The sequence below is a fragment of the Girardinichthys multiradiatus genome, chromosome 3 (assembly GCF_021462225.1).
Source record: "Girardinichthys multiradiatus isolate DD_20200921_A chromosome 3, DD_fGirMul_XY1, whole genome shotgun sequence".
Lineage (NCBI taxonomy): Eukaryota > Metazoa > Chordata > Actinopteri > Cyprinodontiformes > Goodeidae > Girardinichthys > Girardinichthys multiradiatus.
The window spans coordinates 10,249,312-10,321,400 of record NC_061796.1 but is presented as its reverse complement, the minus strand read 5'-3'; the positions used below and the strand labels follow the sequence as shown (position 1 = coordinate 10,321,400).

Here is a 72,089-nt window from a genome sequence, read left to right as displayed (position 1 = left end):
ATTAATTTTGATTGGTGCCTGCTCTACTTAGAAAATACTGTTGTGACCTTATGAGTAATTCATTTCCAATGCAAACTCTCCTCCTCACTTACACAGAAAATAATGTCACTTCCATGTTATTTGAATTCTAAAAGACTTCTAACTTATGTTCCACCGTGTTGTAATTACAATAAGCACTTGAGCACCTCTGCATGACTTTGAAATTTTATTTGCCTTTATTGCCAGTCATTTTATATGCATTTAACCAGAGGTTAAGCAAGATTTCCATTTGTAGCTATTAATTCTTACCTTTTTTTTCCTTGGCACAGCTCACTGTGAACAACTTTTGTTTTGTCTTGTTGTCTACCACATGACATATTGCTACCAGCACCACACGCCTCAGATTTAACTGTCATTTAGCCTAATGCGGCATCCAGTTCTACTTGTTTACATGATGTTAGCCTGAGTACTACCACTGTGGTTATGTTAGTTTGCCTGTTTTCTAAAGTGAGTCAACAAATAAGTCTAATGTTACATGAATACATACAGGACCAGAGTGATTCAGACTCAGCATATGTACTAGAATAACAAAGTCTCTTATAGCTTTTTGGCTTTGTTATTAAAATATGCTCATTATATTGATTTTTAGACCAATGTTTAATGGCATACTTTGGCCACACTTAGTGCTCTTTGCACTACATTTCACAGATCTCTTTTATGTTTAACAGGTTTATGATATTACACATGCATTCCTTAACATACAGACCCACAAAGAAATGATTGCACGCACCTTTCAGAAAATTACACTAAAAAAATCTCACTAAAAAATTGTTTTTATTTCTTTATTAGAAATAAAACAGTGCGACTCATATATTTCATAGTTTTATTACACATACAATTATTTATTTCCATTGTATTTAATATAAAATGATATTATATATTATTAATAATATTGTAATATATAAATGTCGGCCATTCGAAAAGGATGCCCACCTAATGTGCATTATATGCAACCAGTACTTGGTTGTGGTTCCTTTTGCATGAATTACTGTGTCTATGTGGCGTGGAATGGAAGCAATTAGCCTGTGGCACTGCTGAGGTGTTGAAGAAGCCCTGGTTTTTTAAAATGGTGACAAAGACTGAGTGTGCTGATGCACACATAACAGCATATTGGTTCCTCAAAGTTGTATGAAAAGCCAGTGCTGGCTGAAAACACAGCAGGATCAGTAACTTTAAGCACAATTACTCTCTGTAGAGTGGATCTCAGCTGAGCCAGAGGTACTGAGTCCAACCATTATAGCACAAGATGCAAAAAAGTAGGTTGGGCCTGACCTGCTCTACTACTTTTGCAGTTCTTACAAGCACATGATAAGGCTCTGAAAATATTTGAAATTCATAACTCTCCAATGAATCTATAAAATATGAGTTTCATATTTTGCATCGATTTCATGAGATAAATTAACTCGATATTCTAATTTATTGATATTACTTAAATCTGGAGGGGCTGAAGGGTTTATTTGTTGAGGGTTTTCCTGAGTACATTCTAAAAGCATGCATGTTAGGTCCATTGTGGATTGTAAATTAATAATTTCAAAAGATATTAGATATCAGTTTTTTTTTTCTATGTGTTTGTCTTTTTATTGGCTGGTGTTTTACATGGTAAGATAAAACCACAAGTAAAGTTTCATACATAAAAAAAGTCAGTACTCTCATTTGGGTACCTCCTCCCCCTCCACACAAAGACAGAGGTTACTCTCAGCCCCTTATGATCCTCTTGTTATTCCCGTACGGCATCTTGCTGAATGAATGAATCCATCCTGACAACAAATGGGGTATAAGACACAGAATATGTTTCCCTTCACTTCTCTGTATTACTAATAGATAGACCGCTGGGTTGCAAAGCATAAATACTTTAACTACGTCGCCTCCATTTGTAGCTGCGCAGTCCAAACAGATTTAAACAGGAACGTATGAAATATAAATTGCCATTTTATAAGGGCTTATTGTGTGTGAGTAAGTGTGTTCCTGAGTGTGCTGTGCATTATCTTCATGTTCTTTGGGGACTGTCCAGCTTTTGTAAACAAAATAAATTGAGGAGGATGAGAACCTATGCTTTTCAGGGTTTGCAATGGTGGGCAACAGTGTTGGAACAGTATTCAGTTAAGGTAAATATCTCCTAAATCCTACGATGTCTTAATAATATAGATGCCCTGAAGCAACATTTTCTGTTGAGATTGTGAGAGAGTAATTGAGAAATGTTGGTAATTTTTGAGACCACAGAACTGAGACGCAGTTTATTGAGATTGGTTTTTGGTACATATCGAACCGCATGTAGTATAATAGAATTCTATCTATCTATCTATCTATCTATCTATCTATCTATCTATCTATCTATCTATCTATCTATCTATCTATCTATCTATCTATCTATCTATCTATCTATCTATCTATCTATCTATCTATCTATCTATCTATCTATCTATCTATCTATCTATCTATCTATCTATCTATCTATCTATCTATCTATCTATCTATCTATCTATCTATCTATCTATCTATCTATCTATCTATCTATCTATCTATCTATCTATCTATCTATCTATCTATCTATCTATCTATCTATCTATCTATCTATCTATCTATCTATCTATCTATCTATCTATCTATCTATCTATCTATCTATCTATCTATCTATCTATCTATCTATCTATCTATCTATATATCTATCTATCTATCTACCTATCTATCTATCTATGTATAGAGAGAGAGAGAGATAGTTGCAAAGAGAGGTGGGGCAGACACCAAGTCAGGGAGCAGCCCCCCAAATACTGGTGAAAAACAACAGATTGGGGTGGATGCGGGCCTGAGATTTGGCAGCTCAAGGTTGTCATGTTCAGGACAAGGACTAAAAAATGCTGTGGTTTCACTTGATTCTTTTCTTTTATATGCATATCAAATACACACAAAATCCAAAAAAATTGTTCTTGTTGATTTTTTTTTTTAAAGATCTTTTAAAATGTGTGTAACTTTTAGTGGACAATCTGAGCAGAGTATCAAGCACTTAGGCCAACAGAAATCAGATTCTTCTAGCTGGCTGCAGGACTGTTATGATAATAGCAAAGTCCCACTAACACAAGAGCAAAGAAGTAATGCATTGATTCTTTACAGAAAATATGCATCAAAAACTACTTCAAAAGGTAAAATTTTGCCATTGACTGGTTTATGGAAACCTTCATGTCAGTGTGGTAGCTGCAATATGGGAGACAAAAAGACCCCACAGAGGAGCGAATTGTAGTATCCTTATCCTCTGTCCAGACTCTGCCCCAGAGCAACTACAGAAACATGACTATACATTATCAGACACTCCTCAAACTCTCTCCATGAACTTTGTGAATTGCTGCCATCATGCAAACAGTACCACAACATCAAACGTTGAACCACCAGACTGCTACACAGCTTTCTGCCACAAGCTGATAAAATGCTGAACTTTACATAAAATTATGTACTTTATAATATTAAATCTGTTTCTTGTTCATATCTGTTTGTGTTTTCTGTCATCTAACAATTTAATAGTTTTTCACAATGTTATACTGAATAATCCTTGTTTGCCTTGCTGCATGCTATTTAATATAGAATGATATTGCAATAATGTATTGTAATAATTCAATTTATTGAAATTATTTTATTCTATATACTGATGAAGACAGATGCAGTAATGTGAATATGCTTTAGAAAATTAAATTCTATTAGAATAAGAAATGAATGCAACAGTATGCTTTGTTTTCTTAGTGGCATTCTCTCTTTTAGTCAAGTCAAGTCAAGTTTATTTATATAGCGCTTTTCAGCAACAAGGCTCTCAAAGTAGGTATAAAGATAGGTATAACGCACCGAATGCTTACCACAAGCGAAAACATAGTTAAGAGAGCAAATGGGCAGAGCATGTAGACAAGATACATGGTTTCTTTGAGGTTGTACAAAACTGCTGTTGGACATTATGTCAACCTAGGGCTGATCCATCAGACTCAGAAACACAAATGCACTCCAGTTGTGAAGCTCCGACCGCAGATCTGTCATTGTAAGGGCTGTAGAACATCTTGTCTGTCTTCAGCTCACACTACAGCTAAACTGTTGTACTACATATAAAATCAGAGGTCCCTCATTTAACAGGGCAAGGAACATAAAGTCTGTCTAGTTAGAAGCCCAAGACTGCAAATAGAATCAATTATGACTTCAAAGATTTTGCGCTTTAAGGACATAGAGCAGATGTATGTGAACAAAATTAATTTCCCTTAAATTACCACAATACTGTATTTTTAATGCACAATGGTCATGACTTACAAAAAAAAAAAAAAAACATGGTCTTTAAATTGTTTGTAACCTCTTTAGAAACACAAAACTAACTGTTAATATTTCAAAATGCATTTTTCTTGCAGGAGTGCAGGGAATTTCCTCAAAGAACCCTAACACTCCTGAACTGATTGGTTACATTTAAAAAACCGACTGATTTTCTTTTGTATAATGAGAAAAGAACAACTTTTCTTCTAAAGTGAATATAAACAGCATTTTAAATATTAGGTTCCTAAAAATAATAATAAAAGAAAATCTTCAAATTATTATATTACTACTTAGCACAGTTTCCCCCTGGTACACTTATAACTGCAACAATAAGCTGACTAAAACAAAAAGAAAAAGAACATACATTTGGTGAATGAACAACAGCTTAGGGCCAATCAGTAACAGATCTGTGGTTTGTGACATAGACAAGAAGAGCTTACTTTTTTGTTAAATTATGACACCATCCAACTGCCTGTTGGTCAAAAAAACACATTTCAAATCATTCTGTAAAATGTTTTAAAAGAAATTAGGACACTCACATTTATTCCCTGTCAAAATAGCTACACATGGGCATTTCAAGCCACGTGTGCCCGACCAGAACATTATTAATTAGCATCTTAAAGCATATTTGACCTGTGTGAACCTCACATATTTACTCTGGTGTGATTCTGACTGTTGAAGTCAGGGTGATCACCATGCTGAGATTGAAAGAGCTGTCTGAGGCGTTTGGAAAAACGGTTCCTAATGCCTAGAAATACAACTTTTGACAGGTTTAATGTTTAAAATTGTCTTTATAGACGGAGAAAGTAAAGAAAGGGGCGATATTGGGAAAAAAAGAGGATAGCAGAAAAAAAAAAGTATAACGTCCGAATTCTACGGAGATCAGTTATGTTCCACTGTAGTATGAGTACTTAATGCTCAAAGATGTAGAGATTCAGAGGTTGACAGTTCAGGTACTGGTAAGCTTTCATCTTAAGACACTATTTTAATCATCTGTGATAGGAGGACATTGGATGTAATTGAAGCAGCTTTCTGTTTGCCTGTGCTGATTTCCTTGTCTGAGACACACACATCCAAGCATTTGAAAAGTTTGATCAAACAGCACATATTTAGAAAACAATTTGACATCCTAGGTTTTGCTTGTAGATGAACAAAATCACCATTGTTGCCTTATTTTAGAAGATGAGTAGTATCACATTAAAAGATCTAAACACCAGACCCACTGATTGTCTTTGTGTATTCATGACTCTTCTCTATTTGTTTTTGGGAAAGAAAAAAGATTATGCAGTCACCTCTGCTAATAAATCAAAAGACAAATGGGCCTTAAACAATGGAAAGCTGCTTCACAGGAGTGTGTCCTCAGGAGATAATTTTATGACAAATTATTTGTCTGTTGATTTTATCATACGTATGTCATTTTATGAACTTGGCTGAAAGAAACATATTCAGCAACTGGTAGTGCAATGTATCACACTACCTGCCACATTTTGATCACACACAGCAAAGATGGCACATTCCAAGTTTTTTTTTAACCGTCTCAAAAACCTAAGCCAAATTCTAAAGGCAGTGTTTGAAACATTGTCTCTGACTAAGCTGATGGTAAATAAGAAGCAAGTAACAGCGAAGGGATTAGTAAAGATCATAGAGAAGAAATTTCTGCTGCCACAAAATTTGTGAATGCTTAAAATGCTCAAAAGGCTATTCAGTCCATTACTTCAAATGGAAATGATCATATTTAATTATGAAGTTTTATTAAGGGTTTATCTTTTGTGCCTCACAGTAGATTGAATGTGCTTGGTCTTAAAGATGACTAGACAAATTGTTTCAGATACAGTGTTTAAGACAAAGTATTTCAGACAAATTTTGTTTGTCTGTCCAAGCTCCATCTCCTGTTCACCTCATGCCTGGTTGGAAGTTTTCTTTTGCTATGATTAAAACATTTGCTGCTCCAAGGTTGCTGTCTGCACCTTAGTCCTAGTCCTAAAACAACCCACTAAACTAGACACAAAAGATAATTGATTTACAGAAACAAATTACAAAAAGCTAAAAAAAAAAAAGCTTCTAGTTACATGTATTACTCAGATCATTCTGCAACTTTAAAGCCAATTTTTTAGAAAGCACTGGCATATTTTCAAATCTGATTGTAAACTATTTTGGATTTTTATCGATCCTCCTTCATTTAAAAATAAAAAAGGACATCTTGTTAAATCAAATGTGCTATGTAAAAATAAACCCTGTAAAAAAAACACTTGCTCCCCCTTTCTAATAATGTAATTATGCACAATGCAACAATACCATAAAAACTAAATATTTTTGCAAACTCAATAAGGCAAATTAATGCTGCTGTGCAAACACACGTTAAATATGTGATTTGTTGTCCTTGGGAGGATATGTTGGTAAAACTACAAGAACATTTATAGAAACAATGAACATAAAAGCACAATACACAGAAAAAATGAGATTGTCCTGTTGCACTTTATCAATTCTCATCATGATATTCCTGCATGGCAATTTTGTGGTTTTGAAAAAGCCACTGATCCTCTTATAGAAGGTGACCTCAGGAAGTTCCCTCAAACAATGCAAAGCTGTTTGGATTTTTATCCTTTAAACTTTGGCTCCATGATAACTAACTGGTGAATTGCTTTTCAATATGTTTTCCTTAATGTTCAATTACTTTTTTTTTTAAAGATTATCATTGAACTCTATACTCTATATTGGGTTTATTTCAATATATCTTATTGATTTCTGTACTGGAAATCAGCCAGAAAAAGCCTGACAGGTGCATCTTTATTGAACTATGACACTGTACACATACCTTTAAAGTTATGGCAGATGTCCCAAGTGTAAATTCAAGTGCCCTTAGATCTGCCAGACCAAGAGGTGGTCCAAAGCAGTTGAAAAGTTTGCTCATACCTCGGGCCATCTCTATACATCAGTGTCAGTATAAATTATGTTACCTAAAGTTCAGCCAAACAACCTCAACTAAGTGAAATTCTGTTGTGGTTTAGAGGGACAATACAGCATAACAAAGGCACAATACCTCAGTGAATCAAAACAATCAAAATCCAGTTGCGGAGAACCAAGAAAACTGCTTTTGTTTCTTACTTATGGTCTGTCTACATATTAGCATGGTTTTAAGTAAAGACTTTTTATGTTATAGAGTATTGTATGAATAGTGTTCAACCATTACCAGCACTTTCGAGAATTGCAACCAACGACTTATTTAAAAAAGTTTAAATTTAAAGACATTTGACTAAAGGGACTACAAAAACTGTAACCCTTCTATGTTTTTGTTACATATTTTTGTATGTACTGTTGTGATTATGAACATGAATATATTATTTAATATTTAACATTAATACTTTAATATCTTACTAAATAATATTTTGGTCTGTTAAGAGTTATCCTGTGAATACCTGCCCAATAAGGCGGTGGTCGTCGTCGTCGTCGTCGTCTTCCGATTTATCCGGGACCGGGTGGCGGGGGCAGCAGACTCAACAGAGACGCCCAGAAGCTCATTTCAGCCGCTTGTATCCGGGATCTCGTTCTTTCGGTCATGACCCAAAGTTCATGGCCATAAGTGAGGGTAGGAACGTACCAACCAGTAAATTGAGAGCTTTGCTTTTCAGCTCAGCTCTCTCTTCACCACAACGGACCGGCACAGCGCCCCCATTACTGTGGCAGCCGCACCGATCTGTCTGTCGATCTCCCGCTCCATTCTTCCCTCACTCGTGAACAAGACCCCGAGATACTTAAACTCCTCCACTTGAGGCAGAAACTCCCCTCCAACCTGAAGAGGACAAGCCACCCTTTTCCGGTCGAGTACCATGGCCTCGGACTTGGAGGAGCTGATCCTCATCCCAGCCGCTTCACACTCGGCTGCGAACCGCCACAGCGCATGCTGTAGGTCTTGGCTAGAGGGGGCCAGCAGGACCACGTCATCTGCAAGAAGAAGAGACGAAATCCACTGGTCCCCAAACCCGACCCCCTCCGGCCCTTGGCTGCGTCTAGAAATCCTGTCCATAAAAGTTATGAACAGGACCGGTGACAAAGGGCAGCCCTGCCGGAGTCCAACATGCACCGGGAACAGGTCCGACTTAGTGCGGACCAAATGCGGACCAAACTCCTGCTCCGCTCGTACAGGGACCGGATGGCCCCTAGTAAAGGGCCCCCGATTCCATACTCCTGGAGCACCCCCCACAGGGCATCACGAGGGACACAGTCAAATGCCTTCTCCAGGTCCACAAAACACATGTGAACCGGTTGGGCAAACTCCCATGAACCCTCGAGCACCCTGTAGAGGGTATAGAGCTGGTCCAGTGTTTCACGGCCGGGACGAAAATCACACTGCTCCTCCTGAAGCCGAGGTTTGACTATCGGTCGGACTCTCCTCTCCAATACCCTGGCGTAGGCCTTACCAGGGGGGCTGAGGAGTGTGATCCCCCTGTAGTTGGAACACACCCTCCGGTCCCCCTTCTTATGAAGGGGGACCACCACCCCAGTCTGCCAGTCCAGAGGCACTGTCCCCGACCGCCACGCAATGTTGAAGAGACGTGTCAACCATGACAGCCCAACAACATCCAGAGACTTGAGGTACTCAGGGCGGATCTCATCCACCCCCGAAGCCTTGCCACCGCGGAGCTTTTTAACCACCTCGGTGACTTCAGCCTGGGTGATGAAAGAGTTCAACCCCGAGTCCCCAGCCTCTGTTTCCACCACGGAATGCGTGATGGCAGGATTGAGGAGATCCTCGAAGTACTCCTTCCACCGCACGATAATGTCCTCAGTCGAGGTCAGCAGTCTCCCGCCCCCACTATAAACAGTGTTGGCGAAGCACTGCTTTCCCCTCCTGAGGCGACGGACGGTTTGCCAGAATCGCTTCGAGGCCAACCGGTAGTCCTTCTCCATGGCCTCACCGAACTCCTCCCAGGCCCGTGTTTTTGCCTCTGCCACAGCCCGGGCCGCAGCACGCTTGGCCTCACGGTACCCGTCAGACGCCTCAGGAGTCCCACAAGCCAACCACAGCCGATAGGACTCCTTCTTCAGCTTAACAGCATCCCTTACTGCCGGTGTCCACCACCGGGTTCTGGGATTGCCGCCGCGACAGGCACCGCAGACCTTACGGCCACAGCTACGGGCAGCAGCATCGACAATAGATGCGGAGAACATGGTCCACTCGGACTCTATGTCTCCAACATCCCCCGGGATCTGGTCGAAGCTCTCCCGGAGGTGGGAGTTGAATACATCCCTGGCCGAGGGCTCCGCCAGGCGTTCCCAGCAGATCCTCACTATGCGCTTGGGCCTGCCAAGTCTGACTGGCTTTCTCCTCCTCCAGCGGATCCAACTCACCACCAGGTGATGATCAGTGGACAGCTCAGCCCCTCTCTTCACCCGAGTGTCCAAAACATGCGGCCGAAGATCTGATGATACGACAACAAAGTCGATCATCGACCTCCTGCCTAGGGTGTCCTGGTAAGGCGGTGGTATTAAGACAAAATTGAAAGGGATGAGCCAAGCTCTGACATTATTGAACAGCAAAACTCTGCACACACGAAATGAATTCACACTATTTCTTAAAATACAAGAATTTATTAACAAAAATAAGTCAACTCAAGTCAAACATATTTCAATCAACAAACTCTTTACTATGCTAAAACAATCCAACTAAACTACCAAGTAGAATTAAAGAATAAGGAAGACTAATGGACTATGTACAATATAAACAAGTTGATTAAAAAGATGATGAAAACCATGACCAAAAGAGTGATGCAGTATAAACATTACCATGTTATTTATGTTTGAGAACCAAGGATTATCTTGAAGAATATGGAATTGAAGTTAAGGTAGTTTTGGAACTAACTTAGGCAATAATTGGCATACCTTTAGACAACCATTCACAATGCAAGATAAAAAATTATTTTAATAAAATAATATTTTAAAGAATGATTTTCTGAATAAAACCAACCTTCTGGATGACCAATTCTCAACAGTGTTTAATTAGCTGCCTTTATTTATTAAAATGATATTTAAAGAAATATTATTAAGGAAATAGTCAAATAATATTTAAGAAAATATTATTTTAAATAAGAACCAAATCTTTGGCAAATTGGCTTAATGGTGTTTAATTAGCTATCAGGTTTAGAAAAATAATCTTTAGGGAAATATTATTTCCTAGATTTAAACCTAACAATCTTTTTGGGTAAATTATCTTTAGTAGGCCAGCATGTGTTCTTAGCTGTTAGCGGTTGGGCCTAACAAAAGAAACTTGTAGCTCATCATCAGAATCAAACATATCTTTAAAATACCAATTATAAAACGGTTAAAATGCATAAGTGTGGACGGCGCATTATGGCTGATCTTCTGTGTTTAAAATCACCCTTTAAATAAACGTTGTCTTAACTTTAAAAACAAACACAGAACACATAAACTGAGCACATGTGCTAAGTTTTCAACAAAAACAAAACCAAACGTCATAAAATGAATAATGTTTAGACTATTTCATTCTAAACTACTTCTCTCTGCTCAAAACACAACCTCTTATGTGAACCGTGCTGAGGAAAAGTTGTCCAGGGCGACGAAGTTGAGGAAAGCATCAACAGTGAACAAACGGTTATCTTGCAGCTAACCTCCGTAGCTGTGGGGTGGGGCAGCTCATTCTGTCGGCCGGCCAAACTGCACGTTACTGCTGTAGCCACGGTGATGCGATCTCGTTGTCCTTCCTTTAGACCGGGAAAAATTGCTCCACTCGGCGTTGTAGAGACAGGGTCTCTGCTGGGAATTCTCTGGAGCACAGTTTGCTTCTGTAGACCTCAGAGAGAAAGTCAAGTGATGCTTGTACCTTAATTACCCCCGTTCATGAATGAATACTGGATACACAAACAGAAATTCATTCCTACTTAATTTAGTGCATATGATCGCGTGATTGTATGACACTCTTGGATCCAGTTTGAAGAGTTATGTCTGTTTGACAGCAAAGAGACATTAGCGCGCTGTGTCCCCAGTTACGCTGGGGACCTGCATGAAAGAGGTCAGTTTGTTGCAAAAGCGGGGTTTTTATTCAAACAGTGAAATCACAGGAAGTCCCTGTTTCTGGCTATGCTGGAAGTAGGTTAATGCGATTTATTTTGAAAGTTCCAGAAAAGTTCTTACTGGCCTTTCATGTTGTAACCCATGGCTGGGGTCCTAACAGTACCAGTTTCTAAAACATTTTGCCTTTCTTCAATTAAAGGAGGTCAAAGTTCAATGAAAGATTAAGACATTAACAATAAATAAAAGCAATGGCAGAATTTTACTTTTAGGACTAGGGAACAGGGAAGAGAAGCAAGTAAAGCATTAGTCAAATATTATTAATGACCAGTCCATATGCATGTTCTGGACAATTACCCATTCACAGGTGAATGTAACCGATAGACGCCTTGCTCTCTCAACAACAAATTAAATCAACCTTGATAATATCAATTTCATCCCTCTCTTTACTGCATCCATTCACTCCAGTCATCCATTCTAGTGTGTGTGTGTGTGTGTGTGTGTGTGTGTGTGTGTGTGTGTGTGTGTGTGTGTGTGTGTGTGTGTGTGTTTGTGTGTTTGTGTAACCCAAGCTGATGATAGTGTGCCTTTGATTATCAAACTATCACCAAAATTTGCTTGCCATTCTACTGAGGGGACCAACATGGAGACAGAAAAAAAGGCAGGGAAGGGCTTAATTACTTTGATCTGTTCCATTGTCAGGTCATTAATAAAACCGAGTTATCTTCCACTGATGCCCAGCCTGGAGCTTCCCTCAGCCATATCTGCTGCTTATCTACAGTAAAATATTTGGAACATTTTTTTCACTAGGAAAATAATTCAAGATTTTTGTCTTTTTTGGGTATGCAGCAAAAAAAATAAAATAAAGCATGGACTACACAAGAGATATTAATGGCACGATGCAAAAAAGTCAACTAAGTGCATGTGCTCCTGTTTTTATGATTCGTTGTGCATGTCTACATGCATGTGTGTGTTCTAGGTGGATAAATGTAGCGGACCGGTGTTGGCTGTGGATTCATAAACATTGATGGATCTGGGCAACCTGCAAATGCAGATAAGGAAGGTAGAAAAATCACCAGGGCAGTTTTCTTACTTCTTGGCCAATGTATATTTAAAAAGGAGTGTATTTGTTGTAGGCTACATATGCATTACTTACCGCTTTCCTCACATACATCAATGACAAGCAAGGAAAAATGAATAGTCAATAATAGCATGGCTGGGTTGTCCCACCAAGTCTAGTTTGTGCATATTTTACACTCACCTCTATCAAAAAGAAAGTAATGTGATATGGAGTTCATTTCCTGTAGAGTGACCTTTGGCCTGTTTGCCTGGAAAGATAAAACAGTACATAATTTGTAATTTAGGCATGCTACAGCCTGCTATGATTTGTCTAGCTACAAGCCAGCAAATATAGATTTTTTTTTTCAACCAGTGTCCAGCTACATTAAATCTTGCAAACCGCTGACAGTATACACAATCACGAGGAAGGAAGAAGCCTATTTAAAGATATTGCACGCTGTTAAAGGTTTCTCTTTCTTTTATGTAGCAAATGCAGTGCGAATGAGTTACACTAAACTGTTAGAGTACCTTAATGGACTGTTTATTTTCTTGGAACCAACTTATGTTTCTCCTCTGGGGTTCTGTCACTTCTGTCTCTCTTCACTGAAGGGATAGTTGGCTTTGGTGTGACAACACCCTAGCTCTAACATCCAAAATCAGAACTATCACTGCCGTAGTTTGCAGTTAGGCCAGAGGAAAGAACTTTCTTTGTAAGGAGCTAGGGGCAAGCACATGGGGAATAGCAGCCAATCAAAATGGTGTCAGTGCCAAATCCAGTTCTGAAGTTTAGTTTCATTATTGATCGAACAAATATTAAACATAAAAACAGTAAAATCACCATGCTTCAATAAGAACTAAATTTAGGATTGGCATTAGAATAACAAAGGCTGTCTCTTATCATTCTTCAGTTTGTTTTGAAATCACCTGTCATGGAGTTTAAGTGGATAAATCAGCAGCTTACAGCTGAGCTCATGGTTGATTATTTTTTACTGAATCAATTAATGTTTTATTTGACTCAGTTCAAACAATACACGAATGAGGCATTTAAAATGACGTAATGACTTGGCTCTGACTCGGGTTGTGAAAAAGCTAGCCAGTTTAGTTTTTTTACAAAACCAGTTAAGAACCGGCTCCAGCAGCCATGGTTAAGAGCTGCAAACATACTGGTGAAAAAGCCCTGTCTGAAAAAGGCAGGCGATCTGAGCAGATCTATTATGGTTCTAGGTTTTAGATTTCTGGAGGTCCCTCCTCCTGCAGCTTTGCAACTGCTTTGTTTTTCTACAATGATGCTTTTTTTCTTGAAGGAAGTTAACTAAGTGACTTGGATGCCTGATTTGAAGTGTGGAGGAAAGTAATCAAGTTTTTCTTTAACCTGGTTGTGTAATGCTTCTTGCTGGGTTCTGATGTTCTGGCTTACTCTGAAGGTCCCTGTATTCAGATCTCCTCTCTGCAACATGGTTTCAGGAGAAATTGGGATGATTTAATAGTGTTGTCCAGGTATACAGCCAATAAAAAAAACTTATTATGTTTTGTAAACCACATCCTTTAGACAAAAGAAAATGTCAAAAAACACAAAATACTCTCCTAAGGCTGCTATTTTCTCATTCAAGGTATAAAACATGTGATCATTCTACTAAACAAAAATCATTTAAAGTTTAACACATTCCTCAATATTCAAAGTTATGAATAATTCCGAATTACTTTGAAGCTTTCTGAATTCCTTAATTTGTAAATAAGAGTATGCATTCAAAAGAAACTTTTGTATATACTGATATTGATTCAGACAAACCAATCATTTACAATTTGGAAATTCAGACATACCGTTGTTTAGAATGAGAGGTTGTTGTGGCTAGCTTAAAAATATCTGGCAAGGACATTTCAAAGGGACTTGGAGGATGGCAGCTGTTGTAGGTATAAGGTCAAATCTTGAGTGTTTTTGTACATTACATAAATAAAGAATTTGTGTTTCTAAATTGAGTTTGTCAGATTTGATGTACATTATTCTTCAACACATGTTTTCAAAATTATAAATACATAAGTTGATTGTAAATGATGTGCTCATGTGTTATACAAGTTATAATACCCTATTATTATTCTCATCCTGCTCCTGCGTTGACAGCTCTGTTACAACAGCATTGAAACAGTAGCAGCCAGGCCTGTGCAGGTCTCCAATCACACAAAAGCTGTTATCAGTGCAAGACTATAAAAGATATCGGGCACTACAATGAGAGGTTTAGGGAAGAGATCAATGCATCAGTAGAAAAGATGAACAGGTATTTTCTTGGATTCACTAGGCAAGCAGAGTGTGAACTTAGGTTTTAGTAGAGGCATAAATTGGACACACTGATTTCATTAGATGAAATAAAGATGTGTTGTTTTTTTTTGTTGAATTTGTTAGCTTTAATTTTTAAATCTAAAATATCTCATGAAGCCTTTTAACTTAGTCCCTCGTATTTATTAACTACAGATTTTGTTCATTTTCCACATTTTGCTGCGTTACAACCACAAACATCTGTATTTTTTTGTATTCTGTACTTATTTTCTTTTGCACAAATGTGTTAAACACTCTGAGTTAATACTTTGTAAAACAACATTTTGCTGGAGTTACAGCTGCAAATGAGGATATGTGTACCAGCTTTGCATAATTCCTGACTGAGACTAAGTTATTTTGCTAGGTCAAAATTTCAATCAGTTTGGATATTGAACGTGTACAAAGAGCAATTTTCAACTCTTGCCAAAAATTCTCAATTGTATTTAGGTTTGGACTTGGTTTGGAACACTTTAACACATGAATTATAGCATTCTATTGTAGCTCCGGGTGCTTGTTTGAGCCCGTTGCCCTGTTGGAAGAACCTTGGACAAGGTATTGATTCTATCACAGTCTCTTCCATCATGGCCATGTATTTAGCTCCATCCATGTTCCCTTCAACTCTGACCAGCTTTCCTTTCCATGCTGAGCAAAAACATATCCACAGCATAATGCTGTTAGGTAGCTGGGGGAAGCCAGGATAAAAATCTTAAAGTAGTGAATCATGACAGTAACTTTGCAAAATACTATAAAGTCCAGACTTCACATTTATCAGCCAGTGGTCATCAGTAGTTGGTATAATATTTAATTATTTAATGTTGGATATTTGAACATTAATTTTAATCTAATGGGGACTAGAGGGGCTACATAGTGGTCATATTGTCAAAATGACAACATAAACCAGAAATTTATTATTATGCTTACTATTGCGGTTGTTGAGTTCTTTCCCCGATTTTTTTAAACAGTAATAGCACATTTCAAGAGGTTTTTCTCAATAAATCTTAAGACCCCACTTGAAAATCCTTATTTTCACCTTTATACTTCGTATGAACCTTTGAGTTTATAGAAATGACAAAGCAACATATTTTGTAAGTAAAATTTGCATTTGCGCTTATTAATCTCAGATATTGTTGTCGATGCAGTTTGAACCTCAGTTGGTAATGTTGGTTGGTGATTCAATCACTACCCAGTGTTTTACCCAGCGCACGCTTACACACGCACACATGAATGTAACCTATCCCCCTTCGATATTCAGGGTCAGCCATGCCCATCTCCTCTGCTCTACATTTAGGATTCATGAATAAGTAATGGCGTCTCTCATCACCTCAGAGCACTGACAGTCAAGCCAAGAGCTTTCATCTGCTCCACCCCATGTTCAATGTTAATGTTTTCTTTCCCTCCTGATCATATGACAGACAAGCAGCTGACCCGAAACCACCATAAACAGTGGCACTCTGTAAGCGCACCACTGTTAGGAAATGGAAATCTGGCGAAATTATTTCATTTATTTTGATATAAGGTTGTTACTATGGCACAGCCATGCTTATGTTTGTAAACGTTTTCAATTTCTAGCAATAAAATTTGGAATTACTGAAATAAATTGATAAAACAAAAAAAAAGCACATTTAGAATTAAATTTAAGTGTTTATACCCTTGGACCTTTAGAAGTGCACAAAATTTGTTATATTGCCATCCAAATCATCTTTCTTAGAATAACATATATTAAATAAAAAATAAGTTAAATGCTATGAAAATATAGCACAGCCCATATTGTTATCCACTTGAAAAACTCAGCAGCTTGCCCTTCACCAATGCTGATACAATGTAATGTTAGTATTTTTAAACAAAAACCTTTTAAAACAAAGAGTGAATGTTGGGAATATGTTATATAAATTATACATTTTTATATCAAGTGGAATTCTATAAATTATATTTCAGTGAAATAATGCTGGTCATGGCTGCCAGTGCTGCCATGCATTTAGAGTAAGACTCGTGGGAGATTCTTGTTACAAAAACATTCCCTTGCAGTTTGTTTCCAGTGGCTGGGATTTTGGAATTTATATGCTCTCTCCAGGTTTAAAGGCCCTCTACAAAGCTCTTGTGGAAGAGGTTTTTTGTGTTTTGTTTTTTTCTTTAGAAAATATGTATTGTAACTTCTTGTCATGGTGTTTTAAAGAACTCTTAAGAAGGTTAAGGACTCTTTTAATAAATAAAATGAAATGAAATTATAATTAAAACAGTAAAAGTGAGTGCAATTCAGTTTAGTTCATTTATTCAGCATCGGTTTAAAACACATATGCCCTCAAATCACTTTACAAGAAAACAGGTCCACAGCAATTACACCAAATATACAGAAATATTGAATTTAACCAATTCATTTTGTACAACCTAATAATATAGACAGATTCTGATTCAGATACAGTCATATTCCACAAATTAAAAAATGTGTTCTGATGAGGCTTGTTCGTCAGATTAAAATTACCTTTTTTAAATAGTCATAAAGCCCACATTTCTGTATTATGCTTTTTATTGGTCTGATGTAATATGCTAATCATTAATGTCATGTTTTTATTAGCTAACTGACTTTATTATCATAACTAACAGAAATAAAGGCTTAAAAACATTAGTCTGTGTGTAATTAATCTAAATAATGGGTTTCACTTACTGAATTTAGTCACTGAAATAAATTGACTTTTCATTAATGTTGTAATTTACAGAGTATGACTGTTAATATAGTCTAATTTGATTGTAATTTTTAAAATAAAGTAAAATTTAGTTGATCTAATGCCAATTGGTGAAAGGTTTTCTAAGGAAGCCCCGCTGGTTGGATTGGAGCGTTTAATTTGCATCAATCCCTCCTCTTTAGTGTACGAGTAATTACAGTGGTAAAGATTGCCTCCTTTTTAAAAAGAAAAATACTTCCACTAGAAACGGGCTCAGTTCTTTGTACATTTTAGCCCAAAATTATTCACACTTTGAAGGATTTAGATATAGAGTCACCTAACTGAAATATTAACGTTTTGGATTGCCCCTGCCAGAGTCTTAACAAAAATCTGAGACAGAATCTGTGGAGGTTACGGCAAAAAGGACTTCCAACCTCCAGCCTTCGAAATCATGGATTTTATCTCTTTTATTCTCCTCAACCTGAGGAGTTACCAGTCATTTTTTGCTGACCTAGACGTCCTGTTCCACAGTGGAAATGCCCGCAAAGGGTAAATGAAATTTCTGGGGAAAAAACGTTTTGGTTCTGATTATTGAAATGCACCTTTATATATAACTTTTTAATGACCTGACAGTGGTTTAAATGTTTATGACAAACAAGTTACATGTAACAAGATAAAAGACCTAAATTGGTTTACAGTTCACTGTTGCACTGAATAGCAGTAACCTCTCTTTCATCAGATTAAACTCACCAGTAGCTTAGTTATTTGCTACAGATAACATAAACTGTTGATCACTTTAAAAAGAGTGGCTGTTTCAAATAAATTGAACTATCCCTTTAAGATACAATGATTTTTTTTGTGTTAAACCTGCTTTTTTACAGTTGTCCTTTATAAATAAAAATAATAATGTAATGTAATAGTAATAGTAATAGTAATAGTAATATTGTGGAATTCATGCTACTAGTTTTTGCTCTTTTAGAGGTATATTGTGTTGTTGTATGCTTATTAAATTTTAACTTTGTTTCCATTGATAATCTTTGTTTAAAGATGAGAATTTGTGTTTGAACATCAGTTCATTTCTGTCCACTATCAATTTTCTTGCTCTTACTTTTCTTTTGTCTTTGAGACTGCCCTCCCTTTTGAAACACTTACTTTTGAATATTCAGTCCATGCTAAATTGATGGATTAAGTTATCCCTGGCTCCAAATCAATCGCAGTGTTTTTTTTTTCCTTGTTCTTTTACACTGAGCTGGGATGCTAGAGAAAGGGAGAGAGAATACACGGAGCCACTGATAAGGCTCTCACCCATTACGTGTCATTTTAAACAAAGAAGCAAGGCAGCCTGTGGAGACTCCCTATCAGCTATTAAACAGAGACATTGCATGCAGCCTGAGATTAATGATTAGCATTTTCTCCTGGTAGAATAAAGATGCTGGCTTGGACTGGCGATAACAAGCTGGAGTATAAAAAAGGCTTCCTATTCCCCACTCTTTTCTCTCATTTCGTTTAATATTCTCTTCTCTCTAGATGTTCATGACCTCATAAATATCTATATCCAGACATGATAATTTCTTATACATTTTTCTTCTTTTTTTACCCTCTTTCATTTTTCTTCTGTCAACTCTTTTCATTCTCTCTTCCTTCACACAGGAAAATAAATGCATTGGCTGCGTTGCTGTCCTTTTGTCTTGCATCCTCGTGTAATCTGTTAGTAGTGGACAACTTGGAATCCCTTATGTCACAATCGGAGACTTGTAAGTCCCGGCCAGATACAAGGCAGAACGACACACAATGAAAGGGGGGGAGTTAAGTAAGGGTTTGATAGGAGCATGTAGGGCCATTGTTTTCTTTGCTGCCAGACCAATGTCAACCATTGTGCTGAGACAGTTTCAACTACACGTAAAGTGTTGGAAGACGGCTGGATTTTAAATGTGCCAAAAGGATGTATACTGTGTTTTCTGCTGTTCAGTGGTACTGCTTGGAACATTAGGCGTAAAAAAATTATGTAATGCTTAATTATCCTGCTACAAAATTCATATTTTAATAAGAACCTTGCATTATTATAAGTAAGGGAACATTCCTGTTCTTTTTATTTTACAGCAGTCTTTTCGTTATTATTATGTACCATTTCAGTTTGAGCTTTAAATCATGATGAAGATGCACAGGAGAAATGAATGATGCTTTAAAATAAATTAAAAAACTGTTCTCTCAGATTCTGGTTCAAGAGTTTGTTACAAAGAGAAAAGGGAAGTAATTTTTCTTGGCTATTGATTCACTGAAGTTATAATGACTTTGGCCAGCTCGTAAGATTATACCATTCATTTACCATACTTATTGGGGGGGTAACGTTACACAAAAATCACTTTTCCGTGCGTTTTCTGTATGCTATAATTAAGAAAAATAAATGAAAACATTGTTATTTTTACACCATACCACAGTGGATGAGAGGGTCGCATCCCTCCGCCTTCGGGTCGGGGACAGGTCTTTGACTGTCGTTTAGTCCGGAGTACCCGACCTTCTTGGCATCCCTGTCGGCGGTGCTGCATAATGCCCCTCCCGAGGACTCCGTTGTTCTTCTGGGGAACTTCAGCGCCCATGTGGGAAATGACATTGACACCTGGAGAGGCGTGATTGGAAGGAATGTCTTCCCCGGTCTGAGTCCCATTGGTGTTTCATTATTCATAATTTCTAAAATGTATTTGATTTTATTATGTTCCAAAACTTAAAAAAGTGGAAAGTTTAGAACTGATTGGATATTTGGTTGTATTTTTTTCAATAAATAAAGTAGTTTAGGCAGGCATAGTCAGTGCCTGGAAAGACAGACAACACAAATTTACCACTTGAATGTTTTCAGAATGCTTAATTAAGACTATGCCCATTTTTAAGAATAAAATATGTTTAAATCACGTTGGAGTCGTTTAATATTTTGACAATCTAGTGTACTAGCTGTACCTGAATGCATGAATGCACAGCTGTTGGGGAAAATCATCTCTCATCAACAAAGATTTCTACAACTTGCATTTTATACATATACAGAGTTTGGGCTGATTGAATGCCACAGGTAGCCATTTGGACATCAGTTGATTTTTCTCTACTATCTGTGAGGCTCACATTCTGCTTGACATTGTTTTAGGTGAGTAATTCAGTTAAGTTCAAAGCAAGCTATGTATCTTATTGCTGTTGAAAAATGCAACCCACCTTTCTATCTCAACGGTAGCTGCATGGAAAACTTAATATTCCTAAATGGCAGAGTTTAGTGATAATTTGGAGTTGTCTCTGTTTTGTTTTGGTGCCCGTTGCACGTTGCATTGCACACTTGGTTTGGCGCATGAATAATCTGCATCTGTTCAGGTGCAGGACATTGCTGTATTTGTTAAGTACATGTGCTTATGGAACCCAATGCACTGTACCCGATATTTTTGGTAGAAATATATATACGGTTACACCTCTTTTTACATTGTACATACATAGTAAAGATATCAAAGCTTTATAGTTTCATTTGATTTGGACCTCTGATTGTCCTTACAGGATCGCAGTGGGAGGAGCTAGTGCCTATCTCGAGTAGTCATTGGACTAGAGGCAGGGTACACCCTGGACAGGTCACCACTCCATCACAGGGCATATAGGACATACCTAAGGGCTATATAGATGGACCAGGTAACATAACAGTCATGTTATGGACTATGGGAGAGAGCCGGAGTTGTTTTGGAATCATTACAGAAAATATAATAAAATATATAGTTTTAAAAAATGCTTTTAATAGTTAAGACAGCAAATAGTAACCTAGATCATAAATGTTTTATATAAAACTCTGGTGAATATATGATTTCTTGATTTTTTCTTGATTGCACCTTAAATACCAAACCTCGACATATTTAGACATTTATTTAGACTTAAATATACAAAAAGAAACATATTTTAATTAGAATCTCCCATTTACCATCAAATACATATATACTGAATTGGCAAAATAATATTTATGAATGAAAAACTGTCACAGTATCAAAAGTAACATAGGTATTTTGTTTTTAAAGTATAGAACTGTTTGAATATTGTTTCTTGTATTAGGCTTCAACAGGCTGAAACAACTAAACTGTCTACAGTGTACAGTATTTACTTGTCTTTTTTGTTGTTTTTGTTTTTGCCTTATTCAAAGATGAAGAGTCATGCTCTTAAAAACTCGTAAAACCATAAATTCACTAAAATTGATTAGGTGCTAAAAGTTAAAGAAAAATCTGAGAACAAATATGATTTCTAATGTTTTTACCATCTTGTCAATCAAAACAAAGAAAGTCCAATAGAGACACAAACACTATAACTTTGACCAAACCACTAGCCTTACAAATATGCTGATCCTATGTTTCTCCACAAGAACAGCTAGAAAAGAGTGCAACAAAAACCACCAAAATGTATCATCCACAAAGGCATGTGCTTTATTTTCAAGGATCCATATAAGGATATGCTGTACATGTGGCACCATCCCAACAAAAAGAAATGTTCACAGCATGTACACACTTGCTAATGTGAATGGTTACTGATGAAGACATGGTCCCTACAACCACTTTTCAAGTGGTCAATGGAATATCACAAGAGCTCCACCATTTGCTCACAGCGAGTACTGCAACAAGGAAAAACATTTTCACTGCAAGTCCAGTGCTTCTACATGAATCACACAGGCACCTATTTATCTGTCTGTTTAGATGTGTAAAATTAATAGTATATTTTTTTACACTGTGGTTTGATCAGTATTGGCATTCAGATTTTCGAGTGGTAAGCAAGTCCACAGAAACAGTCATAATTCCTGAGTCAGAAATTGATTAAACAAGCTAACATGCAAGCTCGTTGTCAGACCTTTTGGTTGTCATCACCATCACACAGAACACCAGGAAATGATGGGGAAAAACCCAACAGTAAAAAAGTGTGAGATCAAAATCCTTTTGCTTTTTGCTCAAATATTTTGCTTTGATACAGTTGTCATCACCAGAGGTGCTCAATTAGACTAAACACAGTCCCCTTCAGAGAATCAAGGGACAAGCAAGACAGCCAAAGGAAGAGAGGAAATAAGGTTGCATTTGTTGCAGTGTTGGCAGATGTGAAGACATGGAAGGACATTTATTCAAGAAAAGAATATAACGTATAACATCAAGAAGTGTGAAATGTGCCATCGCCCCTTTTCCACTTTTAATATCTTGACCAAATGCACCCATTAAAGTAAAGAATTTCTGCTTTTGTTTATTTTTTCTACCCAGATTGACAAAGCAAGAACTGACTCTCCAATCTTGATAATCTTCAGTACTGTGAAAAAAGTATTTGCTCTGTTTCTGCTTTTTGTCACACATTTGTTTTTGACAAAGACAAAGATATCACTTGTAAATACATGAAAGGATTATTTAATTTATTTGTGGGAAAAAAGATATCCAAAACAATGTGGCCCTGTGTTAAATCTACTTATCCCACTTTGTTTGATCATGAACAAACTGATTAACCACACGTTTTGCAAAGCTGAGTTCGGTTCACAAGTCATAATTTGGACAATTTGGAAATTTAAAGTTGAAATTTAAAACCAGCAGCCAAGCAAAGTCACTGACATCTATCAATCAATGTGGAAAAGGATTCAAAGCCATTTTTAAGGATTAGGGTCTCTAGCCAACCACAGTGGGAATCATTATCCACAAATGGAGAGAACATGAAAGTGGTGCACCTTCTCAGGTGTGATTGGCATATCAAAAAATTCCAATAGGCACTAGCAATTCATCCAGGTGGTTAAGAAGAACATCTAAAGCACTACAGACCCTATATGCCTCAGAGAAATTTAAAATCATTCATTTCAAATAAAACTATCTTTTTTTCCCTGACACTTGCAATTAACTAGAATGCCAGACAACCAAAATAATGGGTGCGCCCTTTAATATAATTCAAACCACATCATATGAATAATGAATTTTGCCTCCTAAATTATGGAGCATAACACCTGCCACAACATGTTTGCAGTGTAATGGCATAATTCAGAAGTCGGCTTGTTTTTAATCATTGTGCACTACAAGCCTGACATTAACAGACGAATGCAAAACTAACTGGCCACAAACTTTGATTCTTGCTTTGACATCCATAGGAACGTTCAGGAATTACACAAGCATCTTGAACAGACACTAATACCCACTCAGACACTGTTCAACCTTTAGTGATTTCAGTCAGCTGACACTTCTTGCCTGATGAGTGCACAACAAAGAGAATGTGTACATGGAATATTTGTGTGTGAATGTACTTTGGTATTTTATCTGTTTTGTCTTCCTGCCTTCTATCATTTATTAACTTTCCATAGCCACAAGCTCCCTCTTTGATCCCATATTCTTTCTGTTGTTGCGTCTATACATGTGAAATTTGTCCATTTCTGTTGTTAAATGATAAGCCTCCAGACAGATAGAGGAACATCTCTTTAAAGGCAGGCATGGTGTTATATCCAAATGTTTTTTGAATAATATTAAAAAGGATAGATAATCACAGTGCAATTCACTATTAACTCTCAAAATCACTATTAACTTAAAGAATCCCAAACTACTTCCTGCTGATTTTTGTTTGTTTTTTTTGTTTGTTTTTTTTTTATATCTTATTCAGTGATGGATTAAGATTTGGATGGTGAAAGTGTGTAATTTCAGTAACTCAAAGGTCAACACATCTATTGTCTGCATATTTCTTTCCACATAGCTTTAACTTCAAACACTGCTTCATTCTGTATTACTCTGAAGTCTATATATTTTTGTTATTGGTTTTTACTTTGCTACATTTTGTAGGAAAGTATGAACATGTTTTATTGAATTCTGTTTTATGTCCAAACAAGAAAACAAGGCTTTCTTTTGTTTGTTTTCTCAACTCGAAAATTCAAATTTTCCTTTTGTGTCTGCCATTATATGAACCATTAACAGAAGTAAAAGCTACTCAAATAAATATTTGTATAAAAGGTAAATAAACTTAGTACTCTGAAAATTGCCATTGGAGTACAGTGAACTCATCGTTAATTTAGTAAACCAATTTGAGATAATTTGGGATCAGAAGCTGGGTGCACTCTGTTTATAAAGGGAAAGACATGGTCAGTAACAATAATCAGGTAGGCTAACCCAGACAGAAAAAGAACAACAGAAAAACAGTGTGAAATCAAAAAGTTATTTCCTTTAATAAAGTTGTTCCTCACCAGCTGAATTAGATTAAATGGCACCTTCCTTCAAAGAAGCATCAATGTTTAAACAAGGGTCTGTTGGTACTAGGAAGTCCAAAGTATGTCATGAAAACATCCTCCAAAATATTATATTTTTCTATTAATACAACAAACAATGGATCCACATTTTAATGTTGTTTATGCCAAATTCTGACCCTACCGCATGAATGTAGCAGCTGACTTCGAGACTCATCGGTCAAGGCAATGTTTTTACAATCTGTTCCTGTCAAATTTTGGTGAGCCTTTGTGAATTGTAGCCTCAGTTTCCTGTTCTTAGCTGACAGGAGTGGCACCCAGTGTGGTGTTCTGCTGCTGTGAGCAATCTGCTTTAAGGTTCAATGTGTTGTGTGTTTAGAAACAGTTTCTGCAACAATGCCATGATCCGAGACACTTAAATCTCATTTCCTCTCTATTCTGATGCTAAGTAGTTCTCCCCATTTCTACATGCCCAAATGTAATGACTTTTAATATTTTTGTTAAGAAGCAATTGAACAGCTATAAATGATAAATGAACTGAAATAATATAGAGCTTTTCCAGTCATAGCAATCAGTCAAACTGCTTTGTTACTACAAGACTTATTCACCCAGCAGCACTATCAACATTCAAACACTGATTCTTCGATAGCAGGAAACTTGGAGTTACAGGTCCTTCTCAAAATATTAGCATATTGTGATAAAGTTCATTATTTTCCATAATGTAATGATGAAAATTTAACATTCATATATTTTAGATTCATTGCACACTAACTGAAATATTTCAGGTCTTTTATTGTTTTAATATGGATGATTTTGGCATACAGCTCATAAAAACCCAAAATTCCTATCTCACAAAATTAGCATATCATTAAAAGGGTCTCTAAACGAGCTATGAACCTAATCATCTGAATCAACGAGTTAACTCTAAACACCTGCAAAAGATTCCTGAGGCCTTTAAAACTCCCAGCCTGGTTCATCACTCAAAACCCCAATCATGGGTAAGACTGCCGACCTGAAATGGGCTACAGGTGCCGCATTCCCCAGGTCAAGCCACTTTTGAACCAGAAACAGCGGCAGAAGCGCCTGACCTGGGCTACAGAGAAGCAGCACTGGACTGTTGCTCAGTGGTCCAAAGTACTTTTTTCGGATGAAAGCAAATTCTGCATGTCATTCGGAAATCAAGGTGCCAGAGTCTGGAGGAAGACTGGGGAGAAGGAAATGCCAAAATGCCAGAAGTCCAGTGTCAAGTACCCACAGTCAGTGATGGTCTGGGGTGCCGTGTCAGCTGCTGGTGTTGGTCCACTGTGTTTTATCAAGAGCAGGGTCAATGCAGCTAGCTATCAGGAGATTTTGGAGCACTTCATGCTTCCATCTGCTGAAAAGCTTTATGGAGATGAAGATTTTATTTTTCAGCACGACCTGGCACCTGCTCACAGTGCCAAAACCACTGGTAAATGGTTTACTGACCATGGTATCACTGTGCTCAATTGGCCTGCCAACTCTCCTGACCTGAACCCCATAGAGAATCTGTGGGATATTGTGAAGAAAACGTTGAGAGACTCAAGACCCAACACTCTGGATGAGCTAAAGGCCGCTATCGAAGCATCCTGGGCCTCCATAAGACCTCATCAGTACCACAGGCTGATTGCCTCCATGCCACGCCGCATTGAAGCAGTCATTTCTGCAAAAGGATTCCCGACCAAGTATTGAGTGCATAACTGTACATGATTATTTGAAGGTTGACGTTTTTTGTATTAAAAACACTTTTCTTTTATTGGTCGGATGAAATATGCTAATTTTGTGAGATAGGAATTTTGGGTTTTCATGAGCTGTATGCCACAATCATCCGTATTAAGACAATAAAAGACCTGAAATATTTCAGTTAGTGTGCAATGAATCTAAAATATATGAATGTTAAATTGTCATCATGACATTATGGAAAATAATAAACTTTATCACAATATGCTAATATTTTGAGAAGGACCTGTATCAGTGGAGTACGGAGTACCTGTAATCAAAGCCACATTTTTCCATTTGCAAGACAACCACTCACTGAGCCACAACTGCCCCAGCTGTACCAAATTAAGAGGCCAGCAAGTGTATAATTTAATTTAACTCGGTTTGTTCTGATCTGTGTTAGCTCTGAAATATAAGTATTAGAATGACTAATCAATCAAAAAGTACGACTTCCTGTTGTGAGATATTTGTTGGAGTCACATAACCACATGTCCTTACAGTGGACTATGATAAGGACATAGAATTGATTACAATTGGTGGTTGAAATCAGGATATGAAATGTACCCCCTTATAAGTCTTAACTGATGCAAGGTAATTGTGAAAGGTCTTGTAAAAGGCTGCTCCATTTCATACCTGAAAAAGCCTAGCACAAACAAATCAAATCTACAAAGGTACCAAATGTTGATGGGGCTAAATGACCAGAACCTAAGACCAAAAAATTGTCAACTTGTGAAAAGGGTGTTTAATATGTCTCCTTTAATCCACCTAAAGCTCATCTTCATAAAGAGGATCTTTGGAAATGGAGAATAGTTTTCCTACTATACACAAAAACCTTAAAAAATAGACCTCCAAGTGATTTTGTTTTTACAAATGAAACCCTTTACAGCATTTTCCAGTATAATCCCCTTTTATACCTCTTCTTTTATGTCTCTGTCTTTGTGAAATTACAGTTGTACAGGTGTCTGACCATCAGAATAATGCTGAAAGACAGGCATGCAAAAGGACAGCCAAGCACTTGTGTTCACTACAAAGATCTTGCTTGTCTTACAACCGGCTGTCTTGCCCAACATGTGGCTTTGGTTACAAAAAATCTGCTCCTCTAGCTTGAGCTCCTTCATCTCTGCAAGAAGCAAAGAGGACGACGGAAGGTGCTTTCCGAGATGAGCTGAAAAGTGGCTTCCATTTTCAAAGGGCCGTGGATGTACATGGCTCATGGATTCCTGTGTTAGCTATGAGATAACTTGACACCTGGAGAGGCCCAACAGGAAGAAAAGACAAGAGACAAGAGGAAAGAGATGAGGAAAAAAGAGAAAGAAGGCACTTAGATGCCATGCCAGAGAGGGGATCGACAACTCTCTCAGATTTCAAATGTCCATTCTGTGAAATTGTGGTTTCAAACGTTTCCGATCTCATTGCCATCCCATCCTTACCCCTTTCATCCTGGACTTGTCGTCAGCACATCATGAAATGTGAAGATTAGTGCTTTGTGCAGAAATGACTGTTGTGAATTCCTATTACCCACAGGCTCTTGATAAAACCTTTGGTGATGGTTTATTTTTTATCCCATCTTTTATAGTGCCAAAGATGACAAAATGCGTCTGAATTACATATAGAGAAAGGTTCTTTGGGACATGAGTAAAACAAAGGGCCTTTTTTTGACTGACATCCAGAGAGTCCCTTGTCAGTCTGAGGCACAAACCATTTCCTGAAGCCAAACTGTTCTCTTTGTGTGTTGAATATGTTTTGGAACATGCTGACCATTGATTGACATGGGCGCAAGGGCTGGTAAAACATTTCTGTGGTGTGAAGCAAACAACAGTTCATCTGTCACTCTGGTTCAGATGTTTGGCCTGAGGGGTTGTACTGATATAATAGTGGTGCAAAAACCTGAACATTTCCTCTTCATGGTCTCCTTCTCCCTCATCCTTTCCCTTTCACTCACTACAGCTGATCTGAAACAATCCCTCTGGTTAAAAAAAATCCCTTTGTATGTATTTTACTCCTAACCTTGTGACAAGCTGTGGTTTGTCTTCTCAAGATGCCTTACCTTTATCTTCTTTGGTTTTCAAATATGAATCATTTTTGTAAGCCAAAAACATAAAGGGTTTCTGACCAGAAACAGACAACAGACAGAACAGTTGTAACCAATCCTTAAGCTAATTGATTATAGGAAGGCAGAAGCCAGATCAATCTGAAGGTAAAAAAATACAACTTTTCAGATTATCAGGGTATAAAAAGAGCGTTAGAAAGCAAAAATGGATTACTTAATCTAATTGCTTTTATTTATAACAGAAAAGCTACAATTATTCCTAATGCTTCTAAAACACAATTACAATTATACCAATACAAATATACAATTTACTGATTGTTATTTTAATTCATAGAAGGTATAAAATAAGGAACCACTAAAGAACATTCATACAAAGTTGATTATTCAATCAGCCTACTAACGTTTTAAAAACATTGCCAAAAAAAAGGATTTCTTGTTAAAACAAGATAAAGAATTAACTTTTATTTTTAATATTGACCAAGAAGGTCCAGGGTTCAAATCATGGTCTGGGGAATCACTCCCAGCCAAAAAAACATGACTGTGATGTTTATTGGTCTCTTTCTTGCTTTAAGATATGAGTTTGTGTGTACACATTTATTTTCTCTGTCTGTGCTGCCCTGTGTTGTATTTATCATTATTATTAATGTATTATTTAATGTTTAATATTAACATTTTAATATTTAATTAAATAATAATTTGGCCTGTTAGGTGTTGTCTGGTGAAAACCAGCCCAATAAGGCGGCGGTATTAGGACCATGATGAAAGGGATGAGCCAAGCTCATTGCTGAATAGCCAAATTCTGCACACACATAACAAATTCACACAATTTCTTAAAATACAAGAATTTATTTATTTATTTATTACCAAAAATAAGACAACTCAAAGTCAAACATATTTCAATCAAAAACTCTTTGCCACACTAGAACAATTAAACTAACTACCAGGCAGGATAAGAAAATAAAGAAGACCAACTATGTACAATATGAACAAGTGAATCAAAGATGGTTAAAAACCATGACCAATAAAGCAATGCAACATTACAATTCAATGTTATGTCTGAGAACCAAGGATTATCTGGAGGAATCTGGAAATGAAGTTAAGTTAGTCTTGGAACTAACTTAGGCAATAATTGGTATACCTTCAAACAACCATTCCCAATGCAAGATCAGATTAAACATTATTTTAATAAAATAATTATGTATAATTATATTTTATATTTAGAATAATTTAAAGAATGATTTGCTGAATAAAACCAACCTTCTGGATGACTAATTGTCAGTTGTGTTTAATTAGCTGCCTTTATTTAGTACAATAATATTTAAGGAAATATTATTAAAGAAATATTAAAATTAATATTTAAGGAAATATTATTTGAAGAAGAACCAAATCTTTTGGGATAAAAAAGCCTAAGTAGAGCCCTAACTCACGTGTTACCTTAGCCGATAGCTTTTGAAGCTAAGAAGCTTATGGCTTGTTATCACCCCTTTAAAATCAAACATTTACCTTTAAAATACCATCAATAAAAGGATGAAAATGCATAAGCGTTGATGGCGCGTTATGGCCGATCTTTGTTCAAAACCCACCCTTTAAATAAAGTTTCTCTTAATTTTAAAAACACAACACAGAACACATTATTATCTGAGCTGCTAGTCTGCTAATACTTAGCAGAGTTTTCTCAACACAAACAAGAACCAAAGTCATTAAACGGACATTATATCGATTGTTTAATTCTAAACTAATCTTCTCTGTCCAAACACTACCTCTTACATGAACAGTGCTGAGGGAAAGGTTTCCGGGCGATGAGATGAGGGAGGTCCAGTCATCCACCTGGGGACTAAAAGAGACTAGCGTTGCAGCCAATCTCAGTAGCTGTAAGGGGTCGGCTTTTAGCCGGTCCGGCCGAACTGTATGACAACAGCACGTTCGGCTCCTTCAGTGGGAGTAGCTCTCACTACCTGGATGTACACGCGGGAAGGCGTGCGATGCGATCCTGGCCTTCTTTTCAGGCCGTGGGGAAAATTGGCTTTGATTAGGGCTGCTTCTGGAGGCCTCAGAAGAAAAGTCAAGCTACCCTCGTCTGATTACTACACCCTTTCCCTGAAGGAATGCCGGATACTCGAACAGCAAATCATTACTTAACTTTGTTGCATGCGATTAGCATGATTGTAGTTACTTTTGGATCCAAGTTGAAGAGTCGTGTCTGCTAGCCAGCAAAGAAACATTCGTGCGTCGTGCCTCTCCTGTCTGGTTCCCGTCTGAGACCCGCATGGAAAGAGGCCGCCATGTTGTTGTTCAGCTCTGACTCATCTTCCTGGGCTGAAGTAGAAGTCAGTGTGACACTGAAATGTGTAGAAAAGTTCATACCAGCCTTTGTTTATGTATAGTTCAGAGTCCAAATTCATCCATGTTCACTTCATGTTCATCCATGGCTGCGTCCCTACACCTGTGATGGACAGGGTGACACCAGCCCCCCTGTGACCCTGTAAGGAGAAGCAGATAGTTTTCCTTACAGGGTCGCACGGTTACAGCAATGGTGTCTGCTGGATTGTGTAAAAACGTAGACATGCAATTGCAGCTTAACCAAAACTGCTGCTGCACAATCATTACCAACAGTAGGAGAATTTGTCACATTAACCCAGTCTCTAAATCACTGCACTGGCTCTTTCATTTGTAAAAGCATGGATTTCAACATCCAAGACACTGAATGGTCTTGTGCCTAAATACATTTCAGAGCTGCTTGTTGGGTAATGACTATTTTGACCCCTCAGGTGATCAACAATGGGTGCACTAAAGTTCCTAGTAGTAGAGTTGAACAAAAGGGAGGTAGCATTCAGCTCTGAAACCAATTCCCTGAAAACCTGAGATCTGCAGAAACTGATAACATCTTCATACTGGTCAAGGATTACTTTGTAAATAGCTTTTTCTCATGTCTTAAATATTTATGTGAAATAAATTTGCATTTCAATATCTTATAACCCATATACAAAGCTGTTTTAGCTGGGTAATTAGTTGGACTATGCCCAAGTAAAGCCAATTAGAGCTGTTGACGTTTGAGAGACAGGCCACTGGTTGCTAGCCAACTGTAGTTTAAAAACAGCAATACCTTAATAAGAGTGATTTATTTTTATGTAGTAGCTTTCTTTTAGTCAGCTGACCAAAAGTGCACAGCAACAAGTAGGGGAAGGGCAGTGCTGTGTGAATAAACAAGCAGAGTAAACTCTGATCAATCAGGCATTTTCTCTTGTTCTCATTAATAGTACATCAAGTATTATGAACAGTATAATTTGAGCTGTCTTGAATCTTTGCCTTTCTACATCTTTGGTAATGCTCTTGATCAAATTCCTAAAACTTGGGAAAAAGTTACAAGTATTCACATTTTACACTGTTGGATCCATTGTACTTAATAGCTTTAAATCGCAAAAGAAAACAACAGAACAGAAGCAAGAGACAAAACAAATAGTTTAGTCACATTACTGAAAACTGTGTTTAAATTCAAACAGGCTGTTTTTCAGCTGCTCAAAAGTTTAAATTCCTCAACCTTAAAAAGTCCAAATCTGAGTATAAATCTGGCTTTCATTATTTTTTTCTGTCAAACATTCACAATCACATGACCCCTGAAGCCAAACTGTAGCACAAACTTGCAGTTCAAAATACTTATCTGACAAAGGACTTCTTTAAGTATAAAATAAAATAACAAAAACATCTCTCTTTTGGACCATTCCACATGTCCTGATTTAAATACCAAATATAACATTTATAGATGGATGGCAAAGGAGGTTTACAAAAATGAACCTAAGTTCCAGTTGGTGAATCCCCTTCATAAAGCCATCTCCACCACATGGAGCAATGTTCCCACCATCCTATGGGAAACACTCACATCAAGCATGTCTAAACAAGATTTTGAGGTGATCAACAACAGCTGTTGTACCACTCACTAGCTGTGGGGCCACTCACTCCTGACTCATTTTTTGACACTTTTGCACTTTGAAGCTCAATTTACAACCTGGTAACTCTCCAGCAGAGCAAAATGCAAATACTTGTGACTTTCCCCCGTCTTAAGAATCTGATCAAGACTTAATACCTGTAATTACCTAATTAGATGCGGTTATGCCTTTAGGAGTTTCTTGTTTGAGGTACAATTGAATAAATGCTTTTTTCTCATTGCATAACCTTTCTTCTCACTTATGAGAAACACAACATGCAATACCTCTGGCATATTTATACCTTTCTGAGATGTAGTAGCGGCACATCTTGCACCTTTTGATTTCCAAATGAAAACAACAGGAAAAAAATACCATATATATATATATATATATATATATATATATATATATGTATATATATATATATATATATATATATATATGTCCTGGTAGTTGTGTATTTTCCAAAATGTCATATGGATTGATTCAAAAGCAGCATTACAATTTTAATCAGTGGTGTAGAACCAGGTGTTAAAACCCATGCGGCAGCCCTCCAGGCCATAAGAAATTGGACAAGGCACCAGGAAATTGTCTCTCCTCTGGAAACAAGTGTTTTGTGATTGTTTACCCCATGTCTTTAAATTGCATTTCTTCCTTTTTAATTTAAGCACCTCAGCTATGGGACTGAAGGGGGGAAAGGGAGCGCGAAAGGGATGTGAGAGAAATGGGGAGGGGGACCTTTTCCTTTGTTTTTGTCTCTCTATCTCTCCATTTTCTCTAGCATTAACCCTGTCTGTTGTCATTCCTGTCACATGCAAATGTCACGACCTGATATGGTCAGCCCACAGGGCACTCTGGCTACATATTGGAGAACACCGGAATTAAAATATGAAGTTGAGTCCCTCTTTGTGTGTCTGTGCTTACAAATGTGTGTGTGCATGTTTCATAAATGTGTGTGTTCAACTGGCTGTCCTTGAAATTCTTAGGAAAAAAGTATAAGTAGAAACATGATTGAACAAAACAACAAGGGGAGATCCAGTGTCATAAATAAAATGTTGCCACCAACATGCAGGCCAATTTTTCCCACAATGCGCACATGAACAAACATGCTCTTCAATCAATGGGTTCATAAAAGGAACACTTTCAGAACTGCTGTGCACATGCAATTTAGCTTTGCAGCAACAGAGTTTAGCCCTTATTTTATAATTAACCCTTGTTTTGGGTTGTTACAATACACTGTATTACTCTTAATGTTCCATTTTTTTTTTTTTTTTGTTAGAGAATTTCCTCCCCAAAGACTTTCCTTTGTTTTTTAATAGGGTCTGATGAAAATAAAAGTTGAATAGAAATTATCAAGTTTTTCAAACAACTGAACATCTTTACTTTCACATAAATCTTTTTTCTCCTACCTTGTGTTTTTATACCGGAAAGAGAGACTTGATAAAGGCTGGTTCCAACTGCTGTTTCGAAGCATTGTTTTGGAAAAGCAGGGGTGAAAAAGCAATAATGAACAAATAATTGTACATGAATAACATATTTTTGTAATATTTCCCTGAATATTTTTCCATTAGGTTACAGCCACAATAACAATGCGTTTTTTTTAAATGTGTTGCAATGGAAACAGCTTTGTCGTACATTTTTTATTTTATTATTATTTTGAAAAAAAGTTATATTTTTCCTCCCAGTTTTTCAATACATTTTTGTTAGTCTATCATGTAAAAGCACCTAAAAAAACACGCTTAAGTTTTTAATTGTAATGTGACAAAATGTGAAAATATTAAATGAATACTTGCAAGTTAATGTATGATTCATATGTGTTACACACGAAAATAAAATCTCAATGGAAAAGAAAATTAAGTTAATTTACAAAATAAATGCTTTTTACTATGAAACCTTGTGGAAAACACATATATTTCAAAGCGTGTAAATGTAAACAGAAGTAGCTTATTTGTGAGTCTACACGCATTTGTACACTTATAGATTTATGATGTAGCGTTTTCTCCCAAATCGTGACTTCTGAGAATATTATGACGTTTGTACCACTAGAGGGCAGCACATGATTACTTTTACAGCACCGAAATCCAGCCAAAGCGCCAAGGTTGCTGAATAGTACCATACCTCTATGATAAACGAGAAACGGTCATATATTATACATAAATAAACATACATGAAAAAGATTACACTGAAAAGTGATTTATATTTCAGTTGTTTAAAATTGTAATACTATCAGGGAGATTTTAAACGCATAATGATTTTGTTCATGTTCCATTTGTTGCTTTGAACATGCTTATTGTAATTTATCAACTTCGGTTTAGCACTCCAAACAACACATTATCAGAGTTTATCCAGTACAAATTCATCAGAAATTACAAAGAATATCTAATCAGATTTGGTGACAATTTTTAAAACAATTGTTCAAACGTTATAAACATTAAATACTAAATAAAAGTATAGTTTGTTTAAAGCACCCATGCTGTCTTGCTGCTCAGTTAAAGAAGAATAATCTACTGTAAGCAACAATACATCAAAAATAAAAGAAACAGTTAAGAAAAGATAGGATTAGGCCTACATCTTGTGCCTAGCCCTGCAACTTTTTAAACACACTATTTACTGATGCTTCTTATTATTCCGATACAAACTTTATTTAATAACTATTTTGTGTACTATATTATATTTTGTTAGCTTTGTTTTACTAAACTCTCAGGAGTGTCTTGTCATCAATATGACATTTATGTTAATCGTGCTAGGGCAGCTTACACTTTATTTCAGGTTAGTAATATTTTCTTCAACTGATGGCAGGTGTGACCTCAAGAAGACTGACATTATTTATGTTAACTGATATTTTGAAATAACGATATTTGAGGTGATTTTGAAGGCAGCATTGGGTCGTGCTTGGCCAGTACCCTTGTAATCGAGCGCATGCGCACTGCTGTAACAAAGGCGCTTCCGTTAGCATTGCGAACTAGTGTGCAGGTCTGGTCGGGGAAGAGGCTGTGGATGAAGGATACTCTGCGCAGCCAGATATTGGTGACTTCAGATATCCCCAGTTAATCCCTAAGCTAACCATTATCCCTCCAAGCTGACCAAGACAGGGAGATAACGTTAATAGCCTGGCACTGCCTCCACCTAAATTAGCCACCGTCCAAGACAGTTCAGGGGAGAACGCGTTTTGCTTTCGGGGGGTCTTCTTCTTTTTTGGCAGTTTTCTTTTTAAGACCTTAAAAGTAGTAACTGCAGCCTGAGCTAACTGTGTTTCTAAGAATGAAGTTGCCGAGTAGCAAACATTGTGCGGCTGAAGGAGATGGAAAGAAAATGGACCAACCTCCTCCGTTCAGAAACCCTTTTGTGCACGCCTTGAAATTCACTCCACTGGAAAAGGCAAAGGTATGAATGATTTACCTACACGCTAACACGATGCTTAGTTTGTTTGTTGGACATTAACAGTGAAATGCGAGGCAGTGATTGTGTTATCATCAGGTAGCTAGTTTGCCTTTAATCAGCTGTGCTAGACCAAGCTAACCGGCTAACATTAGCTGAGTACATGTCACTTTTTATCTTGTGGCATTATTCAGCTTTTACTATAATCCGGTTTTGGTTTTCATATATTAGTTGGGAGCACAAACAAATATGAACAGAGTTGCGACCATCATGGTTATTTTTAAACATCAGGTTTTCATGCAAAATGAGTTTGTCCTCACTCATGAAACCTTTAAAATAAAATATAGGTAACTGAAGCATGGCCGCCTGTCCAGGAAGGGCCTAGCTTGTTGCTCCGAACTGCATGCTTTTCAAGCGGTTTTACCAAGCACACATTTCAGCAGGCATTCCCTAAAAACTACCTTTTTATTTATTTTCCTTCCATTGCAGTTTAACAGCTTGCCTTGAGTTTCCACTTGCATTGTTGGATTTAAAGCCCCATTCACAGCAGGAACCAACATTTGTAAATGAAGAGACTAGAGAAGGGGCAGGAAAACTGATAGCTTCCCCTTTTCCTAACAGTTTCTCATTTAAAAGTCGTTTTTGTTTGAAGTCTTTGCATTGATCCATTACTTTAATTCATTTAGTTAGGAATCGGTTTACTTGAAAAACATTGTTTTGCTGTACTGTAGTACTGACTGGAATGGAAATGAGATTAAAAGATTAAGAAAATTTGACAAGTTGCAAATATTTAATTAATATTTGTCTGCTTTACAAACGACAGAAATATTAAATGTAATTCTGTAAAAACGGCCCTGTAAAAGAAATATTCCATGCATATGTAATTTAGAGGCATATGAAAACAGTTGTTTCTCCAACTTTTGTTTATTTTTTTTTCGGGTTTAGTTTTATTCAATTTTTTATTTACTGAATTCCAAATTTTACAAAGTTAACACAATATTTTACCTAAAATCTTTTATAATTTTATAATGTATAATTATGTGAGCAGCATACATCTATTGGTCTGAACCTAAGATGAGCCTCATCTTAGTGAGTCATATTAATGGCTGTTTCACCATTCATTTCCTTGTTTGCTGATAGTGGGATTTGCAGCAGCCCAGTGGCAATCCAGGTGCTTTTTGGCCTCCATGGTAAACACAAATGTCGTTACAATTTCAACAAGAAAAAAGTGTTTTCTTGGTTGCTCTGGTTTGTCTCTTCCTGTGCAAATGTATCTTTCCTTTTTGTTTCTGCTCGCACGCTTGGAAAAGCCTAGTCAGGACCAATCCAAGGCCGTGAAAGGGGGTATTCACCTCTGATTGGCTGCGACCCTCTCAAGGGGTCTCCAACTCTAGTCCTCGAGAGCTATTGTCCTGCAGCTTTTTTTTATATTGCTGTACTGTGCTTAAATATGATCAAATCTATTCACAACTTCTGGGGATGTACGGATTGTGTAATTAACCTGTGACCAACCATCACTAACATTGGAGGAAATTAGGGATATGAAAATTTGGGATTCAGGCACATGCATGTGTATGATGCAAGTGCATAGGTAAAGCAGCCATGCCTGTTGAGATCTTTAAATGTTTTTTTTTTATATATATATATATATAATTTTTTTTAATGTTTGGTTTGAGACAGTTTTTACCCTAAGTTTATTTTAATATTTGCAGCATCCTCCTGCCCAATTAAAGGTCAAGTTAATTCATATTTCTATGTAGCGCCAGATCCCAACAAGTCATTTAAGGTTACCTTTCCTACAGGACAGATCCAAACTTTGGTCTTTTATTAAGCAAACTAAATATAAAGGTCCTTCTCAAAAAATTAGCATATTGTGATAAAGTTAATTATTTTCCATAATGTCATGATGAAAATTTAACATTCATATATTTTAGATTCATTGCACACTAACTGAAATATTTCAGGTCTTTTATTGTCTTAATACGGATGATTTTGGCATACAGCTCATGAAAACCCACAATTCCTATCTCACAAAATTAGCGTATTTCATCCGACCAATAAAAGAAAAGTGTTTTTAATACAAAAAATGTCAACCTTCAAATAATCATGTACAGTTATGCACTCAATACTTGGTCAGGAATCCTTTTGCAGAAATGACTGCTTCAATGCGGCATGGAGGCAATCAGCCTGTGGCACTGCTGAGGTCTTATGGAGTCCCAGGATGCTTCGATAGCGGCCTTTAGCTCATCCAGAGTGTTGGGTCTTGAGTCTCTCAACGTTCTCTTCACAATATCCCACAGATTCTCTATGGGGTTCAGGTCAGGAGAGTTGGCAGGCCAATTGAGCACAGTGATACCATGGTCAGTAAACCATTTACCAGTGGTTTTGGCACTGTGAGCAGATGCCAGGTCGTGCTGAAAAATGAAATCTTCATCTCCATAAAGCTTTTCAGCAGATGGAAGCATGAAGTGCTCCAAAATCTCCTGATAGCTAGCTGCATTGACCCTGCTCTTGATAAAACACAGTGGACCAACACCAGCAGCTGACACGGCACCCCAGACCATCACTGACTGTGGGTACTTGACACTGGACTTCTGGCATTTTGGCATTTCCTTCTCCCCAGTCTTCCTCCAGACTCTGGCACCTTGATTTCCGAATGACATGCAGAATTTGCTTTCATCCGAAAAAAGTACTTTGGACCACTGAGCAACAGTCCAGTGCTGCTTCTCTGTAGCCCAGGTCAGGCGCTTCTGCCGCTGTTTCTGGTTCAAAAGTGGCTTGACCTGGGGAATGCGGCACCTTTAGCCCATTTCCTGCACACGCCTGTGCACGGTGGCTCTGGATGTTTCTACTCCAGACTCAGTCCACTGCTTCCGCAGGTCCCCCAAGGTCTGGAATCGGCCCTTCTCCACAATCTTCCTCAGGGTCCGGTCACCTCTTCTCGTTGTGCAGCGTTTTCTGCCACACTTTTTCCTTCCCACAGACTTCCCACTGAGGTGCCTTGATACAGCACTCTGGGAACAGTCTATTCGTTCAGAAATTTCTTTCTGTGTCTTACCCTCTTGCTTGAGGTTGTCAATAGTAGCCTTCTGGACAGCAGTCAGGTCGGCAGTCTTACCCATGATTGGGGTTTTGAGTGATGAACCAGGCTGGGAGTTTTAAAGGCCTCAGGAATCTTTTGCAGGTGTTTAGAGTTAACTCGTTGATTCAGATGATTAGGTTCATAGCTCGTTTAGAGACCCTTTTAATGATATGCTAATTTTGTGAGATAGAAATTTTGGGTTTTCATGAGCTGTATGCCAAAATCATCCGTATTAAGACCTGAAATATTTCAGTTAGTGTGCAATGAATCTAAAATATATGAATGTAAAATTTTTATCATTACATTATGGAAAATAATGAACTTTATCACAATATGCTAATATTTTGAGAAGGACCTGTATTTTATTTACACAATAGCATGCCATTTTTCTCTCTCAATGGTCCATGTGTTCACAATTTTCTCTGTACTCTGATTTGCACATAGTTCAGTAGACTACAAAACATTTAAAAAAAAAACTACTTTATTATTACTTTTATTTTTATTGTAGCAACTACTACAGAATATCATAATAAAGTTTTTTTTATCTCCCATCTGTCGTCACATGTACATGAAGAGGGTGACTGATCTATGAGAAAACCAGGGTTTATGAGAAACATGACCAAAACAAAGGAAGTTGAGCTTGTCAATGAACTCCTGTACAGCTGCTCTTCTTCTGCCATTCTTGCAGTCGAACGCAATTTTTTTACTGAGTGATAACTCTTGTTTGGGAACAGACATGTGTTAAGACAAAATAAAAACTGTTTTCAAGACATCGTTTCAGCATGTTTTAACTAATGTTCATTAAGAAACTTCTCATCTGTACTAAGCTATGTTATTGTTTTGGTACCAGTGACACTGATGTGTTTACTGCATCCTGTAAATATTAGGAGGTTCACATTTTGACATTTATAAGCAGGTATAAGTAAACTTTTTTTTAAAGAAATTTCTTTTAAGTAGTTTACTTATACCTGCTTATAAATGTTGATAATCTAAATAATACTTTTTTCTGCTTACTGCTGATTTACTACAAGGCTGATAAGAACATGTGTTGCATGGCAACATTTTCATATCGCAGTGAGGGCCACTTTATATCAGGTGTTTTAAAGATGCACAGAAATTCTGAGAAAATGCCTTATTGTGCAAGTGTATTTTAATAATACCTATTATTCCTTTTTTTCATTTAAATTTATCAAATAACATTGAATGAAACCAAATCCCTATTTGAAATAGGGATGTAATGGTATGGAAAAAGGGGCCGTAAAAGTTTACCGTAAAAGTATTACAAACTGAAACTCATGTGAACCACAAGATTGTGGTTGAGAAATACAGTCACATGTTGCATTATGCCCAGATGATGGACATTCCACTAATGTTGTTTGTTCGTGAAAGCTAGGGGCCATCTAATCATTTAGAACTACACAAGGGTCCTGTCTAGATGAATTCACATGATCTCTCATATAACGTTAAAATAATGAAGTGTGTGTGTCTACGTGAGTCACGAGTTTCTGTTGTTGAGAACTGTGATTGAGAATAAACCTGTGGTTTGAAACCCCTGACAGCAGAAGTCTCTATAAACAAATGAGGTCAAAAGGGAAGTACTCTTCAGAATGTTAATGTTGTACATTTCTTGTCAAGGTGATTCCAAAAATAAAAAAAAATGAGCACAAATGAGCACTATGAGGCATGAAATTGCACACAAGTGTGAGAGTTCAGCCTAAATTGAAATCCTCTGTTTTATGAATGGGACTGCTCTTCCATAGCAGGTGGGAGGGAGGATCTTGTTACAGATAACAACCTAGGGACGGTGACCTTCAGATCCTTTCTCCCATCTGTTCATACAAGATTATGTGTAAAGTTAGTCTGTCAGATGAATGATAACTAGAGGAAAGCAGTCAGTCAGTAAACTCTTTCATATCAGAATACGTAATCCCACTTCTGAGGAGAACAGATATCGGTAACGGTCTTACAGAAGTTGGTAAAAAATCAGAAACCGATCACAAACACCTCATACTAGTTTCGAGCAAAAGGGTGGAGGGGTCATGGTATGGGAGTCTTGGAATGACTATGAAGTCTTCAGTTTTCAAAGTAAGAATACCTTGAAATGCTTTAGAGGAACCTTAATAGACTCAACAGAAATACATTTCAAGAAACATTGTGAACTGAAGAAATGTTGTAAACACAACCAAGTTAAAGTACTTTAGGGCTGTTGTAAGCGGTTATTTTAGTAACCGAGTTTTCTATTGATTATTCTGACGATTATTCGAGTAATCAAATAAAAATTCTGTTTTGCTGTAGCAACGTAAGATAGTAGAAATATATGAAAGAAAAAATGCAACGAAACATTATTCGTTTTTAAATAACATTTTATTGATTAACATTTATTTTATTGATTAAAATGCAATAAGATTCAAACATCATATTTTTAGATTTAAGTCTGAAATATGAAAAAGATCTTGTTCTTTTTCTAAAGTGCAAAAAGAGATGAGAAATAAAACATCTCACACCAACTTAAACTTAACTTAAATTGAGGCAAATGAGTAAACATTGACTGCCTTTTATAGATATTACACTAGACTTTAAGTATGAAGTTTGAAGTATGGAAAAACTTGTACATTTATTTAATTTTGTGAAGGGGTAGTTTACCCCTACAGATGCCCCTCCTGCACTAAAAGTAAATAAGTGATTAATGCATTTTAAGCTTCAATTACTTGATTTTTTTGTGTATATATGTGAGGTTCGAAGTTGCTTTAAATACAAGCATTTTAGCATTACAAAAGAGTCTGAATCTTGCATATTGTTTTTACAGATTACAAAAGTAAATGTGATCTTTGTAATGTTAACAATTGGGTTAGTAAATAGGTTTGAGTTTAGAAATTTGGCTACAAAGAACTGAGATTTGTTGAGTTATTGTAAATAGCAAACATTTATTCATGTTTTAATCAAGACTATATTGGTCCAGTGTTTGCAAAAATGTTATTTTGATCGTGAGCTGTAAACAAATACTACACTTATAGAAAATATAAGTGAATGACAGCTTCCAAAGCAGAAGTTTGGTGCCACCCATAAAAAAGGGAAAACCCTGATAATGACTAAAACAATTTTTAACTAGCAATATTCAAGTGTTTCATAAATGAAGTACATTAACTCATAAACATGTTTTAGCTCAAGTCGTTCATCTGTTGCTGTGCTTTTAGCTTCAGTCATGCTGGACACTAGCAGTAGTGCTTTGTGCTCTTCTTGCCAGGTAGCCAATATGAATAATGTCATTACTCTTCTTATTCTACGAGTACCGTATTTTCTGCACTATAAGGCGCACCGGATTATAAGGCGCACCTTCAATGAATGGCCTATTTTAGAACTGTTTTCATATATAGGGCGCACCGGATTATAAGGCGCATAGAATAGAAGCTACTGCAGTCAAACGTTTGACTGGGGTTGCGTTATGCATCCACTAGATGGAGCTGTGCTAAAGAGAATGTCAACAAAACAGTCAGATAAGTCAGTCAGTCAAACTTTATTAATACACTACAAACCAGCGTTCTGATAACTCCATTCACTCTCATGGTAAGGTCTCCTCTACATAGAATTCTATTGAATAGAGCCAACCGCACGTTAGGAATGCATTGGAGTCTATGAAGTTGAAGTTGAAATCAAACGTTAGTTAAAAGGTGAAAGGGAACTTTTCCCTGATTCAGTAAACACGTAAAAGAAACTGTTTGATGCACTAAATCAAACGTTAGTACTGTTAACCTTTCCTGTTTCTGTCCCCTGACCGTAGTCTAATGACACAGGGGAGACGCTTTCTCCAGGGCCAAAGTTACTAGTTTCCTCGGGGTTAACTCCCTCACTCATACGTTGCTGAGTTGAGCATGAAGAAACAGCATCAAAACACTGAGTTGTTGACGAGATTCGGGGTTCTTTTTAATGACTTTGTAGCACGTAAAAACACAGGGCTTACAGACTCATACACCGCTGCTCCGGTCGCCATCTCTACCCACCCCACACACACAATAATACCGACGTCACTCCTTCACTCTTGATTCTCAGCTACGGCAGCACACAGCGCCACCTCTGTCCGGAGGAGTAATGTCAACATCTTCCATACACACACACAAAACATACACCCCACACACTGAGCTTCTAATCACATATAGTTCAGGCAATTCCTGCAACAGTACATTCAAACGTTATACACACACAAGTGGTGTTGGACTAGGAGTAAGCACAGTACAGGTGTTTACCGCTATTACTTCGGCGATGCCCCTGACTACGGTAGCCGTAATGCTGCAAGCGGTGCGGCTTTGTAGTTTACCAGTCGTACTGAAACATTTTGACAGAGCGCCGTGTACAACCAGTATGGATCAACCAATTAACCAATTGATCCATATATAAGGCGCTCCGGATTACAAGGCGCACTGTCATTTTTTGAAAAAATTAAAGTTTTTTAAGTGCGCCTTATAGTGCGGAAAATACGGTACATAACATTTGCCAAAATGTATTTCCTTGTAAATGTATAACATGTCAAATGCTTCACTAATGACCACAGATTGCAAAGGGAAAATAAACATTGGGAGCTCGGCGTATGCAGCGGATGTTTCTTGCTGAGGTGTTGCAGCATAGAGGACACTCTATTATGATATGCCAAATCCATTTTGGAATACATGGACTGCACTGTTTTATTTTCTGTTTAGTTTAAAGTGATCCCACACTTTTGACGCCGTCAGTCTCTTTCTTAGAGGCGCGTCTTTCCCCTCGCCTTGCTCCCTCATAGCTGCTAATATCCCTTAGCGTCCATGCGTCAGCTCTGGTCAACAGCTCATTGGCGGAAGTGAAAGAATAGCTAACACAAATACCTATCTGGGTGGGACACCTTGCGCTGAATAGTAAAACACAATTTAACTAAGCCTCGAGGCAGATAATTTGGCTCGAGAAATTTGATAAATTAAGGTAATAGTTATTCGAGGAATCATTTCAGCCCTAATTGTTTCAGCCCTAAAGTACTTAACAATCAATTTGAGAGACTGAGAACTTTCAGAAGGCTATCAAAGGACTCAGTGGTGCTAAATAACAATATATGAACGTATCAAGTGTAAGTAATTTTACATTTATGCTTTCATCATTTTGGCGCACAGAGTATTAACTTATGTATTGTTTTTCTTCATTTTTTTGTTTTGTGTCTCAATGTGAGTCTTTCCTTTTCTGTTTTTTTTTACTTGATTATAAAATTATTTTAGTTTTCAGATTTGCCCCAGACTTCCCAACAAAATGTTTACATTATTTGAACACGCATGAAGCAAATTAAGGAAAAAAAAAAAAACACCCCAAAATGCCTAAAAGCATGCAGAATGCATTCCAGTTTGGAGTTAAACAGTTTATGCTGTTTCATTTATAAACATAGCACTCATGGAACAATTCTTATTTTGTAATTATCCTGTCAGATTGGCATAATTGCAGCAACCTTAAATTATGGTAATTATTTTTAAACCATTTACCTTGCATTATAGCACGGCACGATTTCAGGAAAATATTAAATTTACAATTGCTTAATATTGTGATTATAATTAACCACCTTTTTTAGGAACTTGTTTTTCTTTACCATTACATAATGTTCCCCTCACTGTCATGAGCTGTAGCATCTCAACCACTAAGGAAATAGACCGGGTGTAGGCGTCAATGGGCCTTTTCCATTAGTACCTGCTCGGCTCGGCTCAACTTTCGAAGACTAATGGGCTATGTACAATATAAACAAGTTGATTAAAGATGATTGAAAATCATGACCAAAAGAGTGATGCAACATTACCATGCAATGTTTATGTTTGAGAACCAAGGATTATCTTGAAGAATCTGGAAGTGAAGTTAAGTTGGTCTTGGAACTAACTTAGGCAATAATCAGCAAACGTTTAGACAACCCTTCACAATGCAAGATCAGATAAAATATAATTTTAATAAATTGATGTTTTAAGAATGATCTGCTGAATAAAACCAACCTTCTGGATGACTAATTCTCAACGGGGTCTCATTAGCTGCCTTTATTTATTAAAATAATATTTAAAGAAATATTATTAAGGGAGTATTTTAGAAAAGAGTCAAAACTTTCTGGAGAAATAGGGCTTAATGGTGTTGACTTAGTTATCAAATTTAGTAAAATAATGTTTAGGAAATATTATTTACTGGATTGAAAACTAACAACCTTTCTGGGTAGATTATCTTTAGCAGGCAAGCACGTGTTCTTAGCTTGTTAGCAGTGAAAGCTAACAAAGGAAGCTGATAGTTTAGCACCAGAATCAAACACACACCTTTAAAAATACTGTCAATAAAAGGGTTGAAATACATGAGCATGGATGGCGCGTTATGGCCGATCTTCTATGTTTAAAATCACCCTTTAAATAAAGTTTGTCTTAACTTCACTTCACTATCACTTCTGTCACTCTGCCCAAACCCTAACCTCGTATGTGAACCGTGCTGAGGAAAAGTTGTCCGGGTGACGACGAAGTTTGAAGAAAGCTCTGTGAGTAAAAGGGTTAGTTACAGCTAACCTCCATAGCTGTTGTGTGGAGCAGCTCGCTCTGTCCGCTGACCACACTGCACGTTAACTGCTGTAACCACGGTGATGCGGTGCCGTTGTCCTTCCTTGGGAAACTGCTTCACTCTGCGTCGCGCTGGGAACTCTCTGGAAACAGTTAATCTCTGTAGACCTCAGAGAGAAAGTCAAGCAACGATTGTACCTTAATTACCCCGTTCATGAATGAATACCAGATACACGAACAGCAATTCATTCGTACTTAACTTAGTGCATATGATTGGTGATCGTATGACACTCTTGGATCCAGTTGAGAGGTTATGTCTGTTTGCCAGCAAAGAGACATTAGCGCGCTGTCTCTCCTGTCCAGTCCCACAGGGGAGCAGTGTGGAAGAGATTGATTTGTTGGAAAAATGGGGGTTTTATACGGCCGGTGGCATCATGGGAAGTTCGCTATTACCCCTTTCCCTGGCTGTGCCGGAAGTAGGTTAATGCACTTTATTTTGAAAGTTCCAGAAAAGTTTGTACTGCATCTTGATGTTGTAATCCATGGCTGTGGTCCCAACAATATGTATGCAATGTGTGTTTCAGATGGCTGTCCTGTTGCTAAATTATCGCTGCAAACCATCAGTCTAAATGTTTAATGAAGCCTCAGTGTTTGGATGTTAGTTGGTTTGGTTCCTGTGCAAAGACAAGGAGACACATGTTGCATTGTGCTGGGCTTTGGCTGTGTCGGAGCTGGTGCCGGTGTTGAAGCCACAAATGGTGCAAGAGCAGAGGGAGGCAAACTTGGAGGGTCCAAGTTAAGAGAAGTGGAAGAATACTCCTGTAGAAAGACATTCTGGAACAAAAAAGTACAAAACCTAAATACACGCACAGCACTTAATTGCAACATACATAAGAGACAGCAAGCAGAAAATCCAATCAGAGCAAAAAGTTGAGTTTCATGGTCAATTCACATTTGTTTGCGTGGTGGTTCAGTCTACTAATTAAGTGCTGCCGCCATCCGCAAAGTAACTCTCAGGAGGAAGGACAAAACGGATACAATGGATGTTGGTGTCTGTGTATACATTTTTAAACTTATTGAGCAATGGGACCCGACAAAATTATGACCCCGTCATAAAAAGATGAAGAAAAGTAAGAAAAAATAGAGCACAACTCTTAACAATGATCTTTTGTGGAGCACTGACTGAACCACTTCTAATTTTTGTGGTCCTTGATGGTACGGTAATGACTTGACAGCGTTTTAAGCTTTCCATGACAATTTTCTTTGTCCGATGAGCTAACCCCTCCCTCCTACTTCCCCATGTCTAAAGGGATTGCTCAATCCAGCTCTCCATCCAACTTCCAGACTTCCCTAAACCTGAAAGGTCTTACTATGCAGGTTTACTGAAAGTTCTGCTTAAGCTGGTGTCGGGAAATGACTCGCCTAGCCTCTGACAGCCTTCATCCAAAAGTCTCGCCCTTCTTCAACTGGAGGTCCGGGCGACCGAGTAGCCTCTCGCAGTCATCCACACCTTCGACAGTCACTTTTGTTCACGGCTGCTCATTCCCTAATTTACAACTGGCTCTTGGTATGTGGGCTAGGTCAATTTTAGTAGCTCAGCATGAGCCCCAAGGGCGCTGTTTTAACAAACTTGACTAAGGCAACCTATAAAAACCTCCTAAAATATCTTAGAACCAGGCAACAAGACTTTTTACCACCAATGAAAAACCAACAATACGGTGACTCAAATAACTGAATGTCCACGATTTAACTAGAATTTCATATGCTTTCTTTAATTAGTAACGCTTTTGCAGGGGTCAGTAACAGCTTAAATTCGGCAACACAAAATAATTTCAATAATAGAAATGAATCAATCAACTCAACCTGTCTTTCCCTGATGCTGAAACTAGTGGGTTTGAAGAGGCTTTGAAGACGGAGGCTCATCCATGCATCTGATGGAGAAGATTATTCTGGTAACGAGTGGTTTCTTGAAGGGAATACGACTTAATCTTCAGTTTTCTTCCTTTAAGTGGCAGGTACTGATGCTCCAGGCTTTGATGGTTAAACAGGATCTTTGTTGTTATTTGTCTCCAAAGACAGTAGTTTCCAGAGGCTGAAGAGTTGAAGGAAACCCGGAGACATAAATGAGGTTGATTCAGGACTTCCAGAAGCCTGAAACTTAGAGCAATCAGCTGTTCACCGATCAAGTTCACTTCTGTTGTCTGGATAAAAAGGCTTTAGATTAAATCAGATTCTTAATTTTGAGGCACAGTCCTTTCTGGGCTCACGGGTTGATCCTCTTTTTTAATGCAGTCGATCAGTGGGGCTGTGTCTCTGTTCCTTTTCCATCCAAGCTTATTTTCTCCGTCCGAACTTGTTCCCTGGTCTTCTGCGAGGAAACAACCCCGTTTCTGCTCTCAGCATTGTTTTTATAGCGCTTGATGCCTTCACCGGTCAGGCCCTTATTAGGCTTCTTAGTTATTGCGCAACCTATTCAGCTCAGCTTCTTGATCATTGCTCAATACTTTAGTCATGGTCATTGTGACCTACTGATTCTGCTTCTCAGCCTCGGAGATGCCAATAGCCACGCTGGTCTGTAGTCGCATCCTCCCGTCGCTGTCAGCATGCAGCTGGCTCTCGTCACTCCTTGTCATCCTCAGTTCTTTCCCTAATCTGCTCAGTTTTAAACTTTACACAGTATTACACATTTCATTCTTCAGCTTTCAGCATTCACTTTAAAACACCGTTGCAAAACCATCACTTCATTCTTTTTATTCATGCTTTACAAATGATTAATGTTATATTTCTTTCATATACAGGTCCTTCTCAAAATATTAGCATATTGTGATAAAGTTAATTATTTTCCATAATGTCATAATGAAAATTTAACATTCATATATTTTAGATTCATTGCACACTAACTGAAATATTTCAGGTCTTTTATTGTCTTAATACGGATGATTTTGGCATACAGCTCATGAAAACCCAAAATTCCTATCTCACAAAATTAGCATATTTCATCCGAGCAATAAAAGAAAAGTGTTTTTAATACAAAAAACGTCAACCTTCAAATAATCATGTACAGTTATGCACTCAATACTTGGTCGGGAATCCTTTTGTAGAAATGACTGCTTCAATGCGGCGTGGCATGGAGGCAATCAGCCTGTGGCACTGCTGAGGTCTTATGGAGGTCCAGGATGCTTCGATAGCGGCCTTTAGCTCATCCAGAGTGTTGGGTCTTGAGTCTCTCAACGTTCTCTTCACAATATCCCACAGATTCTCTATGAGGTTCAGGTCAGGAGAGTTGGCAGGCCAATTGAGCACAGTGATACCATGGTCAGTAAACTATTTACCAGTGGTTTTGGCACTGTGAGCAGGTGCCAGGTTGTGCTGAAAAATGAAATCTTCATCTCCATAAAGCTTTTCAGCAGATGGAAGCATGAAGTGCTCCAAAATCTCCTGATAGCTAGCTGCATTGACCCTGCCCTTGATAAAACACAGTAGACCAACACCAGCAGCTGACACGGCACCCCAGACCATCACTGACTGTGGGTACTTGACACTGGACTTCTGGCATTTTGGCATTTCCTTCTCCCCAGTCTTCCTCCAGACTCTGGCACCTTGATTTCCGAATGACATGCAGAATTTGCTTTCATCCGAAAAAAGTACTTTGGACCACTGAGCAACAGTCCAGTGCTGCTTCTCTGTAGCCCAGGTCAGGCGCTTCTGCCGCTGTTTCTGGTTCAAAAGTGGCTTGACCTGGGGAATGCGGCACCTGTAGCCCATTTCCTGCACACGCCTGTGCACGGTGGCTCTGGATGTTTCTACTCCAGACTCAGTCCACTGCTTCCGCAGGTCCCCCAAGGTCTGGAATCGGCCCTTCTCCACAATCTTCCTCAGGGTCCAGTCACCTCTTCTCGTTGTGCAGCGTTTTCTGCCACACGTTTTCCTTCCCACTGAGGTGCCTTGATACAGCACTCTGGGAACAGCCTATTCGTTCAGAAATTTCTTTCTGTGTCTTACCCTCTTGCTTGAGGGTGTCAATAGTGGCCTTCTGGACAGCAGTCAGGTCGGCAGTCTTACCCATGATTGGGGTTTTGAGTGATGAACCAGGCTGGGAGTTTTAAAGGCCTCAAGAATCTTTTGCAGGTGTTTAGAGTTAACTCGTTGATTCAGATGATTAGGTTCATTGCTCGTTTAGAGACCCTTTTAATGATATGCTAATTTTGTGAGATAGGTTTGAATAATTACAGCAGATAGCTAATAGTAGATGTAAAATAAAAGCTAACCAAAATTAACACAGAAAATGTTTTGAACATCTAAAACATTGGTGCATAACCAACGTTTTCTCTCATTTTAGAGGATTTTTGGATCCATTGTCTGAGTTTCTGCTGGGAAAGATGAGACAAACGTCTGCTAGTGATTTGATTAATAGTGATAGTTATTTGATTAACACTTATTTTCCCCCTCTTAATCTTTAACAGATTGCATTAATGACGGTGACGCTATTCCCCATCCGTCTACTCATAGCAGCATTCATGATGCTACTGGCTTGGCCTTTTGCCTTTATTGCGTCAGTGGGGCGTTCCGAGACCACTGTCGAACCCCAGTGCCTCTGGAGAAGGTAGGTGCTTTACTGTTCAAAAGTTTTTTCTCTTTTTAAAGTGTAAATAATGGTTTTTTTACAGTGCCTTTTTAAAAAGCATTCATACCTCTTAAGCTTTTTCAGATTTTGTCACATTACAACAAACAACTTCGTCTTTTATTAGGATTTTACATGAAAGATCAACAAAAGGTAAAACATAATTGTGAAGTTTAAAAAATATGATACACGGCCTAAAAAACACTAAACAAAAATCCAAAAACTGCTGCGCATTTGTATGCAACCTTACTTATTGCTAAATAAAATCCAGGGCAGTCAAACCGTTCTGGAAGTCATTTAAATCGTAAATAGCCATTCTGTATGTAATTTAATCTTGGTGTGTAAATACTGCTGTTTTGTAAATGCCTGAAGGTTATTTCAGAGAATGTTATTTAACAAACAATAGTAAGACCACATATCACACCAGTTGGGTCAATGAAAACATTTTGGGGAAGATTTATCTAGAGTTAGGTTATAAAACAATAACCCAAGCTTAAAACGTCTAGCCCTTGGACATTAAATCTGTCATCCACAAACGAAAAATGTGGAAGACCAACTAACAAACATGCCAAGGCTTGGACATCCATCTACACCGTCAGGCCAGGATGGAGACTAGGATTTAGAGCAGCCACGGTGACATAGGAAGAGCTGCTAGAGATCCACAGTTCATGTGAGACAATTTTTCAATTGGACAACTATTAGTCACAAATCTGCCCTTTATTGAAAAGTGGCAAGAAAAAAGACATTTCTGAAAGCCATAAGAAGTCCCATTAGCTACAGTTAGGTCCAGACATAACTATTTGATCACCTAACAACCGCTAAGAATTTCGGCTCTGACAGGCCTGTTAGTTCTTGTTTAAGAAGCCCTCCTCAGCTCATTATCTGTATTAACTGCACCAGTTTGAACTCGTTATCTGTATAAAAGACACTTGTCCAGACACTCAATGAAACAAACTCCAACCTCTTCACAATGGCCAAGACCAGAGAGCTGCGTAAGGACATCAGGGATAAAATAATAGACCTGCACAAGGCTGGGATGGGCTACAGGAAAATAGCCAAGCAGCTTGGTGAGAAGGCAACAACTGTTGGTGCAATTATAAGAAAATGGAAGAAGTTCAAGATGACAGTCAATCTACCTCGGTCTGGGGCTCCATGCATGATCTCACCTCGTTGGGGCATCAATGATCATGAGAAAGGTGAGGGATCAGCCCAGAACTATATGTGGGGTGCTGCAAAGAGAAAGGTACTTTTGTACCGTTTCTTTGTTTAGAGTCAGCAACTTCTGAGGGACCTTAAAATGTCATCACCTGTGTTTAAGTTGCTGTAACACTAAAAGGTATTTGTTCAAAACTTATATGGGAAATTGTTTGGTGAAGTTTAAAGCCTCCTCTTGCGATACATTTAAGAAAACAAAATTGGTGAAATTTTGCCTAGTTTTATAGATCACTAAAAACACGGCGTGGCCTAGTGTCGGGCTTAAGAGGGCTGCCAAAACCAGAAAAAAATATCCGAGAAGTTGCTACATATTAGGAGTGGCAAAATCGACAATGCGGTACATCTTGAGAAAGAAAGGAAGCACTGGTGAACTCAATGCAACACGACCTGGATGTCCATGTAAGGCAACAGAGGTGGATAATCGCAGAATAATTTCCCTGGTGAAGAAAGACTCCTTCACAACAGCCAACCAATTGAACAACACTCTCAGTGAGGTAGATATAGTAATATCCAAGCGTACTTTAAAGAGAATACTGCATGAAAGTGAACACAGAAAATTCACTGCAAGGCACAAGCCACTCATAAGCCTCAAGAATAGAAAAGCTAGATTGGACTTTGCTACACAACATCTAAAAAGGTTAGTGCAGTTCTGGAAGAACATTCTTTGGACAGATGAAACCAAAGTCAACCTCTACCAGAATGATGACAAAAAAGTATGGAAAAGTCATGGAACAGCTTATTATCCAAAGCATGCCACATCATTTGGAAAACACACCGGAGGTAGTGTTATGGTTTGGGTGTTAATGGCTCTGTAGATCAAGGCATGTTGAGGAGTTTGTATCGCCCAGTCACTCCGGAGCTGAATCCAATTGAGATTTTGCGGATAGACTCGACAGTTTCTGTTGACAGATGACCTTCAACCAGTCTGACTGAGCTTGAGCTGTTTTGCGATTTAGGGAAACATGTAAGTCTCTGGATGTGCAAACATGATAGAGACATAGCTTTTAAAGAGGTTCGGCTGTAATTGTATCAAAGATTTGGTTTAGGGGTGTATAATACAAATGCATACCAGAATTTGGGTTTTCATTTGTAAACCAAATTCTCAAAACCATTTTCTCTTTTTCTCCACTGTTTTGTACAGACTGGTGGACATCATCCTGAGAGTGATCATGCGGATCATGTGGTTTGCGGGAGGTTTTCATTGGATAACTGTGAAAGGGCAACGAGCGCTGCCTGCAGAAGCACCCATCCTCACCCTGGCACCCCACTCCTCTTACTTTGATGCCATCCCTGTTACAATGACAATGTCCTCGATAGTCATGAAGGCTGAGAGCAAGGATATACCGGTTTGGGGAAGTAAGTAAAACATCTACACAAATCAAATGATTATGTAGGCTAAATTATGTTTGTTATTGTTACCATTAAAAACAGCAGTAATAACACTACCAGTCAAAAGTTTGGACACCGCTTCTTATTCAATGGTTTGTCTTTTATTTCTACCTCTGGAAACTCCTTCAATACTGTTGGAAAACCATTTCAGGTGACCTGGAGTGCAAAGCAGTAATCTCAGCAAGGGGGCACTCTTTTGAAAAATTGAAAATACAGATGTTTTAAATTAATTCACAATTTGTTTGTTTGCCACATTTTTCTATATACACTGCTCAAACAAATAAAGGGAACACTCAAATAACACATCCTAGATCTGAATGAATGAAATATTCTCATTGAATACTTTGTTCTGTACAAAGTTGAATGTGCTGACAACAAAATCACACAAATATCATCAATGGAAATCAAATGTATTAACCAATGGAGGCCTGGATTTGGAGTCACACACAAAATTAAAGTGGAGAAACACACTACAGGCTGATCCAACTTTCATGTAATGTCCTTAAAACAAGTCAAAATGAGGCTCAGTATTGTGTGTGGCCTCCATGTGCCTGTATGACCTCCCTACAACGCCTGGGCAAGATCCTGATGAGACGGCGGATGGTCTCCTGAGGGATCTTCTCCCAGACCTGGACTAAAGCATCCACCAACTCCTGGACAGTCTGTGGTCCAATGTGACGTTGGTGGATGGAGCGAGACATGATGTTCCAGATGTGATCAATCAGATTCAGGTCTGGGGAACGGGCGGGCCAGTCCATAGCTTCAATGTCTCCATCTTGCAGGAACTGCTGACACACTCCAGCCACCTGAGGTCTAGCATTGTCCTGCATTAGGAGGAACCCAGGGCCAACCGCACCAGCATATGGTCTCACAAGGGGTCTGAGAATCTCATCTCAGGATCAGAATCAGCTTTATTGCCAAGTTCGTGCATAAAAACAAGGAATTTGACTCCAGTACACTTTGCTCTTTTGTTCTGTTTTTGCATTACAGAATATACAAATTTACAATGTACAATATATACATATCTAATAGAAAAGGTGCATTTGCAACATCTGTATGCTGTTGTTTTGTATTCTATTAAATGTTCATCAGAGAAACAGCCTGGGGGAAGAAACTGTCTCTGTGGCGGCTGATTTTAGTAAACAGTGCTCTGTAGTGGCAGCCTCAAGGTAAAGCTCTGAACAGTTTATGTGCAGGGTGTGTGGGGTCTGCAGAGATTTTGGCAGCTCTTTTCTTGACCCTAGACCTGTATAAGTCCTGGATGGAGGGAAGGTCAGCCCTGATTATTCTCTCTGCAGACCTGATTATTCGTTGCAGTCTGGACCTGTCCTGTTTTGTGGATGAGCCGAACCACACTGAGATGGATGAAGACAGGACAGACTGAATGATGGCAGTGTAGAAAATGACCAACAGCTCCTGTGGAAGGTTGAACTTCTTGAGTTGCCTCAGGAATTAAAGTCTCTGCTGGGCCTTCTTTTGAACTGTGTCTATGTGTGAAGACCATCTCAGGTCCTCAGAGATGGTGGTTCCTAAGAACCTGAAGTGGTCCACGGCCGATACAATGTTGTTGAGGATGGTGAGGGGGATGTATGGGGTGGTGTTCTCCAAAAGTCCACCACCATTTCCACAGTCTTGAGTGGGTTCAGTTCAAGGTAGTTCTGACAACACCAGTGTATCAGCCGATCCACCTGCTGTCTGTATGCAGACTCATCACCGTCCTGAATCACACCAACGAAAGTGGTGTCATCTGCAAACTTCAGGAGTTTCACGGACGAGTCCGGTGAGGTGCAGTCATTTGTGTACAGAGAGAAGAGGAGTGGGGATAGAACACACCCCTGGGGGGCACCAGTACTTATTGATCTGGATTGGGAGAAGATGCTCCCCAGTCTCACCTGCTGCTGTCGGTCCGTCAGGAAGCTGTTGATCCACTGACAGGTGGAGGCTGGGACGTTGAGCTGTGTGAGCTTCTGGTGGAGGATGTCTGGTATGTCTCGGTACCTAATGGCAGTCAGGCTTCCTCTGGCGAGCACAAGGAGGCCATGCGGCCCTCCAAAGAAATGCCACCCCACGCCATTACTGACCCACTGCCAAACCGGTCCTGCTGAAGGATGTTGCAGGCAGCAGATCTCTCTCCACGGTGTCTCCAGACTCTGTCACGTCTGTCACATGTGCTCAGTGTGAACCTGCTTTCATCTGTGAAGAGCACAGGGCGCCAGTGATGAATTTGCCAATCTTGGTGTTCTCTGGCAAATGCCAAGCGACCTGCACGGTGTTGGGCTGTGAGCACATCCCCCATTTGTGGATGTCGGGCCCTCATACCATCCTCATGGAGTCAGTTTCTAACCGTTTGTGCAGACACATGCACATTTGTGGCCTGCTGGAGGTCATTTTGCAGGGCTCTGGCAGTGCTCCTCCTGTTCCTCCTTGCACAAAGGCGGAGGTAGCGGACCTGCTGCTGGGTTGTTGCCCTCCTACACCCTCCTCCACGTCTCCTGGTGTACTGGCCTGTCTCCTGGTAGTACCTCCAGGCTCTGGACACTACGCTGACAGACACAGCAAACCTTCTTGCCACAGCTTGCATTGATGTGCAGTGTATTTTTACTTCATAGTTTTGATGTTTTTACTACGTATCTGCAATGTAGAAAGTTATAAAAATATGCAAAACCACTTAATGATAAAGGTGTGTGCAAACGTTTGACAGGTGGGTATTCAACAAAAATGTGAAAAACAATGACCCAACACAAATATATCTAAACAATAGCTTATGCAATATTTTTATTATGGTGATTTCACAAAATGAGGTATTGCTTTACATTTCTAACAGATTTACATCATTTTGTTTGTCAGTTCTTGAAATAAGCTGATTTGGATTGCCTGTGCTGTCAATGACCATACTTTCCTGATAAGATGGTGTGGACTTTATGCTGAGCAGTCATTGCTACTATCAGGACAAATATTGACAAATGATAAGACTTGCTACTAGAAAGTCATAAAAGCTGTAAGGAAACAATGAAAACTGGCCAAACAGTGAAGAACTACCTATGCTTTGGAAAGCTCTAAGCCAAGTTGTGCTGTTAAGTGAAAATGATTAAAAACCTTGATTTATTTATAATTTTAATTTAAACATTATTAGAAAGTATTCAACTGGCCAAATAAATTTCAGTCATTGTTGACAAATTTTTACATGCCAAAAGGCTCCTTTCTACTTACGCCTAGAAAAACTCCTGCTTCCTCTCAGCTTTATTTAAAGTCAAAATTTTAGCTGATTCTTTTCTCCTGCGCTTATTCATTTCATTTTTGCAAACGTAAACCAAGAGATTGTAATAAAACGTATCTGTGTACAGTGTGAAGCACATGTACATGTTAGGTAGGCATATTTAGTCACAGTCTGTAGTCACACCACTTTGACAACAGATCCTATTAAGTGGCTTGCTTGAGAAGTACCCTTCTAGCTGCCATTGGATCATATATGCCTGCCAGCAGGACACGTAGTCAATTTTTGTCTTATTTTAGTCTTTCACCTCCTCCAGCCCTGTCGACTAAGTCAGCAATTTGCCACATTGTTAGCGCCAGGCTGTGCGCAGCTCAGCCAAGTTAAAACAGTGGTACTTGCTTGCATTGCAAGATTGAAACAAGACACTATTGGTGCATAGTATTTCTAGCAATGTGTGTCAGAACCAACAATATGCAGTATGCTGGGTTTGTGGACTGTACAGTTGTAAGGTATTAAATAAATGCAATTTAAGATGAATTAGTTTTTTTTTGTACAGCTTTATTTTGACTCTGCAATACTCCGTCCTTACAGTTAAAATAAGAGGGCTTGTCTTAAATTTGTGTCCTATGCCTTTGCAAAAGGAGCCAAGAAGCAGTGCCTGCCAAGCATGTGGAGCCCATAATAGGAGTTGAGACATGATCAGCTGCAGTCACGTGTGCAGAATGTCTTTTGGAAAGAGCATTAATCCCTTCCTGTCAGTAGGAAACTCAGTCACAAGCAGCCTTTTCTTCTTGTAGTTCTACTTCCATTTTTTCTCAACTTCTGCAATCGCAATATCACTTTTTTTTTTTTTACTGTGTCTCAAACCTGTATGGAAGATTTGGTTTGCAATTTTGTTGTGTTGAAGCTTGAATGTCAACCCATGTGAATCTTTAACCCAGTCCATATTTCTCTTGGCATCCTTTTGTGTGTAATATGCATTTGCTGTTGCCAATAGCTTATTTGAACATCTTTTGATTTTGTTTTATTCCATTTTGTGAAAGCTTTGTTTAGTTTTAAAGAGTGAAGTATGACTCCGGGAAGTAAAATCGACAACCGCAGTGTTACGTTTTGTAATCCGTATGCTGCATTGCCTCTGGAATTGCTTTTACTCATTTTAACTATTGTTCACCTCAGCTACATCTTCTTAAACCTTGAGTTGGGTTTGTTCTTGCATTACACATGGGTCTGTATCACTTTACCCTCAACCTGCACTGGGATGGATTCTAGGAACTTGCCGGTACAAATGACCTTGGGCGTAATAGCCCTAACAGTACTAAAACACTGTTGCCAGTGATGCTTTGTTTAGGTGGAATGTAGATTTTGTATGGGAGTTAGTTCGTATCAAAAAGAGGAAACGGTATGAGGAACAAAGAATGTATGGGGATATGTATGGAGAGCCGTTTCATTCAAAATTAAATAAATAAATAAATGCTGCTATTGATACATTATTAATAAATTTTCCATGAAAGAAATAAATATCCCCATGAAATAAAGCAAAATAATTATGTTAAAAGAAAATTTCATTTTATTTTATTTAATTTGTTTCAAGATTTATTTAAAGATTGATTTAATTTACTTAAAGATTTATTTATTTCATAATGCAGTTTTATTTTGTGGCATGCTGCTGCCTGCCAGAAGACGGCATGTCGGAGGGATTCTGCGAGGAATCCCCTGGCTCCCTCCCCTGGCTCCGGCCGTAAAACCCTGCCACTGCGATTGTCGCTGTTTTTGTGGAAGCTGTTTGTGCAATAGGTCTTCATCATCTTTTCAGCACGTCATACACACACATAGTGCTATTTATTTTCCATCCAAGTAAATACAGACACCTTATGTTATGGCTCTAACACTGTTTATTAAATACAAACTAATAAAGACATCATCATTTAAAAGTAGCAGCCTATAACAATAATGACATCCCGTTTGCCGATAATCGGCATTGGTTTCCACAAAAACAGCGACAATCGCCGTGGCACATTTTTACGGCCGGAGCCAGGGGAGGTAGCCAGGGGATTCCTCGCAGAATCCCCTGGCTGCCGTCTTCTGGCAGGCAGCAGCATGTCTTCTGCCGGCCACAGCCACGAACTGAGCTCGGACCTGATGTCCCAGCGCCGCCCCACAGATAAAACTCCACCCCCTCATTTGAATATAAGAACATGAAATAGAAACAGATTAAAATGAAAAACGGGGTTAAAAAGTATAAAGTAACTGAAATACGTTAAGTAGCTTTACAAAATAAAGTGTCACAAAATAAAACTGCATTATGAAATAAATAAATAAATTTTTAAGTAAATTAAATAAATCTTGAAATGAATTAAATAAAATAAGATGAAATTTTCTTTTAAAATAATTATTTTGCTTTATTTCATGTGGATATTTATTTCTTTCATGGAATATTTCTTAATAATTTATCAATATCAGTATTTATTTATTTAATTTTGAATGAAACGGCTCTCCATAGACCAGCACCGACAACTCCACTGGAAAATTATATATGAAAGTCCAGCAGCTGCACCAACATACAGGTGCTGGTCATAAAATTAGAATATCAGAAAAAAACATTTTTTCAGTAATTTCATTCAAATAGTGTATTCTAATCTTTCATTACACACAGACCGATATATTTCAAGTGTTAATTCTTTTAATTTTGATGATTATAACTGACAACTAATGAAAACCCCAAATTCAGTATCTCAGAAAATTAAAACATTGCGAAAAGCTCTGTGTCCAAGCACATTAATAGAGGCGAAATGAAGGACAGATGTGGTAGAAAAAGTGTACAAGCAATAGGGATAGCTGCACCCTGGAGAGGGTTGTGAAACAAAACCCATTCAAAAATGTGGGGGAGATTTACAAAGAGTGAACTGCAGCTGGAGTCAGTGCTTTAAGACCACACGTCTGTGCAAAGGGGAACCACCACGCACAGACGTATGCAACACATGGGTTTCAGCTGTCGCATTTCTTGTGTCAAGCCACTCTTGAACAAGAGACGGCGTCAGAAGCGTCTTGCCTGGGCTAAAGATAAAAAGGACTGCTGCTGAGTGGTCCAAAGTCATGTTTTCTGATGAAAGTAAATTTACCATTTTCTTTGGAAATCAAGGTCCCAGAGTCTGGAGGAAGAGAGGAGAGGCACAGAATCCATGTTGCTTGAGGTCCAGCGTAAAGTTTCCACCATCAGTGATGGTTTGGGGTGCCATGTCATCTGCTGGTGTTGGTCCACTGTGTTTTCTGAGGTCCAAGGTCAACGCAGCCGTCTACCAGGAAGTTTTAGAGCACTTCATGCTTCCTGCTGCTGATAAACTTTATGGAGATGCAGATTTTATTTTCCAACAGAACTTGGCCCCTGCACACGGTGCCAAAGCTACCAGTACCTGGTTTAAGGACCATGGTATCTCTGTTCTTAATTGGCCAGCAAACTCACCTGACCTTAACCCCATTGAAAATCTATGGGCATATTGTGAGGAGGAAGAGCTGAAGGCCACTAACAGACCAACCTGGGCTCTCATAACATCTGAGCAGTGCCGGAGAATGATCGACTACATGCCACGCCGCATTGCTGCAGTAATTCAGGCAAAAGGAGCCCCATCTCAGTATTGAGTGCTGTACATGTTCATACTTTTCAGTTGGCCAACATTTCTAAAAACACTTTTTTTTTTTATTGGTCTTAAGTAATATTCTAATTTTCTGAGATACTGAATTTGGGGTTTTCATTAGTTGTCCATTATATTCATCAAAATTAAAAGAAATAACATTTGAAATATATCAGTCTGTGTGTAATTAATATAATATACAACTTTTCACTTTTATAAATTTTATGACCAGCAACTGTATACACCGTACTACGACAGGTTAAACAAATCAGTTTAACACCAATCAAGATTATACATAAAACAAAACCAATGTCTTTTTCCACTCCAAAATAGTATTTAAAAGACAATGCTGGGATAATACATTCAGATATTTTTGTTTCGATTAACTTTTATTCAAATTACCCCTTAAAGATCATACTTAATTAGCTAATAATCAATTGTATATTTCATTTATTGCCCCCCTTTTTATTTTATTTTTATTTTTTACATTTATGCTGCCACTGACATTGCATCAAGGCTTGAATAATGCTTTTGCATGCAAATAAACTGCTCATTCCAGCTATAAATTGAAATTGTATTAAACTTTCTTTTTTCTTGTTTGTTATTCTAACTAAACAGAATAACTGACTGGAGTGCCTATATAGGAGCAGCCATAGTTTAGGTGGTATTTCAACAAGAAGCTGAAATGTACATTGGCCCTTATATGCTGCTGTTATGTATGATTGTAAATACCAACAACTATGTTTGGTATCAATAACAAGTAATAAAGTAGAGTTTGTAATAATAGGTATGAACCACATTGTGAAGCTGTTGGTTAAACCAAATGTATTTTAGCTTTGTGCTTACTGCCTGCATTTATAAAAGGAATTAAGATCTTTCATGAATTTGTGATCCACATGTGAACCTCATCTGACTGACAACTCATGTTATCGTCTTTGAGGAACATGCATTACTAACATTCATAGCTGTGGTTAAAATAGCAAACTCAGTTGAGGTAACTTTACCCCATGTGCTACAAAGATAGGTGTGCAGGTTGACTCTGTGCTTAGTCAAATATAACTGGTTGCTGAATTTTCCATGATTAAAGGTCACACTCTCCCAGGTTCCTGCTTTTTATCTAATTGGACTACAGACTTGTAAAATTGTATACCAGTAAGCATTTTATAAAAAACATACACACATGGTGGCTGTGGCTCATTGGAGTGATTTGGTGTTGACCTTTTTGGGCTGCACGGTGGCGCAGTTGGTAGCACTGTTGCCTTGCAGCAAGAAGGTCCTGGGTTCGATTCCCGTCCGGGGGTCTTTCTGCATGGAGTTTACATGTTCTCCCTGTGAATGTGTGGGTTCTCACCAGGTACTCTGGCTTCCTCCCACAGTCCAAAGACATGCCTGTTAGGTTAATTGGTAACTCTAAATTGTCCTTAGATGTATGAATGAGTGTGTGCTTAGTTGTTTGTGTGTTGCCCTGCGATGGACTGGCAACCTGTTCAGGGTGTACCCCGCCTCTCGCCCATAGAATGCTGGAGATAGGCACCAGCTTCCCCGCGACCCAATATGGAATAAGCGGTAGAAAATGACTGACTGACTAGATATATAGGTCCTTCTCAAAATATTAGCATATTGTGATAAAGTTCATTATTTTCCATAATGTCATGATGAAAATTTAACATTCATATATTTTAGATTCATTGCACACTAACTGACAAAAACAGAGTTCCGGCGGGCGACCAGGGGGTTGTCCCCAGCAGGCACAGAGTTCCGGCGGGTAAAGGGGCTAATTTCAAGTTGACTGACATACAGACATGCTTTCATGTCACCTTTGTTCTTGGTCATAAACTCTTGCTTTTGAAATTTAAATTCGTGATCTCCTTGCTCTTCTTTGTTGCAGTAACACCAGTGTTTTCTTGGGTAACTGTTTTCTCCATTGCTCTTCTCTTCTAGCTTTGATTAAATACATCCGGCCAGTGTTTGTATCCCGATCAGACCAGAACTCAAGAAAGAAGACTGTGGAGGAGATCAAGCGGAGAGCCCATAATGGAGGAGACTGGCCTAATGTTAGTGGATTTACCAAACTGTAATGATGTTGTACCTTAGTAATGCCCATTTACCACAGTGAATATTATAGCTAAAACAAACCCCTAATGTTTCACGTAATATGAGATGATGATGATGAGAGAAAATACTGTATAATACTAATTAATTTAATACTCTTGCTTTCAGATCATGATTTTTCCAGAGGGGACATGCACCAATAGGTCCTGCCTCATCACCTTTAAGCCAGGTAACCTATTGTCAGGCATTTCTGTCCCTTATAGAGGTCAGCCAACCTATTTGTTTTATTTCATGACCAATGCTGTTTTTTGAAAAGTACCTGAGTTCATGGCAGATGATTTGTATTTGGCTTTTTCTTTCTTTCTTTCTGACAGATTAGAACTTTAGCAGTGTCTTAAGATGTGAAATATCAATGTTCTAGTAGGCCGAAATAAGCTGGCTGAAGCACCAGCTTCCTCCTTCTTCTGTTCTTCTTGAGATCGGTTTGTGGCGACATCTCAGATGCTTTGTGTGCATCGTGTCCACAGATCTACTCCGCCTCACACACAGTGACTGAAAGGAAAAGTTGTCTCATAACAAATGACTGTCAGAGCTGTTTGCTCTCAGACCGTCTATTGGTTGAACCTCTTTGTTCACTAAGCTGCACTTGATACAAGGCTTGTTTTTAATCCATCAGCACATGAAGAGTGTCTTTCCCTGCTGAGTGACCTTTGAGCTCGGCCACTACACGGGTCCAGATTTAAAAACGGACAAATTTCCGGCTTATTTACCCTCATCTGATCCAACAGATGAGCTACTATTGCCGAACAAGTCGATGCTGGTTCTACACTCGGGGTGCCGATGCTCATCATAATGTTATGCCTGATTTGTGCATGTGTTTATGCTTCTGTTGGTCTATTTAGCCCACATAAGTTCTATTGGCGTTATTATTTTAATAAAAAAACATTAAGTTGATGTTCTCTGTGTTGCTGACATTGTATCTCCAACCATTTAACTTTTCAGAAATTACAAAAATAATGAATGTAGATTTACACTGTGCTCAAAGTGACTTGATCATTTTTCCTAGATATTTATGGAGCCACAGAAAAAAGGGGAAGGTGATCAATAGTTGATTCATACCAGAGGGTTGATGTTTGGCCTCAGCTGTTAGATTTCATTACTGAGCACAATGCTTCAGTTTACACATTTTTACAAGTTTTAAGCTAAAACGTTTTATCTTTTCAAACTTTGCTTTTTTTCTCTTGTAGGGGCCTTTATCCCAGCTGTTCCAGTGCAGCCTGTTGTTATCCGCTACCCGAATAAATTGGTAAATTGGCTCAAACATGTTTTTTTGGTGATAAAATACCATTTTATTGCTAAACCTTTACAAAAAGACACATTTCTCTTCATCTTATATTGTTTTGTTTTTTTGTTTTTTTTTTGTTTTTGTTTTTTTGTTGCTGTTGATTCCCTGCAGTGTATTTTGCTCAATTCTTAAGATAAATTGCAGGACTAGAAAAATATTTTAAAATATGACAGCATAGCATTTAGAATTTCATAAGAATGATTTTAAAATCAATTCCTCTTGTTGCTTTTATATTTTATTTTAGAGAAATGTAAAATCTGTCTTAAACCGAATTTAGCCCAATAATTTTAATATATGTGTTTCTAACAGGACACGATCACATGGACGTGGCAAGGACCAGGAGCGTAAGTACATAGTTTTCTTATAATAACTATTAATATTTATATATGGTTCATGGAATGCTTGCAATGTAGTTAGAAAGAGATTTGTTGGGGAATGGTTAAGTTAAATAAATGTGTTACTAAATCTTATTCTCTGATTGATGCAAAATGCACAGAATATCTTTTGATCTGATTAAATACTATCACAGTGGCCTTTCATTTGTTTTTTTTAGGCATGTTTCCATTTTCTAATCTCCTTAACATATAAAACTCATTTCAGATTTTAAAAGTGTAATATGATGTTCTGCCGGATTTACTCTTGTTTTTGTCCCTTCCCAAGAGCTTATTGTAAATAAGAATCAGTTCTTAAAAACCTACCTGGTTAAATAAATGAAGAAAATAAAAACTACAGTTCTGACATCCAGTCAATTATAGTACATATTTGTACTTCAGGACCTTATTCAGACTTTCCCTATGAGAGGGGAAAGCAGTATTATCTTGAAAAGCCCTTCGGTCCTCTCGAAGTCTTTGATATCTTATTAAATACTTAGTCATGTAACATATATGAAGTTAATGATCGGAAGACTGCAGATATTGTTCGTTGCACAAAACAAACTTTTTGCTGTTAATTTGGCTAAAACAGTGAGGAAAAACTGGTGCTACAAACAGGGAGAAGAAATGTTTCTGCACTTCTGATGGATATTTCACTGCCTATGTTTTCATCAATCAGTTTTACTGCTACCGCTTAGGCCTGTGCTGTGTTAAATGATATAATTGCATGTTTGTTGAACTCTAACTCTCTCTTTAATGAAAAACAAAGCTCATAGCTCAGCTTAATAAACTTTTCTTCCATGTATGTAGATCTTAGAAAATGCTGTATGGATCTTTATTTTGTCACTCATGATTTTTATCTTTCTGCCTTCCAGATTTAAAATCTTGTGGCTTACTCTCTGCCAGTTACATAATGAGTTTGTGATAGAGGTATGTTTCAAAGTACGATTTATTATGTGTGCGTTCTTCTCTTATGGTCAACGATAGCTTACTAAATTTCAAATGTTCTTTAAGTAATAAAAACAAAAGTAAAAAAAAAAAAATCTGTATTTAGTTCTGTATGTCCACTTAGAATGTAAAACATTTATTTTTGGTCTGTGTGCAGTTCCTCCCCATTTACATCCCCTCAGAGGAGGAAAAAAGGAATCCTGCTCTCTTTGCTGTCAATGTGAGAAGAGTCATGGCTACGTAAGTGAAATGTATTTATTGTTTTGACAGATGTGAGAAGTTATTCTGTTCTGTTCAGTTAATTGTGGTTTGTGCATCACCACAAAAACCAGGAAAGATCCCTCAGATAGCCACTGATTTGTTAATGGCCTGTATCTAATCATGATGATTTGATCAGTGATCACTTAAGGTTTCATACGCTTGTGATGAAAGCCTAAATCTTTCACATAACAAGACCATATACCTTAAGCAAACTGTTAATTTGTCCTGTCATGGTCCCATCATCTCTGGTGTGCTCAGAGCCCTGGGGGTACCCATCACAGATTATTCATTTGAAGACTGCCAGCTGGCAATGGCAGAGGGCCAGCTGAGGCTGCCGGTCGACACCTGTCTGCTGGAGTTTGCCAAGCTTGTCCGGAGACTGGGGTGAGTCAAGTTTTCCAATGCAAAGCAGTCATCAAAGAGAACTAAGGGGCACGAAAAGGAGACAATGAAAAAAAACCAGCAGGGATCTGATTTTTGGCGGCAGTATCGTGGAATAATGTTGCACATTCGGTATTTATATATATATTGTGAGCTGTACATATGATCCATGTTAGCAGTGGATTGGTGCTTTGGCATCTAGCAACTACCAGGAAAGAGTTTTAGTTCCTTCTTATTTACTAGACAGTAGCATAAGATGTTCTTGTAAAAAAATGTAAAATTCGATGAAGTATCCACCCTCAAAGTCAACCAAATGGTCCTTGTAGTATCAAAAAAGCACCAAATGTCTATTTTTTATAGTCATGGGAATTATTTTGTTCTTGTCCACATGATGCATGATATTTTTCAGATCTTAAACAAGAGTTTCCTCCCATGCTGTCACAGGCTGAAACCCCAGAACACTGAAAAGGTTTTGCAGGATTATGGAAACCGAGCCCGGAAGCTGGAAGGGCAGAAACTTGCCCTGGATGACTTTGCTCACTTCCTCGATGTGCCGGTTTCAGATATGCTGCGGGACATGTTTGCTCTTTTCGATGAGGTAAAGACCCAATTTGCACAACCTGCATACCTCAATGATATGTTTTGTGACAGATTGACTATGGATGCTAACGTAATTGACAGAAAATCTAATATTTGAGGACAGAAATGTAGGTAAAATAAATCCTGGCTGGGTGGAATCAGTTGATGGAAAAGCTGGTCACTCGGTGTCACCAGGTAGTCGAATGGCCTTATTTTTGGAACTACACATAATTTTGCCAAATTTACAGCAAGCTCATATTATGATACTCCCACAGAGTATAGCTTACACAGGCTTTACAGCGTGGGACAAATTCAATGCACTTTGATGGCAAAAATGAACTGAGTCATTCATTGTGTTGTTTTTCGCTTGTGGTAATGACACATGCTATTTCAGCAACTTCTGTTTTTAAGTGTAATTGGTCGTTGTTGTTTTTCGTTCTTTTTTCTAGCATGAAGATAACAGCATGGATATTAGAGAATATGTGATAGCCTTATCCGTTGTATGCAGACCTGCCAAAACTCTGGAAACAATGAAATTGGCCTTCAAGGTAGGTTTGGCGTCTGTCTTTATGCTTTAGTTATTTGTTTTGGAGTGAAATTAAATGGATAGAAGACAAATAAAAGATCAAACAGTTTACTCATCTCGCTGTCTGACAGATTGAGGCATTATGTATTTGTTGACTTGTCCTGAGTTTGATTATATTTAAATGCTAAATGGTCATTTGGGTGTCATAATTAGTCAAAGTTGTATGTTTTATTCCCCAGTTTATTAAACATTACTTTCCAGGGTCTTTGTGCTGCTGTTTAGAGGTCTTTTTACAGCAGTATATAACGGGGTGGTATTTGCTTGAACCCATTATAAACAAACTAAATAATCAGAATCTTTTCAAATGAACTGCTAGATACGCTCTTCACTCTTGAAAAGCGTGATTTCTTCATGTTTCCTCTTCTGCAGATGTTTGAGGCAGAGGAAGACAGTGCTATCACAGAGACGGAGCTGGTAGTTATACTGAGGACGGCTTTAGGAGTGACTCACCTCAACGTGTCCAATCTGTTTACGGCCATTGACGTAGATGACACAGGGAAGATTACATTTGGTAAGACGATTCTCAAAAAACTTAGCTTAGCAATCAGTGGAGGTCTTTCTGAGCAGCCAGTTTGTAATTTTGTCCTTGTCTCTGGCTCCCCCTTGTGGTCTTTTCAGAGAAGTTCAGAGGTTTTGTGGAGGAAAACCCAGACTTTGCTGATGACTATCTTCACACAGAAAGTGTTGTTCCTCAGAGGGGACCTGATCACGACACTCAGACCAACCCATCTACAATAAACCTGCAAGGCACTGCCAACAGCAAAACAGCCAATGGTATCTGTCCCGACTTCAGCCCTAAAGACCATGATGGCACAGTGGATGCACTCATGAAGAAACACAACTGAAAGAAGTTTAAAAAAGAAGAGGGAGCAACACCTCTCCTGGTGAGAGGGGATTCTGTAAGGGGCAATGTTGGTTACCTATTAGTAATTTGTTGACACAGTAAGGGGCTACATTTCAATAACCACAAAACGAAATTTACCCTTTCTTTTTGGTATTGTATTAATGACATTTCTTTGATTTCAGCCTGTAAACATGTTTGGTACACAGTAGTTTTTTTTCCCATAGGAAGAATTGTCATGATGCCAAATAATGGCTGTTTTGGATACAATGCTTAAATACTTGAAGGGCAAGCACTTATTAGGATTCCTTGGTGTCAATTTTATTTTATTATATAGTTTCTGTCCCCTGGCGCTGCATGTTTTTAACACAAATGTCCTGAGACGCAAACAATCTCTGGATTGTAAGAGAACACAATATTTGTGAAATTTTTTTTTTTTTTTTTTTCTTGTGATGTTTTCACCTTTTTCTCTTTTTAATGGTAGCTGCCTTTTGAACTTTTAAATGAAAATGCAGAATAAATGGACTCATGTTATATTGAACAGTTATTTTTGTGAAGAAGGAAGGCCCCGGAGAACCAGTGAAGAGTGGCTGGAAGCACGTAGCTTCATTAGCAGCATTGGAGGTTATTTCGGGTCTCTGCACATTGATTCTAACTGCTATGAGTGTGTGTGCTTGTACGTATGAATGTGTGTGTGTGTGTAATCGGTGATATGATTTAGCTCAGGGTTCAGTGACAAAAATGGAAAAATTAACAATGATGTCATGGTTTTTGCCTATTTGTAGGTTACATGCGTGTAAACTGTTCTTCGGGCAAGTGAACTCCTGTCCTGTCAATTCATAGTTTCATATTTCAATTTTGGTTATTTCTGTGTTTTGTTTTATTTGAAATTACACAACTTGGACCAAAATGCTTTGGGTAATAAACACAATATTAATGAGATTTAAAATAAAAGCTTATAACATGATGTAATAGCTTCTATTTAACAGCATGTGGTGTAGGGGCACCACGGCATTACTCTATGCCTCATACAGCTGGAGGAAATGTTGGCACTTTCTCTGGCATCTTATTGAAAGCAGTTTGAACCTTGGGAATGGTGGGACTATTCTTTTTTTTGCCTTCTGATTTTGAAACCATAACATTTAAATCCTTGGCATACCTTGATTCTAATAACCGGCACATGCCTACTCGTATGCCAGGGTTTTAATCGGTTAAAAGGGATCATATAATGTGACCACTAAAAGAAAACAATCACTTACCTGACTTTTAGGTACTTTCCTCTCAGCATTACGTTACTAAAACCTTTGGAGCCACTTATTGATGTAGTGACATGTTATTGCTCAGTTCTTGAACTTTTTTTTTTTTTAATTCCTGTTAATTATGAAATATTTAGCCAGCCAGAGTCTCAACCTGTTACGTTTTCAGACTGTTACCGATCTTCATGCAAGGAAATGTTTTTATCACTGAGAAATGCTGTAAGACAGACCTGAGAACTTGTACATCTGACCACAGTTAAGAAAAACCCACCTCTGTTAGTATTTATACCTCATTCTGAAAGTTTGGTTGAGCAGACTGGCACTCCTCAATGTGTCAGTGAGTGGGATTTAGTTGGACTCCGTACTCTTACTTATATTTAGAATTAACCACAGGTAAAGAGAGCTGCTTTTAAAATAAAAACTATAAAGAAGGAATATTTCAGACATTTGTTTCCATCAAAACATTTAAAGAATTTGTTGAGATGATCACTTAGTTTTTATGTTTCTTTTTAGACTTAAAATCTAAGTATTGGTTTCCTAAAGGTGAATTATCTTAGTAACTTTTGCAAATGTCTGAAATTAAAATCTGCTGGTTTTTAATGGAAAAATGTATGAAATGCAAAGAGCTGCCACCTAAATTTTAAAAAGTAATGTTTACCTCCTTCAAATTATGCCAATGATGCTTATTCTTTAAATCATTTTCTAACAGCATATTAACTTGTCTTTATTCTTCTGCAGAAACACACATTGTAACTTGCGTTTCTGCTTCTCTCAAACGTAACTGTGCTTTAAATTCTGCCATTTTATTAACTAAAAGATGAGAGTTACAGGGAATACATCCCTGGGAAGAATAAGTGACTTGTGTCGCATTCTGTTATCAACTTCATTTTCAAAACTCTGTAAATTTGTCACATTTCCATTTTGTGACCTTGTATCCTTTATATATCCTACTTTTTTGACTTTGATTGAAGCAATATTCCTTATATTTTAAGCCTTCTCCAGATGAATGCTTTTTAAAAGTTCCAATATGTATTTTGAATATTCCAGATGCAGGACATTTTGTGAATTTTTGATATACGTATATGAATGATTACTATTCTTTTCACTGCCATGACAAAGATCTGTGATCTTCTCTGCTCTGCAGTTTGTATTGATCATGACAAATGAGCCACATTTTTGTTCTCCTTTTTATAATCTTATTTTGTGCTTTATTGCTCCTACACATTGTAAAGTTGTATTGCTACATTATTACTGTTGTCGCTGAGTCGACTGCTTAAGAGCAAAATGCAGATTTCATATGGAAACCTATAGCCTTGATAGCCTCTACAGAATTTATATGCTTAAAAAGAAAGAATGTACAGACAATCTTGTCACAATCAGAAGCTGATCTCCAGTGGACATTTTCCTGGGACATCATGGTTCTCCAAATTTAGCTTTTTATCTTTAAGATAGTTTTTCCCTTTTATGTTTGAGATGTGCAGGTTGAACTAAGTGCGAGTGCATTGAGTGCATAGAGCCCTGAGGTGACATGCCACCACATGACGGGCCGAGTCACAAACACACTCCAGACTGCACAAGCATACAAAGTGTTATATTCTATGTTTTATGACAATCTTAAAGCATTGTCCTCCTGTTTTTCCTTCAGAATTGTACGCATTTTTGCTTGCACTTTAGAGTGTTTTTATTTTTTATTTTGTGAAGATAAGATCAGAAAGGTCTGATGCATGGTATGTTTATAGGCTACAGTATTTAAATTCACTTTTATTACTTTCCTTTTTAAAGGGAGCACAACGAAAATTGAGAATCAGAAAAGAAAGTCGGTTTAAGTCTTTTTCATCCTGCTATTCCATGTCAGGGTTGTGGAAATTGGTAGCCTAAAATAAAACTGTGAACTCATAGGACTTGGCATTCAAAAAAAGATCTGAAGGCCTTGATCATGTTTACGCCATGAACTAGAAAAGTATTAAAAATGTCATTTCAAAGAAAAAAAGGGAAATCTTACCATGTTTGTACACAAGCAGGAAATGTGTTAAACACATTAAAACAAAACTAATTATTAAATACCAATCTCTGAAGGAATAATGTTTTATTTTTGTTTGTTTTAAGCAGAATATCCAACTATACATCCTCAGCAATTCCAATCTACATTTTTTTGGTATTTAAAAACTAGTGTGTTGGGGTTGAATGAATAAAATTTTATTTTCAGTTTAGTCTCCCTTGATATAAATACCTTTTTAGAGGTTTTTCTTTTCTTTTTTTGTCAAACATGATATTTTCATCTGAGGAAAATATAAACCTGCAAGAGACAAACTTGTATTTATGCTATTGCTGCCTGTTTTACACAGTTTGTTCTGCAGTGAGCCCAAGACGGAAGACTGGTGTACTCTTACAGAGTGATATTGTCTTTCTGATGGCTTACTGTAAGTGAATCACCTGAAATAATTTTTGTCTAGTTTTATTTTCTGTCTTTTTCTATATTAAACAATTTTATTTTAATACTGCATTTTGATGCTGAAGAGTCATAACAAAAAAGCTATTTTGAATCTGTTCATGATGGCTATTATGTAACTTGTCAATGTGACTCTTGGATGAAATTAAAGGAAAAGTGATGCAAATGGGTCTGTCATTATTAGAAATGGCCTTTTATTGCCCAGATATACATTAAAGTACAGCTTCCTATGTGAAGGTGCTGTTCACTATAATTATAAACAATGAAAAGCCTTTGTAAGTTAACTTTACATTTTATTTTAATGTTTGAAAGTGTTGATCTTAAGGTAAGTCGTTTTTTCCTGTTTAATTCTAGCAAAAATAATTCGGAAATTGCTCATTTGAACCAATTTAATTTAAGGAGAAAAGAAAACATTCACTTTCTTGACAGTTGGTTTAATGTCTCCCTCTTGTGGGAACATAGTGAACTGCTGTGCATTCAAACGTAAGACGTAAATTATGTGGGGAGTTTCTACTCATAAAATGTTGGGGATAAGTAGGGAATTTATGTATAAGCATATAATGGTGATTTCCTCATCTCAATTCAAACAAAAGTGGTGGGTATACAACAAAAACTTGTCTCAACATGTCAGGTCCCCTTGAGTATCCATTACAGCTTGATAACAGCATCTCATGCTGTTCACAAGTCGAATTCTGCTGAGGCATGGCATCCCATTCCTTTTAAAGGGCACCCCTCAGGTTATTGTAGTTCTGGGTTACAAGCTTCTAGACGATGATTCAGCTGATCCCATAGGTTTTCTATGGGATTCAGGTCTGGAGAAAGAGCAGGCCACTCCATTCGAGGTACCGCAGTTCCCAGTAGCCATTCCCTATTTTTGCGACTTCGATGAGTTGAAGCATTGTTGACCATGGAGATGTCATTAGACGTGTTGTTAATGCAGGGGCACAATGACAGGAGTAATGTCATTTAGGTAGTATGGGGTTGTTACTGTCCCATTCACGAAGTGTAGGACAGCTCTGTTTTAGACACACCTGCTTACACTATAACACCACCACCAAAGGTTTGTCTGGTGACAACCAGGGGCTGATCCACAGCACTCTCCTTGAATCCAACATTGTTGGCGGCCATTATTTCTGCTCATTGTAAACCAGCTTTCATCAGAGAACAGCACTTGTCCCTCTTCTGCCGTAATTTCTCCCTGGCCTGGTGGTGTGGTCGGGTACCCTTGCAGGTCGTCAGGCACGTATACCACACTGATATAAATGGTTTTGAATGGTCTGACATGACACTTGGTAGCCCCTCACCTCCCTTAAATGTGCCTGGAGTTGAGAGGCATTCATCATCCGGTTCCACAGGGCACTGTTCACAATGAAGCGGTCATCAGTGTGGGATTTGACCGAAGGACGAAGTTTACTGCCTGATGTCAACACTTCTACCACTGGATCTAATGGATCATTACAAGGAGAAACGGTTCATGCATCCGGGGCAACTGATATAGCTAATCATGAATAAATTTAATCTGACATGGATGAATCTTGATGAAGTCAGCAGCTGCCTGTGCTTTCCTGATAGATTCTTAACAGAAGGTCATCATGCATGAGAGATTGTCATAAGCTTTCCTCTGCCACTATGGTGCCCTTGGCATCTTGTAATTACAATTTCTTTAACAAAGTAAGTACACTTGAGCCCCTGCTTT

The 72,089-nt window shown here is 38.0% G+C and overlaps 1 protein-coding gene across 1 annotated transcript; it reads left to right on the top strand.

The window, feature by feature from the left end:
* The first annotated feature begins 35,214 nt into the window (after positions 1-35,214).
* On the top strand, positions 35,215-70,559 carry LOC124866053 (lysophosphatidylcholine acyltransferase 1). The gene is made up of 14 exons (XM_047361688.1): positions 35,215-35,653; positions 49,720-49,859; positions 52,234-52,448; positions 61,266-61,378; positions 61,545-61,605; positions 62,624-62,682; positions 63,031-63,065; positions 63,968-64,022; positions 64,198-64,280; positions 64,560-64,685; positions 65,127-65,280; positions 65,711-65,809; positions 66,217-66,358; positions 66,466-70,559. Exons 1-14 carry the CDS (start codon positions 35,531-35,533, stop codon positions 66,690-66,692), a joined length of 1,632 nt encoding a protein of 543 aa, XP_047217644.1. The 5' UTR covers positions 35,215-35,530; the 3' UTR covers positions 66,693-70,559.
* The last annotated feature ends 1,530 nt before the right edge of the window (positions 70,560-72,089 follow it).

Excerpts from the sequence above, each read along its gene's own strand:
- LOC124866053 (XM_047361688.1), top strand. The coding sequence starts at position 35,531 with ATGAAGTTGCCGAGTAGCAAACATTGTGCGGCTGAAGGAGATGGAAAG. Across the intron at positions 61,606-62,623 it reads CCTCATCACCTTTAAGCCAG|GGGCCTTTATCCCAGCTGTT; the intron begins GTAACCTATTGT and ends TTTCTCTTGTAG. Across the intron at positions 62,683-63,030 it reads TCCGCTACCCGAATAAATTG|GACACGATCACATGGACGTG; the intron begins GTAAATTGGCTC and ends TGTTTCTAACAG.